We start from the raw sequence: 71,032 nt of genomic DNA on the forward strand, positions 1-71,032 counted from the left end.
TCTGTCTGTCTGTCCAACTATCTATCTATCTTCCTTCATTAGTTTTACAAATAACTCAAGGTGCAAACTTATCCAACACATCTTCCTTCTATTATTTTCCCCACAACTACCCTGTGAAGTGAGTTTGGCTCAAGGTCACTCAGTTGGCTTTTTGTGGCTAAGACAGGACTTGAACTTACAGTCTTCCACTTTCTATCCTGCTGCCTTAACCACTAGACCACACTCAGATAGCTCTCCTCCACATGACATTATAACTGTACATGTGTACTTGGACAGCAAGTATTCATTTAACATATTTTGTCTCATTCTTCCCATGCGAGAAGAAAGAATACAAATATCAGAAGGGAAAAGGATATAACTTTAGAATTACATGCTAACCTCAAGAAAAGGGGCACTGGAGGATTTTTTTTTTTTTTTAAAGAGACGGGGCTTTAATCATGCAGTGGTGCCATCAGAGGTGGGTTACTGCCGGTTCGCCCTGTATCAGGTGAACCGGTAGTGGCAGCGGCGGGAGTCTCCACTCACCCACCTGGACGCTTCTGCACATGCGCAGAAGCGTCATGCGAGTGCGCACGAGCGAACTGGTAGTAAAATAAATTGAAACCCACCACTGTGTGACATCTTAACTTTTTTTGACACATACACAATCCCACAGATGCACTGGTTAAAATATATAAAGAAGTGGGACGGAGACGAAGGATGACAAAAGCAAATGACTTTAGTAAAAGTAATGTACAAAAATGTTATTAGGAGAAAAATCCCTTAAGAGTGAGCAGAGCTTTCTGCAGAACCAATTACCTGGAAAGATGGTGTGCTTCATTCAGAGGACACACTCATGCAAAGGTTAGGCATCCATGTCTCTGGATACCTCAGTTTGGATTCATTGGCCACAACACCCTTTCCACCTCTATTATTCCATATTTTGATGTAAATTAGAATGCAATGTACTGTCTTCTGAAGGACCCGATTGCCCGGAGTTGCCACTGGAGAACAAGCAAGTCAAAGGACGTTTAGATGTCAAAGAAAATTGCTTAGAGTATCTCCCTAACTCATAAGAACTGTCCTGTCCTGATGTATTTCATTACATTGTTCATTCAAGCTACAAAGCACACCCACCAAGTCATCCAGAGAGCTAGCTGTTGCGGTGATACCCCAAGGAAATTAAAAACCACACTAAATACTGGGAAAATGCTAAATCCTATTGCAATCAATGGGATTTTATTACAAAACTGTATATCTGCTTCAGTGTTAGGATTCAAAAAATTTTAGAACCTCTTCTGTAGGTGTGCCTGCTTTGTGGGAATGGTTTGCGGGCCATGTGACTGGGTGGGAGTGGCTTGCCGGCCATGTGACCGGGTGGGAGTGGCTTGTGGGCCATGTGATCAGGTGGGAGTCACTTGCCAGCCATGTGACTGGCTGGGAGTGGCTTGCCAGCCATGTAGTCGGGTGGGAATGGTTTGCCAGTCATGTGACCGGGTGGGAGTGGCTTGGTAGTCATGTGACTGGGTGGGTGCGGCCAACTTGTAAAATGTGGTGAACTCACTTAACAATGCTCTTGCTTAGCAACCAAAAAGTTGGCTCAGAACTCTGGCATTTGAAGCACGCAAGTCTTAAAGCTGTCAAGTTACAAGACCTTTGCACCCCTAACCTTTAGACCCCCCCCCCAGGGATGTTCAAACTTGACAGCTTTAAGACTTCTGGACGTCAACTCCCCAGAATTCCTCCTCCAGTCATATTGGATCAGGAACTCTGGCATTGAAGTGTGCAAGTCTTAAAGCTGTCAAGTTACAAGACCCTTGCACCCCTAAACCTTAGAAAAATAACTCCAGGGGTGTTCAAACTTGACAGCTTTAAGACGTGTGGATTTCAACTCCCAGAATTCTTCCTCACACTTCATCTTGATGATGTGCAGACAGGTGGGGGGAAGGAGCTGGAACTGGTTCTAAACAGCACTGTAGATTTGTGGAACCTCTTCTATAGAAGAGGTTAGAACTGGCAGAAACCCACCCCTGATCTGCTTGTTCGGAAGGGACTTCTTTCAGATAGGATGTCAATCATAAATTGGGCATTCAGTCCCACTTCAATATTCATTAATAGTCTACTTGTCACTATTTTCATCTTCCCTTTGTCCTTCTCATGTAGTAAGTACATAAAGCACTCCTCAAGTTTCTTTTGTCTGTTTTAACATATGTTAAAATGCCTTCAACACATTTGAAGTGTTGTTTGAAAATGCTTCAACTGTGGGGGAGGGGAAAGCTTAAAGTTAAATTTCAATATGTCTGTAAAACTTTCCAAGTCATGTAAAAAACAAGTATTAGTTTTCTTTTCTTCTTCATCAAAGGCCATCCTTCCTGAGCAGAAATGCAATATCTTTGTATCAATTTAGAAACATGCTATATTTAGCAGGGGTCTCCACCCTTGGCAACATTAAGACTTGGGGACTTCGATTCCCAGAATTCCTCAGCCAGCAAAGCTGGCTGAGGAATTCTGGAAGTCAAGTCCCCAAGTCTTAAAAATGCCAAGGTTGGAGATCCCTGATCTATAATGTGAGGGTGCGATGGCTCAGCAATTAAGATGCTAAGCTTGCCGGTGGGAATGTTGACAGCCCAAGTTCAAGACCTGAGCACCCTGAGTGACAGGGTGAGCTTCTGTTACCTGCCGCAGCTCCTACCCACCTAGCAGTCAAAAGCATGCAAATATGAATAGATAAGTATGTTCCACTTCTGTAACAGCGTTCCGTGTGCCTCAGCATATAGTCATGCTGGCCATATGACCACAGAAGCATCTTTGGACAATGGTGGCTTCCTCAGCTAAGAAAAAGATGACCACTGCTCCTTAGAGTTGGACATGACTGGACAGGGGAACCTTTACCTTTATCTATTGTGTATTGACATATAGCTATTTCAGCATCAACTCCTAAATTATTTTCTCTATAGGATCCTTTTTTCTTTCAACATTTGCTAATGGGAATTCTCAAAACAAAAATCTATATGCAGGTACTAAGGTGATCCTTTTTGGACCCATTAATACAATTAATACTAATACTCTGTTAGAAGTCTTTTTAAGGCTCTATTAAATGTGTTGACTGTCCTGTGATTTGTACACAGAGAGAAGAAATTTCTTAGCACACAGAAACTGGAAGTAGGAGAACATATTTTTAGCCAAAAACACATGCATATTTTTAACAGGTGGGGCCACTATTAAGAATGTGGGTGTGACGTGGCTTTCAAGTGTTTAATCAGTAGTTAGTTGCATATCAAAATAACCTAGGAGGACACATTTAAATATAAGACAAGAAGAAGGAAAGGAAGAAATAAATCCATTCAAGTCAGGGTCAAAGTACATCAGTCATACAAAAAGAAATGGTTTTCTTCCATATGTATCGTTCTTATCATAAATGTACTTGAAATGGCAATGTTTCAAAGCTCAAGTGACTCTTCAAATGCTCAGTCCTTGGGAAGTTTTGCTATGGGAAACTTCAAAGACGTCTATGGCAGCATCTTGAATCTGGAATACCTTTTAGCCCAGGTTAAAGCATTTTATTTGCCCAAGCATTTTAAGGTAGTTTGTATAATTTGCTCTATACCGTCAGACATCTGGGATTTATTCATTTTCAAGTATCATTCCAGTCTATACCATTTAATCAAGAAATATATCAGCAAATGTTTGCAAAGAAAGAGAAAATATATACATATTTGACTATTTTGCCTGGTCATAATATGCTAGAAGTTCTGCTAACTATACGTCCTCTTGCAGTTGTGTAGTACTTAAGATGGTCAATAACTTCTGCCTTAAATGAAACTTAAAGGACATACAGGGAAACTAGATGCATTTCTTTTTCTTTTGATAAGAATCAATATAAAATAAAATGTTGGGGGGAAATGTATACTTAAACTTTTTAAATATATAGAAGCCATTTTGGTGCTGTTGAGTTGGTTTATTTACTCTTTTATTTTTATTATTGTGAACTGCCTGAGATTATCTTGTATAAACTACCAGTAGGTGACCATGTAATTTTCTATACAAATAAATAAATTTCTTGAAAGACGGGTAAACATTTAACGTATCAGATTATAGAAAGCATAAACTACAGGTAAGTTCCTGGCTGATGTTCAATGGATTGGCAAAGAATTCTTATTTGACAGCTGCCCCAAATTATACATTGAAATAAAATTGCTTGAGGTTCTAAGATCCCATCTTTCTACAGAAGAAAGGGCTATTATGTGGTGACATTCAAAGCAATTCTTGCCCTCTAGAAATTTTATTTCATTCCCCAAAGCTGGTCCTCCTTCATAAATGCAGATACCATCAATTCTTCACAAAATAATTCAAATAAAATGTATTAATTACTTAGCAATGGCCTGGTTCAAACTAAAAAGCCATTGCATGTTACTCTTCCATTTGGTTAACATTTTGTGGCAATTAACCTTGTCTATTTGAGTATGAGATGTACCTATTCTCATAAATTAGAAAGCAAACATACACTAACTCTGCAGTCAATCTTCACACTGAATCTAATTTTTTCAATAAATGAATAAGCCACAGTATTTAGGTTACTGTTATTTGAAATCACTCCAAATAGCACTTCACTTGGCAGGATGTATAAACCATGTGCTCATCATCTCTTCAGTGCAACACTATATCACACTCAATTGTTTTGCTTACTAAATAATGGTAACAGTGTCCAACAGGGGTTTTACCACTAGTTACCCCTAGTTTGACTGACTGGGGCGCAGTGCTCATTTCCATTTCTTAAGCCAAAGAGCCATTGCTATCCAGAGATGTTTCCATGGTCATGTGGCTGGCCTGACATCATGCCACAGTTCAGAGTGTACGGTGAAACATAGAACCCTGTTATCTTTCCCACATACTTATGCTGTACTTATTCATTTACTAGCATTTGCATGTTTTCAAACTGCTAGGTAGGCAGGACCTGGAACAAGTGACTACTACTTGTTTGTGAGACACTCTATAATTCTCACTGCTGGTGACCTCTCATTTTACTCCCCCCTTTTCTTTCAACAATGCCCTTGTGAGCACTTATCCTGTCTGAAGACAATCCAATGTTCCTGATGAGCTAGATGTTCATATACATAAAATAATATGCAAGTCTATTAATTTTTAAGATGCAACAATTTTCTGTACTTTTGCTGCAACAGACTGATGCTGGAAACCCTGTAGAAATTACTAGGGATACGTTCATTCCTTCAACCTTCAGCCACAATGTCACTTCATTGTGGTGTATGTGTTCTGCCCTCCCATCTTTCATGATAGTAGTAGATCATAGATCATAAGGCTGGAAGAGACCTCAGAGGTCCAACTCCCCTACCCAAGTCAGAAGTCCTTATTCCATCCCAGATAAATGGATGTCCAACCTTTTCTTGAAAATCTTCAACGATGGAGAACCCACAACTCCAGGAGGTAAACTCTTCAATTGTGAGGAAATTTCTTAATTCCATGTTGGACCTCTCTTTAACAAGCTTCTACCCATTGCTCCAGCCCTGTATTGGAGAATATCAACTCCCTCATCTCTTAAATCCACCTCCAAGATAAATGTTGCTAATCAATCAATTGGGATTGAAGGCACAGCAGAAGCAACTTGTTCCAATGATCTTACAAAATGTTAAGACAGAAAGAGCTATAGGGACTTGTTGAGAGCAACATACTGGGGGTCGCAACAGAAAAGCCTTGCTGTGTGGTCCCGGTTTCCTAAACTTCACACAGCAAGTCTTCACAAGCTTTCTCTTTAACTCCCCGCCCAAGTAGTGGAAGACACTTATCATGTCACCCCCCTAACCCTTCTATTTCTTAGGCTAGACATACCTAGTTCCCTTAAAATTTGTAAAATTTAGCCTCTAGACCAGGGGTAGTCAACCTTTTTACATATACCGCCCACTTTTGTATCTGTGTTAGTAGTAAAAATTTTCTAACTGCCCACCGGTTCCACAGTAATGGTGATTTATAAAGTAGGGAAGTAACTTTACTTTATAAAATTTATAAAGCAGTTACAACAAAACCCTACCGCCCACCATGAATGCTGGAACGCCCACTAGTGGGCAGTAGGGACCAGGTTGACTACCACTGCTCTAGCCCTTTATCACCTTTACTGCTCTTCTCTGTATTCTTTCTACAGTTTCAGCATCTTTTTTGCACTGTGGCAACCAGAACTGGATGCGGTATTCCAAGGGTGATCTTACTAATGCAGTATAAAAGGTACTATCGCTTTTCGTGATCTTGATGCTATTGATGCAACCTGGGACTGCATTGGGCTTTTTAGCAGCTGCAGAACACTGCGGGTCATATGTAGTAGTAGTCGACTAGGACATCTAGATCTCTCTCATTTCTATGAAGTGGCAAGATCCTAGGAATAACCGTCTGCAATCTATGATATAGATAAGAAAAGCAAAACAAAAACAAAAAACCCACCATCCCAAAATTCAGTTTTAGCTGGAATCACTAAAAATTGGGGAAAGATTAATTTTACCCAAATGGTCAATGTATACAACCATTCTGCTGAGTAGACAAAAGCCCATCTTGTCCAGCATTTTATATTAATGGAAGCCAGTTAGATGCCTCTGCAAACCCAAGCAAAACACGACTGCAACAGTATATACCCATGAAGGCGAACCTATAGCATGCGTGGCAGGGGTGGCATACAGCGCCTTCTCTGTGGGCATGCAAGTTGTTGCCCCAGCTCACTTTCCCTGCACATGCGCAAGCACCTCCTGCTGGCCAGCTGGTCTTCAGGTCTCTGCTGCACATGTGTGGGGGCGGGGTGCATATGTGGGGGACGGACATGCACAGGGGGGTGAGACGCATGCAGGAGTCTGCGTGCACATGCATGGGGTGGGTGCATGTGCAGGGGCTGCATGTACATGCACAGGGGTGGGGCACATGCACAAGGCCCACGCACGCATTGCATTTTGGGGGTTCACCCACGTGCATGCGCTTTGGGCACTCTGACCAGAAAAGGTTAGCTATCACTGGTACATATCATACCATAGATGCTTTAAACAAACTCTTCTTCACCTGCCTTTATTTTTCCTTAGCTTTCATTACAAGCATCACCAAATTCTCTCAAAGGGATATTGCTAAGATGTTTTAAAAGTTGTTCCTCACTTTTCCAGCTGTATAATACATTTTTGGAGATGCAAGGATCAGAACTATACAAATTATGATTAAATTCTAATAATCCCCAAGTTTGTTTTTCAAAAGACACACAGAATCCATGTAACGGGTCCTTCTCAGCCTCTGCCAAACCCGCATATAAAATAAGAAGCCACCTCTACTGCAAATTTGTGACCATTATTGTGACCATTTTCTCCTATAGTTATGAATGGCTGTTTATTCCCAGCCATTGAAAATGTAGTGCCCATTAGGCTAGAGCATATGTACAGTATTATAAAATTCCTTGTTATATACAGGCCTCTCCCTCTCTCATAAGCTTTATGATAGCAACAAAAATGTAAAAAATTAAGTTTCAAAATCTTATTATAAAATGTCCTGGTTCAAAAATGCATTGTAAATGAAAATATCAGAATGTTGTGAAAACTATTCTGCAAGGCTGACTAGAGCTAGAATATTTTTTATTAGTACTAGTCTCTTCCTGCTGTTTTTCCAAGGAAGTCCAGCTGCCTTCTGGCTATCAGATCTTTGCCTCCCCTTTTCAACTTAAATAGTCTTTCCATTCCTGCTATCAATATAATTAACTCTTAGCTCTCCTTGATCACATAACTAGCTTCCCTTTCCCTTCAATCGGATTTTATCACATGCAGCTTGGGAGCAGGAAGTACAGCGCCTCCCGTTCCCACCCAGTTTTTCCCAATATGAATATGCAAATGCCAACCTTATAATGATTTCCATCATTTCCTGAACCAGATGGAAAGGGGAGCCTAGAACTGTAAATCTTGTAGGCAAATTTAATTAATAAATAGCCTGGATGTTAAAGAAGCCAGCTGATAAACATGTCAGGACAAAGTGCCTCCTGCTACGATCTATCATGACTAATTGGGATGAAAGCTCCCCTATGGACATCTGTTGCTCTTTCTATTTTATAAAGTTCTAAATGTTACTGTAGTCCTGGCTTTGGTTGTTCGTTGTATCTCTGGGATTGTCCCATTGGGTGACTCTACAACACAGGTAAAACACAGTTCTAAGAGCTGAAACTATGTGGTCAACAGGGGAATTAAAAAGAATGTCTTCAAATTCCAACTCATCAATCAGGTATCTGATCTGCTTGGGTGAAGTTTCCTTCTTAATAGTCACCCACAAGAAATGAGCCAACAGTGGAAGATGTAAGACAGAAAATGATGACAAACTTGCAACAGTGCTCTCTCGTTTGAATTCCTGGGCATGGCTTTGGATTCTTGCTTTATGAGCAATCAATCAGACAATTCACTCTGGCACAGACCTGAGGTGAAAAAAGAGCGCCTCTTAGTGTTGGCTGTCAAGAAGAATTGCCTCAGGAATGACCCGCCATAGAAAAACCACCAGTTTATAAAATTTCTTTACTATAAAGACAGATCTTTATAGTAAAGAAGTTTTACTAAACTGCAGAGTCCACAGATGCATTCATAACAGACTAAGACAAATAAATATGGCTAAATGTCAGATAAACTGAGAAAGGAAACTGAGAAGTTGCAGCCATAGCACAATTATATAAATAAGTAAACACAAATTTTAGCAGAGGCTTTTTTTTAATTCTTCTCCTCCGTATCAAGTCCTTCACTTTAATATTCAAGGATCTTATTAGTCTGCTATTTGCTGACGCATACTGAACATTAGAATACATTACTTTTTTCTCCCCCACTCCACCCCATGTTTTTGCAAATTATCTTATTAATAAATATGGGCTGCAAAAATAATTGACTGCAACTTGGGTGGCAGCCGACTGAAAAGCTTCTGCCATATTCTCAATTCCACCGTCCATAAAGAATCCATGGAATCTGTTCTCTTCTGCTTTCTTCAGAGGAATCCCAACTGCTGTTAGAGACTAATAAGACTCTTCCAATGTTAAGAGATTTTCCCAGTTTGCAAGGAAAATCATTTCTAGATTATATCCATGAGGGTGGACTGCTAAATTTGCTGAGATGTTCTTCATGAGTCCTTGAAAGTCATTCTGATAATGATGTTGGATAAAAAAAAAACTGCATAAAAATATAGAGAAATGAAGTCTGATGGTATTTATTTCTGAACTTTCCATTTCTTTTTTTTCCCACCAGTAACTTTTTTCCTGACTCCCAACGCTCCTTCTGCATCATCGTCATCATCATCATTTGTCTCATCTCGAGAGCGTTTCTTCTTTTCCCCTTGTTGCCTCAATTCCTGCAAAGGAAACAGGAGACCTCTAAGGAAATCAATCACTGACACAATGAAGAAGATAAACAGCTGCTGAAAATATTAAACAACCATTCTTGTTGGCATGTGATTTTGCATTCAAATACTCCCCTAGGTAGCATTTTGGGCATGTTATTTAATAGAAATTAATTAGGAAAAGGTTGGTAGTGATAGAAAAAGCAAAAAACCCCTTAGAGTTGCTCCTGAGTTGATGTTTTTAATGTTGGAAAAGAAAAAAGAACTAGAATAGTGAAAGCATACAATACAATTCTTCATGCAAGAATAAAAGAATCTCTCAGCTCTTGCAGCCTTGTTTGGAATCTGACTGCCAAAGCAATATACTTCTGTATATTAGCTGTATAAATGCTAATATTATTCTCACAATCATGGGTGAAACAGCTACATTTTCTACATAAAACAAACCCAGACCAAGCATTAAAGCAGCCTACCATGCGAGCAAATCTCTGCGCTTCAGCCACACGCTCAGTCAACATCATGACCTCTTCCTCTTGAGTGGGAAAGGCTGGCAGCTTTTTGCCAATCAGGTGCTCAATGCGCTGGAAGAGTTCCACATCATACCTGCAAGAGGAGAAAGAATCTCAGCCCATTTAATTGCCTGTCAGTTACTTGAGTGTTAAAAGCAACACAAACTCACCAATATTTTATGCTATTGATTCATTTTATTAATTTTTCATTTCGATCTTCAACAAAACAGAACTTTCTCCACTATATAGCAAAAATACAATTACGAAGTGGGCCTCTGAGTCAAAACCATTGTAGACATCAGTGTTATATAAGAACAGAGCAAATAATATATCATAAACTATGGCCTGTCTGGAAGATTCTGCTGCAAATACTAGGCAGGCTATCTGCACATCCGAGTTTACCCCTCAGTAAAAGCCTGCAGGGGCTTCACTCATCAATTTATGGGCAGTCTACATAAATTAAGGCCAGGTGTAATGCAGAAACTTAATAATGTTAAGAAAAGCTATGCTTACATTATATATCCTGGGACATAGGGAAATCTAGCATTGGAAGGAGAAAAGAATTAGCCCAACTCAACTGTTTTTCTCTCAAATCTCCTTCCAATTGTGCAAGGGCTGGGATGCTTCACACACACACACACACACACACACACACACACACACACACACACGTTTACTGCAAATTGCCGGACCCTTAAAATAACTGTGGATTCCCCATGGACACTGTAGATGGAAATCACTGCATTGGAATACATAAATTCTGATAGTGGTACAGCTGGAGTAGCACAAAATAATATCTTACTGTGACACAAAGGTGATCGATTTACCAGATCGTCCAGCTCGAGCTGTTCTCCCTACTCGATGAATGTAATCCTGAAAGGAATCCAAAGTAAATAACTGAACAAGATGGTGGTCATAGGACAACCATTAAAATAAATGTCCCCCCAAAAAAACTTTTGCATCATAAATGTCAATTATTAAAACACAGTTTTCCAGATAAAGGAAGCCAGCTCAGCTTTCTAAAACTGGTAAGGGGAAAACCAAGTTAATTCCTTATAAAGCAATACAGTATGCGCTATTTGTAGTGTAAAATGTAAAGTCATATGTGACTCTGCTCTTATTTGAGATTCCAACAGGAAAGGTCCATTGTGGAGCTGCTACCACCACTAAAGGTGATGGTCCCATCACCTCACCCTCACTGCCTCAAACCTACACTACTAATTCGTTTTATCTATAATTCTCACTCTTTCATTCAAGCTCTTGCTGACATACCTTTAGCTTTCTGAGCTTTAATATTAATCAGTGCTTCACAACTCTATATGAAATCATGGAAGAACAGGGCCAAGAGTTGCCCATTTCTTCTAGTTTATTTTATAGATATTTTTTTTGTAATTTTCCCCAATTCACAAACTCTGAGCAGTGTATAAAGAAAAGATACAAGAAAAACAATATTAAATCCACCTCCAAGACAAATTTTGCTAATCAATCAATTAGGATTAAAGGCACAGCAGAACCGACTTGTTCCAATGATCTTACAAAATGTTAAGACAGAAAGAGCTACAGGTGAGAGCAATATTCTGGGGGTCACAACCGAAAAGCCTTGCTGTGTGGTCCAGGTCTCCTAAACTTCACACAACAAGCCTTCACAAAAAGTTCTTAATAAATAGGCAAATTCAGTTTCAAAATCTTTAATGACGTTTTTGCAAATTCTAGGCGGCAGAGTCTGTCGTACCTCAGCTAACAGCTTTTTCAGCTCACCTTAGAATGGGTAGGAATATCAAAGTTTATCACTACATCAACATGAGGGATGTCAAGCCCTCTACTTGCAACATCAGTAGCCAACAAGATGGACCGTGCTTTAGCTTTGAACTTGTTCAGTGATCCCAGTCGTTTATTCTAGAAGGACAAAAGAGCACATTTGCATTCACGTATGGTTTTTTTCACTTCATTTTGCATGGCAAAAAGGAAGGTATGAAAGCATTATTTATTAATCACAATGTTGGAATGTGTCACACACAATCCCATTGGGCAAAAAATTATTGAAAGGAAAACAAATTTGAGGACATACTGATTTGCTCTTATTACACATTTGTTACTTCATATAGTAATCTAGAAATTTTCTTGCAAGCACATTAGCCTGTACCTGGCTCATCTGTCCATGGAGGGGAATAGCAGTAAAGCCCAAATTTCGAAGCAAGAGTGCCGTCCTCTGAGTATTGTTGCATGTGCTGCAGAATATCATGAATGAGTTGCCAGCAAGTTCATTCAGAATGTACACAAGATAACTATCCTAAGAGCATCAAAAAAAAAGAACTTAAATCAGGAAATATGAAAGGCAAAGGGGAACAAATTTAAAAAAATGCCAAGCAGTAAAGAAAGTCCAAAGCAAAAAAGAAAAATAAATTACCTTGAACTTGGAAGGAATAAAAATATAGTATTGCTGAAGTTTTTCAACTGTCTGATATTTCGATGACACTGCACATTTCACAGGGTCTTTGAGGGCTGCACGCTGGAGTTTTTGCACCTGAGAATTAAAATTAAATTTGCAGACAATAATTCCACTGTTCCTCTATCTCCTAATTCTGTCTCACTCTCCTAAGCAAAGGCAAAGTGATAAGCTGCCTCATACCTTTTTAGTCATCGTAGCAGAAAAGAGAAATGTCTTCCTGTCTCTGGGAATTACTTTCAGGATCTTATCTACCTGTAAAGAGAAATGTAAAAAAATAGAACACTAGTCAATGGGCATGCATGGAGACCTATACCAAGTTTGACTGATGGAAGCCACAGAGCAAAAACTTTGAATTTAAGCCAAGACATTGCACTACTCTTCAGCAAGGAATGATGAGTTTAGCAACTAAAAGGTTCCAATGGGAACAGTTCAAGTTTATGTGGGCTCATTTTAGCAAGGATGCACTGGGAAGGGTCATAGCCATATTAAAGGAACTTAATAAATCTACTTCCCAAGCAGCTACTTCTAAGTGACCAAGAGAAAACAGGATATACATTCAATATCAGGAAGGAAAGCCTGACCTGTCCCATGAATGTATGTGTTATTTTGGAACCATATTTCTGAAAAATACCAGCTTAACAATACAATGAACCATTCTAAAATGACAGGGATGGGCACACCTCACCTCTGTTTCAAAATCCATATTGAGGATCCGGTCAGCTTCATCCATAACTAGGAATTTCAGAGCTCTAAGATTGAAACCCTTTGTATTCTCAAGATGATCAATAAGACGACCAGGCGTAGCTGAGAAAAGAGTATTATAAGGGTTCTTTATTTATTTATTCATTTATTCATATCTCACCTTTATTATTTTTTACAAATAACTCAAGGCGGTGAACATATAAAGCACAGCTTCCTCTTCCTATTTCCCCACAACAACTTTGTAAGGTTGGTTGGGCTGAGAGAGAGTGACTGGTGCAAGTTTACCCAGTTGCCTTTCATAGCTAATTATGGAAGACTAGAACTTGCTGTCTTCCGGTTTCTAGTCTGCTGTGGCTCTTCTGGTTAACAGGCAAAATAGGACCATCGCTTCCCTCTGCCAAAAAGTTTGCAAAGCATATGCTGAGGTCCGAAATAGACATGAAATTACATGGGCTTATTGAACCTCAGCAACCCAAGGACTTGCTCTTAATAGGTTAAATGAATTCCTCTCTAGGAAAGAGTAGATGCAAGATGGCTAATCCATTCATTCTAAAGCTAAATTTGATGAGAAAATGCTATCCAAACAGCATATATCAGTTACTATTGTCCATAGGAAATTTGTCAAAACGAAAGGTAATGAATTAGAGAAATTAAAATTTAAGAGATTCAAACAAACACAGCACCCAAAAGGACATTATAAGTCATTGTGTCAGATAAGTTTTCTCAATTGTTATTGTTTTAAAATACAAAACCAGTAATTAGTTAATTGGATTCAAGGATCATTAAGGTGGCTAGGCAAGAGAGGGGGAATGCATCAGATAGTCAATTGTATCTCCTAACCCTTATTTAGTATCTCACTGTTTTCATAAGATCAAATTATAGAGTAGATCCTTACCAATAATTACATGGGGCTTCTTGGCTAGGGCCAAAGATTGGGACATCATGTCAATTCCTCCAACAATGACAGCTTAGGGAAAAGAAAGGAAACATTAAATAATGGCCACCTCAGCAAGTCAATCACACTATTCAACCGCTACCACAACAGTTTGTCTCTGTAAGTAATGTATTTGCTATATTGTCAGCTGAAAAACCAAATAACTTGCAGTGAACGTTAGACAGACATTTGTGAGTGATTTGTATGTAAACGGGAACAATAGTTGCAAATTTTATGTATATGATAAGAAAGTTTAGAACAAATAGATGAATCTGTATTTAGTAAAGATGCTTTCTTATTCTCTTCAATTTCACAATGTTTTATATTCATTGGAAGTCCCTGAAAATAAGACAGGGTCTTATTTTCTTTTGCACCACCACCCCCGAAATAAGCACTTGGCCTTATTTTCAGGGAGGTCTTATTATTTTTGAGGTGCAGGAGGCAGAAAGAGTGGTCACCTCATGGCTGCTGCTGTGCTGCAATATTTTCGGGGAGGGCTTATTATCCACAGAGGTCTTATTTTTGAGGAAACAGGATACTTACTACTCTGGACACCAATGGAAGATCCAAGAGCCTCAAACTGTTCAGAGATCTGAAAGGCTAACTCCCGGGTGGGTGTAAGTACCAGAGCAAAGAAGCGCTGGGGAGTTTCTAATAATGCCTGAAGGATGGGCAAAGCAAAAGCCCCTGTTTTTCCAGATCCTGTCTCGGCTAAGCCAATGATGTCCCGACCTATGAGGAAAAAAAGAACAGTCACATTCAATGCCAATTTGGGGGGGGGGGGGGAGTAACAATAGATTGACAGAATCAAAATTTTAGTTGAGCAAATGTACAAGAGAGCACCAGAAGTAAGATGGTTCTCTTTTCACTTAGTGAAGCATTTGGCTCTTTTCCCAAATAGCTAACAATCTTTAAAAACTATATTTATCATTAATCTAGGGTTAGACTAAACAATGGAGGTATGTGGAAAGGTCCCATAAATAAATGAAAGATTTCTTGCTATTTAGCCTAGTTCACAGAATTGGAAATGCAGACCCGTTCATTACATTGTTCTGAATAACAGATTACATCTATCAGTGTTGCAAACTTTGTTCCTTTTCCTTAAATTGCAGGTCCCAGAATCATACTCACCTTGAAGTGCAAGTGGAACAGCTTCTATCTGGATCTTTGTTGGTGTCTTCCATCCTAACTGGCTGCATGCTTCGCACAGTACATCTGTCACTCCCTGTTATTTTAAAGAAAAAAGAGGGAAGAAGCACATCTATGGTAAGCAAGAGGTCACAGATCTGAATACAAACGGTAGCATTTCTCTCTCTCTCTCTTTCCATTTCCAGAAAACTGGAAATTTTAAAAGAAGAACAATTATATTTTTATTAATGTATGTTTACAAAAGCATCTGAAAACAGATTTATACAATGCAAAATATAATATAAAATGAAGCAAAACATATAGTAATAAATGAAAGGAAAAATGATTTTTATCGAATCTTCATACAGAGACGACTTGGGTAAAGATATAGATCTTCAACAACTTCCTAATGTAAGTAATAACAGTATCTTATAGCAATAATACGTAAGATTTATATACCGTTTCATGGTGCTCTCTAAGTGGTTTATAGAGTCAGCACAGTGCCCCCAACAAGCTGGGTCCTCATTTTACCCACCTCGGAAGAATGGAAGGCTGAGTCAACCTTGAGCCTGGTGACATTCGAACTGCCAATTGCAGGCAGCTGGCACTCAACAAAAGTAGCCTGCAGTACTGCATTCTAACCACTGAGTCACCGTGGCTCATGAATTTCAGGAGAGAAAACATTCCAGGAGAGTAAAGTCCTTATCACAGAGAAAGCTCATCAACAGGCAAGCATAATTGCATTTTGCAGTTCTAGGCAGGTGCAGGAGGACCTCTCCAACAAAGAAAGAAATTGATCAAGGGTGAAATTACAAAGACAATCCCATCCAATTCAGGGCCCTGTAGATCATAAGTAAAACTTTGGTTTTAGAAGCTTGCTGGCAGCTAATGTAATTATTTTTAAACACATTACTATGTTTAATAATCATAAAATATTATTTAAATATTAGATAATGAATTATTGAATTGCTAAGATATCCCTCTTGAGAAAAATGTGTGGTTGGTATACTAACCAAAGCTGCCATAACTACTTGACCCTACAGTGTCAGTAATGATTTAACGATACCCTCAATTATATATTTATTTTATTAAGAGGGACGCGGTGACTCAGTGACTAAGATGTTGAGCTTGTCAATCAGAAAGGTTGGCAATTTGCTGGTTTGAATCCCTAGCACTGTGTAACGGAGTGAGCTCCCGTTACTTGTCCCAACTTCTGCCAACCTAGCAGTTCAAAAGCAAGTAAAAATACAAGTAGAAAAATAGGAACCACCTTTGGTGGGAATGTAACAGCATTCCATGCGCCTTTGGTGTTATGTCATGCCAGCCACATGACCACGGAGACATCTTTGGTCAGCGCTGGTTCTTCGGCTTTGAAACGGAGATGAGCAGCACCCCTTGGAGTCAGGAACGACTAGCACATATGTGCGTGGGGAACCCTTACCTTTTTATATATTTTTTCTTTCTGATGAAGTGCAATCTCATAGAAAATAAATTTCTATCTCTGGGAACAACTCACTACAAGTTTTCTGCCCACCTCGAGGGAGCTTAATAGCTCTATTGAAGAAATGTCAAAGAGATAGAGGAACAAATGGCCACACTTCCAAGATGAGAAACCACAAGGATTTATCAGTTAAAAAAAAAAAAAGCATTAAAAAAATGGTCGTGGGGAAAAAAGATGCAAGCCCACAGGACAAGAATAACAACCAGAATGTAAAACTACTTTGGCCCAATGGAATTCAGAAATATTTTCAGGCCCTTGTAGATGAAACAGACTCTGAAGAAAACCACTCACTGCAAAATGGGATTGCTCCAAAGTCACATATTCCAGACTCCAGTCCTCATGACAGACAGAGCTAAATCGTCAAGTGTCAGAGTCATGTTTTCCATCTCATACAGAATCAGAATTCTCCCAGGCCTCCTTCTCAGCAAATGAAAGAATGATTTCAATTCTTTGAGAACAAGGGAGAAATGGAGTACTGGCGCTTGGAAAAAGGAGAAACCTAAAAATGTTCCTCTGATGAAGGTGGGAATCTGACAGAAGCTCAAAAAAATTCATGAAGGCGAAAAGGGACTTGTGCATCAGGAATCTATTTGTCTCCTGGGAACTGGTAAACAAGCCCAGAGAAAAACAGTGTTATTTTTTTTATCTTTCTCTCTCTCTCTCCCCCCCCCCCCCCTCTCTCTAGGGTGCTAGTTAAGCCTTTTTATCTTGGGGTTATGTTTTCTGGGAAAAGAGAAAATTCTGTTCATCCATCATCAGCTATTTTTTCCTGTCAGGCTGAAGAAGATATTTTTTGTTCTGTATTTTTTTTTTCTTGTGAACTAAAATATAAGGTCTAGTAGCAGACTCTCTTCTAAGATCTTGCCCAGACGCATTAAATGTAGCAAATTATTGCCCTCTTGTGATCTGTCTCAAGCACTACATCCGGTTTATTTTTTAAAGTAAACACTTTTACATCTTTTATTTTACTTAAAATAACACGATTATGTTTCTCTTTTACACTGGTCTGTCTTCAGAAAGGAGGGGGGGAGGTGCTAAAACCCTTAGTCATCTCAACAAGGCCCAGAGGTTGAAATGCAGGTTGATTAGGAGGGTTTAAACTGAATTTTTGGATGGGAAAAAGCAACAACTCTAATGAGCTTTAAAATTGTGTAATGTAAAATGTGACAATATTAATGAAATGGGACCTTAAACCCCTCATTGAAAAATCAAAAATATTATAGCATAGTTTGAAACTTTTAGTGTCTATAAATTAATGCAATTTGGCAGTTCGAATCTCACCAGGTTCAAGGTTGACTCAACCTTCCATCCTTCTGAGGTCGGTAAAATGAGGACCTAGTTTGTTGGGGGCAATATGCTAACCCTGTAAACCACTTAAAGAGGGCTGTAAAGCACTGTGAAGCGGTATAGAAATCTAAGTGCTATTGCTATATGAAATAAATAACAAAAATAAATAAGGTTTAAATTCTTAGTACAGAAAGGCAAGTAGGATCTGGAGTGTGGCCTTCCATGACTGGAAATCGCAACTGAATTTGTTCAAAAGATACATGTGCAGTAGAAATAGCGATTGCACTATCTGTAAAAAAAAAAATCTACTCCTGCCAAAATCCAAATTAATTGCTCCTCTGCCTTCAGTCTATTTACAGAACTGGTAAAAAGTACTTCAAGATGAGTGTGAATTCCTAAAGAAGGAAATACACTTGCAAACAGTTGTGAGGAGGAAAAATGGAGAACATCAGAAACCAATGTCATTACACAAATTTAGAAAATATCTAAAGACAAAAGCACATCTAGAAAATTGGAAAAGAATCAAGTCCAGGTCACAAAAGAAGAATATAGGAAAGTAATTTGGAATTATACAGCTTATGTCAGGAAAACTAACTCTCAGAAGGAGCTGTGTTAAGTAAGAATAATAGAAACGTCTTATACAGATACATTCAAAATAAAAGGAAAAGGAAAGAATCAGTATAACAGCTGCTCAATGAGACCATAAAATTACTAACAAATAACAAAGTAAAGTCAGAGCTATTAAAAAAACTTTTATTTTGGTTTAGTCGTCTCCAAAGTATTGTGTTTTGCCAGGAAATTATGACATGGTAACATTGAAGGTTGAGACAAAAACATGATCAAGAAATATTTGACTAAATTTAAAATAAAAAATGCAATGTTGACAGGAAAATGCTAGTTGACTTTAAGTGAAGACTGGAAGTATATTCAAACATGGGCATAAACTAGAGTGAATGTAACATTATTTTCTAAGAATCTGGAGCAGACCATAAAAGAGTCAATTTGTAATCACCTTTAAGGCAATGGAGTAATTTATTAGCATTGATTTGGAAAGAAGAAATCTTGCCAGCCTGTCTTTATATGAACCTTAATAAATTGTAGGAATATTGCAGATATAATGAATCTTGACTACAACAAAGCATTTGATGAAGTATGTCATGACATGCTGATTAACAAGCTTACAAGCTAGTTAAGTATTAGATGGCATGTCAATTAAATCAGTACATATCTGTCTTTGAAAATTATACACAGAACATTCCCATTAGTGATTCCTCATCAAACTGGACACAAGGTTGTCAAGACTACCGATACGATTCAGTCCCAAAATCTCTACCTGTCAATATTTGTATTAATGACTTGGATGAAGAAGAGACAATGCTTAATAGATCCAGTTACACAAAATTGGATGGGATAGCTAATACTCTGGAAGACAGAAATAGAATGCATACAAGTTTGATAAAATACAGATATTGGCAGAGAGTAAGAGAATGAAATTTTACCAAAAAAATGCAACGTTCTCGAAGGAAACAAAGATCACAGGCACAAGTATAAGATGGAAAATACCTATTTTGGTGATAGTTGTGATACATGATACTATGATTCTTAGTGAGAATACTTGGTCTTGGAATATCAGTTTGCAAATTGAACATCAGCCAGCAGAATTATGTGGTTACAAGCACTGTTCCCTCTAAGGTGCGCGGCTGCGCGGCCGCGCACGTGGCAAGAAAACACCGCACAGCCATTTCTAACTGTGCGCAGTGATTTCTGTCACAGGCTCCAGAAGCCTCCTCCTCCTCCTCCAACAGCACTGTCGGATTTGCCACCAATGCTGCAGCTGAGGTGAAGCCTCCAAAGCTCCCACAGGCGTCCCCGCCCATGGCAGCGGCAGCGGTGCCTTCCCCTCCGCTCGGACCACCTCAGCTGGGCTCTGGGTTAACCTTGCTGCCGCCTCCACTTCCGCCGTGCTTTTCAGAAGCCATGAGGCCATGAGAGCCAAGGTGGCGCAGTGGTTAAATGCAGCACTGCAGGCTACTGCTAGATCAGCAGGTCAGCGGTTCAAATCTCACCGGCTCAGGGTTGACTCAGCCTTCCATCCTTCCGAGGTGGGTAAAATGAGGACCCAGATTGTTGGGGGCAATATGCTGACTCTCTGTAAACCGCTTAGAGAGGCCTGAAAGGCCTATGAAGCGGTATATAAGTCTACTGCTATTGCTATTGCTATTTTTTCCTGCTCCCGCCCCCTCCACCGCCTTCCACTATCTCCCGCGGCGAAATGGCTCCTCAAAAGGACGGCGGAGGAGGAAGGGGGAGGGATAACGCGGGGGCCAGCTCAAGTGCTCTGCGTGGAGGTGCCACCTCCCCTTTGAGGTGCCTCTCCCTCCACGCAGAGCACCTGAGCTGGCCCCCGCGTTATCCCTCCCCCTTCCTCCTCCGTTGTGCTTTTGAGGAGCCATTTGGCCGCGGGAGCTAGTGGAAGGCAGCGGAGGGCGCGGGAGCAGGAAAAAAGGCCTCATGGCTTCGGAAAAGCACAGCGGAGGTGGAGGCGTCGGCAGGGATAACCCAGAGCCCAGCTGAGGTGCTCCGAGCGGAGGGGGAGGCACCGCCGCCGCTGCCATGGGTGGGGGCGCCTGCGGGAGCTTTGGAGGCTTCACCTCGTCTGCAGCGCTGGGCAGCAAATAGGTTGGTGCTGTTGGAGGAGGAGGCAGCAGCAGCTATTCTAGTGGCAGCGGGGGCTCGTTGGCATCTTCAGCGGCAGCCCTGCTCCCTGTGAAAAAACCCGAAGATGGAGCAGATCCACGCAGATGATGTTGCTGCAACATGACTGGAGGAGGAATTCTGGGAGTTGAAGTCCACAAGGCTTAAAGCTGTCAGGTTTGAAGACCCCTGGGGGTTTTTTTCCTAAAGGGTTAGGGGTACAAGGGTCTTGTAACTTGACAGCTTTAAGACTTGCATGCTCCAATGCCAGAGTTCCTGAGCCAACATGACTGGAGGAGGAATTCTGGGAGTTGAAGTCCACAAATCTTAAAGCTGTCAGGTTTGAAGACCCCTGGGTTTTTTTCTAAAGGGTTAGGAGTGCAAGGGTCTTGTAACTTGACAGCTTTAAGACTTGCATGCTTCAATGCCAGTTTCTGAGCCAACATTTTGGTTGCTAAGCAGGATCATTGTTAAGTGATACTGATATTATATAACACTTTTAATTAAGCGGGTACCTTGAATAAACATAACTTTGAGTTTCAAATAATACTGATTTCGTTGTTGTCTTAGGTGACATCTGTGAAAAGAATTCAGGTGCTCAGGCATGAAAATATGCCGCTCAAACACTATACTTTTCTGCTCACACTGAAAAAAAATTAGAGGGAACATTGGTTACAAGGCAGGCAGATACAACAAAGTCATAGTTTTAATGTGTGGGGAATAGCCATTCCACTGTATTCTGCCTTGGTCAAACCCCATCTTGAGTAGTAATATAAATCCAGTTCTGGGGACTAATTTTGAAGTATTCATAAAACGGAATAGGTTTAGAGATATTCAAACAAAGATGATCAGGAGGTTAAAACTCAGGATTATGAGGAGAGATGCTTAATCTTGAGGAGAGAATACTGAGGGGAATTGTGGTAGTAATTTTCAAATACTTGAAAATAATGTGACATAAAGACTCTTTTGTTCCAGAATGGACGGTATGAAACAAGGGACTCAGGTTAGATTCCAACTGAATCTCAGGAAAAAGAAAACTTAACACCAAGTACATTTTGACACTGGAGCCAATTACCTGGAGGGGCAGTAACTTATCTTCACAGTATGTATTAAAACAGAAATTAAAAAACCATCTTAGATGATTTAATTTGGATTCCTGCAGTATTCAGGAGATTGGACTCAGTGGCTAAATGGTTCTAAAGAGTTCTAAAATTCAGAATGGCAGTAGTAGAGACTAGATTTAGGATCATAACAGAATAAATGTTTACTTTGGATTTTCCACATTCTATTTTGACCTACTTCCTTTCCCCTTTCTCAACCTGATGCATTCCACAACATCTCTAATGTGGTTCACAAAGAGACACCAGTTTAGTGCACAGCCACATCTAACTGAAATGTAATGAGGAAGAAGACTTCAGTACCACCAGAATATTGGTGGTACTTTATCTTTATCTAGATCAGACGTCTTCAAACTTGGCAACTTTAAGACTTGTGGACTTAAACTCCCAGAATTTATCTAGATCAGACGTCTTCAAATTTGGCAACTTTAAGACTTGTGGACTTAAACTCCCAGAATTTATCTAGATCAGACGTCTTTAAACTTGGCAACTTTAAGACTTGTGGACTTCAAGTCCCAGAATTCTCCAGCCAGCTCTGCTCTGCTGGCTGGAGAATTCTGGGACTTCAAGTCCACAAGTCTTAAAGTTGCCAAGTTTGAAGACATCTGATCTAAATGTTTGAAAGTACTGGTAAAGCACTCTCTGCCACTCTACAGAACAACTGTCAGGGTCTAGGAAAATGATGGCGAACCTATGGCACAGGTAGCACAAGGAGCCATATCAGCAGGCATGCGAGCCGTTGCCCTAGCTGGACTCCAGTGCCCATGTGTGTGCTGGCCAGCTAATTTTCAGCTGCCCCACTCACGCTGCCCTTCCCTTCCCAGGAGTCTCTGTGCAATGCCAGGTAAGTACAGGGCTTGCGTGGAGGCTCTGGGAGAGCGTTCTCAGCCTCCAGTGGAGGGAGCCTGTTTTTACCCTCCCCAGGCTTCAGGAAAAACTCTGGAGCCTGGGGAGGGCGAAAAACGGGTCTACCGGGCCCACCCGAAATCAAGAAAAGGGCTGTTTCTCGCCACTGGAAGGCCTCCGGGGGGCGGGGAAGACCGTTTTTGCCCTCCCCAGATTCCAAAACAGCGGTGTGCGCATGCACGGGGCAGCGGGGGGTGGGGTGGGTGTAATGTGCTCATGCACAGGGGGCACGGTGCAGGGAGTAATTAAATTATGGGTGTGGGCACCTGGAGGCATGCTTTTGGCACCCAAGGGAAAAAAGGTTCGCCATCACTGGTCTAGGAGTACAGCAATCTACTTATTAGTCTAAGCCTATCACTACAACTAACAATAGTATAACAATCCTTAACTCAAAGCAATCCTTAACTCAAAAAGGAATTCCAGTAAGATACTATGATTAATGGTATTAAAAGCAGTCAAAACATCAAAATTTCTAATTCTTCTATCTATCCCGGCAGGTCTACTATGACTGAATTTATTTCCAAACCAGGGCAACAATCAGACTAAAAAGAGATGTGACCAATTCTCTCAGGACATCTGCAACTGCATAACCATCATTCTCTTAACTATTTTGCTCTCATAAGGTTATTTCTGGAACAAATGATAATAAGTCTTGATCACGTCTCATGTATACAGTAAAGCTTATCAAGTCAGCTTTGAAATGAATCACATCCCTGCATAGTAATATTCCATCATGACCCCTTGTCTTCTAGCTTAGTTTACAACTAGAGCCTTAAGTTAAAGAGGAAAACACCTGAGTTGTAACATCAGAGGTCAATTAATGATGATTCTGTATGGATGACTAGTTTTGTTTCTCTATTCCATAAGTCAATATGGGTACCTATACAATCACCATGTCTAGCTTTTGTAAAAGTTTAAAGAACATTTTAAAAAATCAAAGTCCTTAAGTCTACAAGATCAGGAGACAAAAATTAAATGAGGCTGTGCCCCACCCTAAGACTTGTCTTTTTATTTCTTGTATATGGCCCAGAGTTGGAAGATTAGGGTGGCATGTAAAAATCCCTTCTCACCCCTAAGAGTGGTATATCTTCCTCAATCTCAGGTTCTTTACCAGAGGCCTGGAAGTCTGAACATTCCATATAGTATCTTAGCTGTTCCTAACATTGCACTGTTTTGGACAGAAAGCAATGTTTTTCCTGGGATCAGTTGTAACCACTGTCCCGACTTAGGAGTCACCACTGGCATCACTTTGGCTTTTACTTTCCACATCCTCTCTAGTTCCACCTTCCAGCCTTGGAACTTCTCCAGCTTTTCATATGCCTTCTTCCTGATGTTGCCGTCACTTGTACCACTATATTTATCATTACAACTATCTTCTGGTCTTTGTCTACTACCATGATGTCTTGTTGATTGGCTAGTACCTGCCTGACCATCAGAATCCAGAAGTCTCACAGGATCTTAGCCCTCTTTTTCTCCACGACCTTCTTGTGTGATCTCATATCTGAACTTGGGAGGTTCCTGAATATAGATTGTTTCAACTCCTACCCTCAAAACGATGCTATAGAGCATTGCACACCAAGACAACTTGACACAAGAACAGTTTTCTCCCAAACACAATCACTTTGCTAAAGAAATAATTCCCTCATCACTGTCAAACCATTCACTAAGGCTGCATTACTATTACTATTAGTCTTCTCATCATTCCTATCACTCATCTCCTCCCACTTATGACTGCAGGTCTGTAACTTTGTTGCTTGTATCTTTACGATTTATATTATTTCCTAGTGTGATTTGATTACTTATTTGTACCCTATGGCTATCACTAGGTGCTGTAGCTTATGATTTTTGATGAATGTATGTTGTCTTTTTATGTACACTGAGAACATATGCAAAGACAAATTCCTTGTGTGTCCAATCACACTTGGCTAATAAAGAATTCTATTGTAGCCCATATATTGTGCAGATGTTCCTGTACACAACGCCAGCTGCTTGGTGGTGCCCTTCAGTATATGCTACTCCTGCTTGCATCTCACACCCTGCCACTGTGTATTGGTATCTCTGAGGCTTCTCTGCATAGTATGCACCTTGGATCCCACCTAGTGTGGTAGACCCCTGCTTTTATGGAGTGTGTGTGTGTGTGTGTGTGTGTGTGTGTGTGCGCGCGTTGCCATAATAGAGTTTGTTTCTTTGAAGGCTAAGGGGGAAAAAAAGAGAAAAAGAAACAGCAAAACAGACTACTAGAAAACTAGATAGCAAGTGTCATTCACAGAGAGTTAAAATGAAGGAGAAGCAAACAGAAGAAATATCAGGCACTAGAAGAGGGAGAGAGATGAAGAGACGGTAAATAGTAAAGTTAATAAGAGAAACCCCACTCACCAGGTGTTTGAACGTTTCCGCGATCTCTCCCACCTCTTCCCCGTGCTCCACGCTCGTCGCCATGTTCTTCTTCACCTTTAACCTCAAATGTAGCGCGAAGCATCTTGGGACTGGGAGTCCAAATGCTCACATTTGCCCTTCCCACTCCGATATAGAGAGCGAGCGAGAGGAAGACATCAGAGTCAGCATCTCAAAGCCTCCCAGTTCCGGAAAGACGAGTGTATTCTTTTTACAGATAAAACGTTGAGCCGTTTCAACGTAATCGTTGAAAGGCTTATTGGATTCGTCTCTAACGTTCATGCGTCTCTTCCCGACTCGCCTCCAGCGCAGCAATAAAATCCTATATAAATCTATGGGGAAATTCAAGTTTTGCTGAACGTAAGATCTCTAGGCTTCCCATAAAATAGGAGAGCCGCCCATCTTTGGGAAGAACGTTGTTTAAGTCTCCTGTCCATCGAAAGTTTTACTGCTGCGCTGGAGGCGAGTCGGGGTTCTCGATAGAGAAAAAGAGGCGCCTAATTCTTATAATATCTTTCCCCTTGCCCAAAGTTCCTAGGGGAGGCTCTTGAGTGTTACAATACACACCACCACTGATCCCAAAGACCGCTGCCAAGAGATCTTGGGGAAGGTATGGAGTCTAAGTACAGTAAAAAAAGAAAAAGTAAATGTGTCCTAAAGCTAAATCCAGAAAAGCAAACTTTTAAATAAAGCCCTTTATTGGGTCCGATTAACTGAAGTGAAACAAAACTGTTAGCTAACTTCTGAGTCGAAAACTTTGATGACTTTTAGAAATTATATACATGTAAAGGAAGCTTCTGCAGTGTTTAAATTGTCTTGGAGTTTCCAGCACAGATGTAGAAAATTATAAAATGGTATTGTATTTATTTCCCCAAAATGAACAACTGTTTGAGATTTCAGAAAATTTTTCTAAGCCCAGATATACATTCTGCTGGTTTAAGATAAAAACTGCTAAGGGAGTAAATTCTAAATATAGTTATTCTGAATTATCAATGTGGATTTATTGGGACTTATCCCAATACTTAGGAGCAGTAAACTTTTTAGCCCAAGTCAAAAGAGAAGAATAGTTCTGGCTGCTGTGCATAAGGCAGAAGTGTAGGCCCATTGGTGCTCTCAGCTTGATTGTTTTCGTTACCTAACTAGGTAACATCTGTACTAGAAGTGAGTAGGGTTTGCTCTCTATTACAAATAGCTCACCTTGTCAGTACTGGTGGGAGCGTTCTTAATGTTTCCTTGATTAATTTGTTCTTTATTGTTTGTCTGAATTGGTAGTTCCTTGACTGGAATATAAAGTAGAAATGTTACAAATATATGATCCAGTCAGCTTTTATGCTTGTCAGAGAATTACAATTCATAGTTTCCTGGTTTCTAGTCCACTATCTTTGCCACTACACCAAAATAACTCCCATTTTATTAGTTTGTTTCTTGCCTTTATAAATATTTATAAGTAACTCAAAGTAGTGAACATACCTAATACTATTATGTCCTCCTTTTTTGCCCACAACAGCAATCCTATGAGGTGAGTTGGGCTTAGAGAGAGTGATTGACCCAAGGACATCTAGCACCTGCAAGCTTTAGTAAAAGGCTATGAACGCAGCTCTCAGATCAAAGCACTTTTATTCTAATATGTGTGTTTATTGTGTATACTTACAATGCGTGTGTAATTTGCCAAGGATTTATAAAACTGATAGACCTAGTGATCACAAGTTGTCATAGATCCGAATGTGATTTTTACAAATGTTTCTCGTTTTAACTGCCTTGTTTACATGCCTCCTTTACTCTAAATGCTCTGAAAAAAACACATCTATGATTTTATAATCTTATTTTTGTTCTTTATTATCTAAGTAGAGACTGTGTAGCACTTTTTAAGTGCCTATCCTACAAACAGAGATTAGCAGCATTACTTATACACTGGGTTTTATTCATTTAGAAGTCATACTTTCATGTATTATATATACAACAGTTCTTTCTACTCCCAACTTCATATCTCTCATGTGACCTGGAAATAGGCTGTGCAGGGAGTTCACGTAGGCTAAAACATATGAGGAAGTGTATCCATAGCATGAATACTTTCCCAGTTAATGGTGGGGGGAAGGGAGAACCCATTCTAGCTAAGTGCGTGACCACTGAAGAACTATGACGTACCTGCATCATCAATTGCTGGTATCTCACAGTGCCATATCCTCTTCTTGTATAAGAGCAGGAAATGTGTTAAGAAATCCAAACAAACTTATTGTGTGTAACTTAAAGTCGAAGCTTCACAGTCGCTGTATTTTTACAAATAATATTGTCACCAATTTATCAGTTATAAATATGAAAGATTTATTTTTTGCCACGTTTCTGCAACACTTGCCAAATAACAATATTTGCAAACAAAAAATCAAAAATTGAAGTGGTAACATATACAGTGACTAAACATCCACCAACCATTCGTGTATTATCATTATTCAAAAAGGAGACCTGGCAGCCTTATCTGTAGGGTTTTTTCCCCTTTATTTTCCATTTTTCTTAATGAATCTTTCTACTTACACAATCTTTCTGATTTCTTTGTTCATTCTTGGTCAGTTTCTTTTTTTCACATACAATACTTCAAAAATACACAATTTCTACCTTTCCTTTGAGTTTTTCTTCCTTATGCTCGATTAGGTCTCCAAGATATTTGCATTAGACCACTTTTAGGCATTTCTACATGGCAGTGTAAACTGCTTATCATATTATCTGCCCTTTGTATAACTTTGGAATCTCTTATATATGTCAACAATCCATAGGAACATGCGATACTAGTGTTTAAATGTCCTATATGCAGTGTGGCATCAGAAATATACTGTATCTTTGTTAGGTTTCTAGATCAGTGATACATGTTCCCCTTCTCAGGCTTTTGGTTCATGTTTGCTTGTTCAGTAGCATTCTTACTTCTTTAGGGGTTGAAAATACAAAGCGCAGAAGGGAAATAAATACATTCACTCTATTCTAGTCATTCTCAGCATTCATTAATGGTGAAAGTTTATAGTGAAACTAGTGCCACTATTGCCTGCATTCCATCACAACCATCTCCCTCCCTCAAAGAGTACTCCACTAACATAACATGTGGCTGCTGAAAATTAAATGAGGTGACCAGTGCAGCATTTTGTTAAACAAATGCAAAACAGGCTGCTTGGTTAATAGTCATCTGGAAATCCTAGGGCTACGAGATCTGGACTTCAAGAGTCTAGACAGCAGTAAAGAAGTGCAGAAAGCATTAGCTCTCTGCTTTTATCTAGTAGTCATACTGAATTTTGCAACTCACATCCATTAGCCCCAGGAGCTCATGGATCACAGTGTTCTTAATCTGAATTTCAGCTACAGTACTATATCAAGTATCAGAAGCACCTGTTTAGTATGTGGCAAAGTATTACTTGCATAAATTGCAGATAGACCATTGTTTGGGATCTCACTTGGTTAGTTATTTGAATAAATCATAATATGAAGCATTTGGACAAAAGGTCACACTTGATTTTAAGTTTATCATAACTATTCTCTTGTATAGAAGAGCAGAAGAGAGCTTAGATTAAAAGAACTAGGATCATATTATTGTGATCATGGAACTTTACCCCACTGATAATTTCTGCTGAACTTGTATATTTGAAGATGAAGAAATAATACCAGCTATCATATTTATTTTTCCAAATATCCTGAATCCATTGAGATGTTTATGGAAGTTGCTTTTTTCTGAAATAGATTTTTCAAGAATTGGGTAGAAATAATATAAATAACAGATCACAAAATAATTTCATACTTGTTCTGATTTTTACACTGCATTAGGATTCTGTAGAATATGTTTCCTGGTTTTATAAATGACTGAAATAACCCAGAGATAATAATGGGCACATTTTCCTTTCCCACAGGGACAGACCGACAAAGAATATGCCAGATTTGCTATAATGTCTCCACAAAATATACCTTACACTCACATCCTTTGACTCTCATGCATTTAAATTCCTTCATTGCCATCACTTTAAGGAGCTTGAGATCTCCCAAGATACTCCTTACTCATACAAAAAGAAATGGGAAACATTACATCATCTTTGGATTTGACAGCCTGATGGTTTCGTTCTCACTACTGATAAGCCCAAGCTGTGTCATTGGACACATATGACTGAATGCTCCCCAATATGAAAATAAAATCACTGCCTAAAGAAAGCAGGCATTTCAGGATAGCTTTGTCATGTTGTGAGCTCTTGTTCTTATTTGTAGAGACAGGAGAAATCATTCAATTGCATAAAACCTAGACCTGCTCTGTAAAATGGAATAGCTCAAAACACAACATCTGGTTGAGAATTAAGCTTACATGTATACCTCGAAACATTTTCTCATTCTTCTGATAGGCATGTATGGTTATTTTTGCCTTTTTTCTCATCTTTTCTCTTTTAGGGAGTCTGGTTCCAAATTTATTACATCCCAGGCAATAATTTCCAATAGCACATTAAAAAGTTTACAGAACTGACATCCACTTGCAGGATGGGGGCGGGGGGGGTAGGGGTTGTACTACTACCAGATTTGGGCTGAAGATCTTCAGATGACCCTATCTGGTGTCCAGATTTGGGAACTCTATTAATACAAAATTATTTGCATGAATATCTATAGATGTGTGAAAAAGTTCTGTAATGTGCAAAAATCATTCCCAATTAATTCTTAGTTTTTCCATCAAGACTGCTGAATCTTACAGTTTCTTGTAAAATGAATTTCAAACATAATAAGATAGTGGAAGTTTACAGTATCCAATTACAAAGCAACAACTCAACCCTTCTGTTATCTTTTGATCCCAGCATGCCTTATCCTTTGTGAAAGAAATGGGAAAAAGAAAAAGAAAGAAAAATGCTTGGCTAACTCTCTTTTCCATTGTGAAAAAGTCTTTGAGGAAAGGTTCCCACCATCTTTGATTTAGGTTTTTTTTTCTTCCTAGCCTTCTATTCAACAATATTTTGAAGATATAAAACTGATGATTAATCAAGTGAAGAGGAACATCTATTTTTTACAGTGAAGTTAGTGAACACAGAACAGTTTTTATCAAAAGATTCAATCTGCAAAGGCTTTTCTTAAAACATTTTTGCACATTCTAGTAAAATGTTTCTGAAATGCATAGGAGGTGATTTCTTAAAAATAATTCTTCAAATGAAATTCTAATAGAATGTTGGGGGGGGGGGGATCTTGGTTTGCAACCTAGTTTTTATTTGGCTTCTTTATCATGTCTTTTGAATGAAAATATTGGCAAAGAAAATGACTTCAAGCAACTTAAAGATGTTGCCTCAGACACAGTGAAGAATATCTTATCTTGTGTTAACAGTGTTCTTATTCTTTTAAACAAAGAGTTCAATAATACTGGCCCATATAAATAAATATAAAATTACATATATTCTGGCATATGTGTGAAAAGAGTACATGAAAGACAAATGAGACAAAGATCGTAAATTCTAGAAACGAAAGTAAAGAAATGATTCAGTTCTAACCCTACTTATAGGGCAAATTTCCATCTGCTATGAGAACATCATAAGGAAAAGTTCAGAAATATTTAGGCTTTGCTTATCTGTCTGATTCTAACACTTCAACAGTTTTTGAACTTGCCAAATATTTTTGTCTATGCTGGCATATTCCATCATGACCCCTTGAGCATTCAAATACAATTACTGTCAGAGCTTTGAAAATTATTCCCGCCTATATTTTCCTCCTATTGTGAAACATTAATTGAAATTTCATGTGTTAAGGAAAGTTCAACTTACTGTGCTATCTTACAATCAGACATTTGGAAAACTTTTCCTGCCCAGAAAACCCAAGTATGGTGCTTTGTGACAAACAACTTCCCTTGAAATGTGCTGAAAGTACAGACTACAAACTGATACAACCATGATTTCTACATGTTACGTTGATCAGCAAAAATAAAAAATAAAAGGGTGCAGATAATTGCAAATCCTAGGAAATGCATAGAGAAAATTCCTGGGTACATAAAATCCTAATTTTAAATTACAGTACCGGTATTCAGCATTTTTATGCCCAGGTTACATTTTTTCAAGAAGTCTTGGTGTTATTGCAGTCATTCTGACCATTCATCCCATGTCATCATACTAATCCTTTTGTCCTCCAGGAACATGCTTTCCTGCTTTCTAAAAGCTTGCAGATTTCATCCATGTGTCTTGCACAGACTTCTAGGTTTTCGGCCAGTTTCTGGATTTTTGCCTTAAGTAGGATATGGCTCACTTTTGTCACCTCTTCTGTGTGCTCAGGCAACAGAAAGCCCTGAGGACCACAGAACACCAGGAAGCAGGTGGAATTATAAAGGGCAATACAAGCATTTTTTTCAGTCTGCAATAAGAAAGGGTCGGTGGGATTCCAACTGCGGTGCAGGAACTCCAAACAATTCATTATTTCCTTCATTTGATTGTGACAGGCCAGTGCAATCTTTTTTGCTCTTTTCACCTCCTTGGAGTTACAGAACACTAAAGAAAGGTCTGAAGTAATGGAAACGGCCCCTCCTGCAGCCGCCACCCCTAAACCCACCCCAGAAGCCAAAAGAGAGGCTCCTAGAGTTGCAGGGCTCAAAGACAGCCCCACTATGGCCATAATTGCTCCTGCTGCACTTAAAGAATTTCCTGTTAGATGTGCAATGACAGAACATCTGTTCAGTTTGCTGAGTCTCTGTAATATCTTTTGGAGTTTCTTGATGTGGTTGCATAGCTGGCTTTGCTGGTCAAGCAGTGTGTTGTAGAAGCGATATGTAGGATCGAAACTGAAGGAGAAGACATCGTACTCCATAATCTTCATGGAAAAGAAGGGAAAATAAAAGAAGGTCACTAAGAAAGGCAACCTCATACCTTGACCAAGAGACATGCAGGTGCATCTGAAATCCTAAACAAAGTTTGCCCTGCCCAGGAATTCTGAGAGTTGCCATGCTAATATATCTACAGGGAAGCAATTTGGCAATTTGCTTTTTACTCATTCTATAAAACCATATCCTGTTTTAATGTGAGATTTAAGCCCTTGCCCCTTAACTCTTCATTGCTCCAAGACCTTTTGCTCCTTCTGATATCGCCCTCTAAAACTAATCCCTAAAATCTTGGTAAGCTTTCCTGTGAAACTTTTCATGGACTCTTGTAGCATCGTTTGAGAGCTATTGAATTACTGCACTCCCTTGCAAATCACCAGTAAGAGAGGCATATATCCCTAAGTGAAAATAAACATGATCTATTTTGGACTTCAGCTTTCTCATGTACATATTATATGACTTTTTCCCATACTTCACCCAGAAAACTATACAGGAATCAAATTTGCTAGCCCCAGTATCAATCTCTCTGCTATCTTTATTTACCTGTCTTTCAGTCTCTGCCATTCACCTCACATCTCAAAGATAATGAAGAAGATTAAACTTTTATGATGACTTTGAGGTTGCCCTTGGACAATATTGGAATAAAGGAGAGGGGAATATATTTTAACACTAATGTAGCTAGGACTTAAAACTGTCTCATTCCTAGGCTAAGAACTAAACGAAAATGATATTATGGGGGTCCAGCACAAGTTCAAAGAAAGATATGTGATATATAAGGGTCTTAATGTGATGTTGAATTACATTCCAAAAATATGGAATTGGTCATTTCATAAAAAGCTTTGGCTTTTTCAAGCTTGGGACACAACAAAATGATACATTTAGGTGATTCGAAAGATGTCTATTTTAAGAAATGATTTCAGGATACAAGTTTCATTTTGAAAAGTTTCTGTTTAAAACTGAGAAGGTGATGTAGTATGTCTCCATGTCAGTTAGATTTAATGATAAACCTGAATTAATTTTTAACATAATGTTATATATATATTTTTGTTTTTATCACATTCTCTATATAATCACTATCTTTTTAAAACTAGGGTTGTAGTTTTCTATATTTCAGCAGTAAAACATAACAATTTTTTAAATATAAAAAAACCTTCTTTCCTTTCCCTTCCAAGTCCAAGAGCATAAACTGCAGCCCAAGACATCATTACATTGTAGAATATTTGCTGGATACCTTTGAATGACAATTTAAAATGAAGTAGAATAATAATGAGAGCCAATTTAATAGTGGTTAAGGCACAAGGCTAAAAACTGGAGAATTGTGAATTCTAGTCCTGTCTTAGGCATAAAGCTAGCAGGGTGATCTTGGGTCATTCACTTTTCTCAACCCTAGGAAGAAAGAAATGGCAAACCACTTCCAAAAATCTAGCCAAGAAAACCGCAATAATTAGTTCAGGCAGTCACCAGGAGTCAACACTGACTAGAAAGCACAAAAGAAGAATCACTGACTTATGGTAAGTGGGTTAGTTAGTATTCTTTTTAGGTAAAGTAAATTATTTCATAGAAAAGCAAGGATAAAAGTATCTTCAATAAAATGTTCAAAAGTTGTCAAAGATTGAAAAAGTATTAATTCCACCTACCATCATTTTCTCTCAGACTGGTGTTCTCATGAATAATTCTCAAGCTGTTTTGGGAACAGCTTTATTTATACTTTCCACAACCTCCCCCCTTTGCTCCAGTGGGATTGCTTTGCATCAGACCAGAAATATGTCATTTCCTGGCACCCCTACACACCATCCTTCCCCTGGAGACTTCAGAAGGATATGACACTGAACACTGGCCATGGAGACAAGTGCCACTCCTGTTAGATTCAGGAAACCATCTTTAAACTGTGTGTTCACTTTTTCTAAAATACATCTACACACACTCACAAACATACACACTACTGTTCCTGACTCTAATCAAATGTGGTCATTTCCCAAGGGGAGGACTCTACCCTTCCTCTTCTTGAAATAACTGGTGACATCATTCTTTCAGTTTATGGGATTCTGTGCCTTCCAGGCAGGTGACTGAGCTGGCAGAATCTTTTCAGAAAATAGAGGATGATCTCATCCAATCTTCAAGATTACTTGATTTCTGTTTCTTTTGTAAAGGAGAAAAACGTGTCATGGGAATGTTGCTTTTGATTGCCTGGGATACACCAGATCCAGAGTTATCCAGCTTTCAAAAATGCATATAGGCACCTATTGTATCTACTCTTGAAAATTTTAGAAAAGCCTTAGACAACTTTCCTCATCAAAGGGGCAGACTTAGTGATCATGAGAGAAGAGGATTCATCCACTTATTGTTAACTATCTAAAACATTCTTGGAGACTGCCTGGACGTGTCTCTGCAATTTTCTTGACGAGATTTTTCTAGGGCTGAGAGAATGTGGTCCAAAGATCACCCAGTTGTCTTTGTGGTCAAGATGGGGCTAGATTTCAGGGTCCCCCAGTTTCTTACCTGATGTCTTAAGCACTACACCAAACTGTCTCTAGCTAAAACATGGAAAAGGAAACTGCAAGAATGAATGAGCAACTTTTAGTGGAGGAAAGTAAGAAATAGATCTGTGTTGGGGCTACTGCTTGTTAATGTTCAGAATGGACCTAGGCTTAAGGATAGGCAGTGAGCTGACTAAGTTTGTGGATGATACCCAACTTTTCAGTGTTTTGAAAACCAAGAAGGGGTATAATGGTATTTGGGAATGACCTTGGGAGACACAGACAGAAGGAAAATCTGCAGATTGGATGATCATCAAGTACAGATAGTCCTTGACTTATGATCAGTCACTTAGCAATTGTTTGAAGTTATGACAGACCCCCTCCCCACAAAAAAAGATTCTAATGACCAATCCCCCCCCCTCTCCCCACAGTCCTGTGATTGCACGTCAGGCCCCTAGCAACTGGACCACATTTATAGCCATTTGCATTTTTCCTTAAACTGTGCCAGCCTCCAAACATCAGACATGTCTTTTGATATTTTAGTTGGCCATATCAAATGAGAAAGAAAAATACACTTTATCAAACTTGTTATTCATAAGACAATTTTATTTTTTATATTTTCATGGGTTCATTCAAGGAATTTTAACATGAACAGTTACAAACTAAGAAGAAAATGTTCACTACTTATGCTTCAACATCTTAGATATCATACCACTATTGCTTATTTACTTGCTGCCCAATGAAATAGGATTGTATTTCCATACTTATTTATATGTACACACAGAATTATTAGCCCTTAGGCAATACCATCACATTACCTCTAATTTTATATGACAATATTTTCCAGTCAAAGATGTTTCCGCTGGGAAACTCATGGGCCTGGAAAACTTTCTGTATGTCATGTGATTTTAGTACATAATCCCACATGTAGAGATCTGTTATTTCTCCTACAAAATATGCCTTTTTCTGATCAGACACATTTTGTGCCCCTTGATCCTGGCCAAGCATTGCTGTGCCACCTGCTTGTAGAATGTGTCCCATATTATACACCTTTCGGATACTACTTTTTCCATTCATCCAAAAGGCTGTAAGGCCAAATACTGACTCCCAAGTGACACAGATGTGGCTCCCCAGAGGGCTGAGATCAGGAAGGGCAAACCTCACACTCCTACCCCCCATGTGTAAACCAAAGTGGCCCATTGCTTCACGCAAGATTCTCAATTCATCACTTTGAGAAAGGTAGGAGAAGAGAATTATGTTGTGTTCACCTAAATATTCTACTGCAATCCTCATACAGAGTGTGAATTCCATCAAATTCAAATGCCGCATTGGGGATATGATCACAAAACTGCCTTTTGATTCCTTGGGGAAACTCAGAACTCTGCCTTGTAGACCTAGAAGAGAGAACATTATCATGACCTTTCAAGAAGCACACTAAATCAGTGTTTTTACTTATGTGTTATCACAGAGCTATATCTTGCATACTACAGTAATTAGCATACATTAGTATGTTATAAAAACCATTATATATTATATAGGTGTGGTTGACAACAATAGACTGATACCTATCTGTACATTATTACTCCGGGGTAAACAGGAGATGCTGTCAATATCAAGATACAATGTCTGTAGACTGTAAGGTTATGGATGGGATATAAAAAGCAGAAATTCTACCAAAGCAAGATAGAGCTACTATTTGTCCATTAAAGTTCTTCAATGTCTCAAGTGTTCTTCTTCATGGAGTGGTACTATCTTGAAGGAAGAAGTTTCTTTCTAGAGTAACAGCTATTGCTAGATGGGCAGGTGAAAGTCTGGCCAAGGAGGTCTGGCCTAACTTCAGTTTGTATACCAATCGCAGCCATACCTGGAGTGACAGACTGTTGTGGCAGTGACTCTCTTCCTTATCATCTCTGATTTGGACTACTTTATTGCATGCAGTACATGAGGTTGCCTTTTAAACCTGCTTAGAAGTATGGTCTCAGAGTTGGTCCAGAATATATCAGCCCAGTTGCTGATGGACATTCACTAACATGAGCACACTGCACCCGTATCTTACATTGTTTTTTTTAACAGTTTATATATTTTTCATTACATACATACCAGGGATGGGTTCCAGATTCTTTTACTGCCAGTTTGCTTAGGGATGCGCTTTGGATGCGCCCGCTTGATGTGCGCTACACGCACATGTGCAGTAGTTTAAAAATTGCTTCTGTGCAGAAGCAAAAAAACAAGATTGCAGCACTGTAGGCACCCCCAATAGAACCAGTTCGGATGCGTGGGCAGCAGGCTTATTACTTACTCGGCCGAACCGGGCTGAACCGGTAGGAACCCACCTCTGATGCATACGTAAGTGCTTAATGAAACCCTACATTGGTTTCTATTAGCTCCAAGTGCTGGGATTAATTAAAGTGCTGGGATTTTTTTTAACCTATATGGTTTGGTGTCCAAGTGATGACAGGACAATTTTTTCTACCCAATTTTGGCCCACTTGAACATATTCAAATTGAACACCTCAGAACTGCCTTGTGATTCCACACATTTTTAAAAGATAGAGGAGTTTGTTGACATTTTGAAATAGCCTCCCTCAGAAATCAAATTCCTCCTTCCTCTACAGATTTTCTTTAAGTTGTTAAAAACAAAGTTACTTTGGAAAGCCATGGAGGGTTGAATTGATGTCATCAGGTAGTGTAAGTAACAGTGGGATGTGATTTGATTGTTTTTAGCCTTTTACCAAGGATGTTGTATTACATTTTTGCTAACAGTATTTTCTGATTGGGGTGAAATCTAAATCAAATAACTATTATATACCTTCTTCTGCTTTTTTTTGTATTTTTATTCTTCTTTTGTATCCCCTAAATAACTTTTAGTATTAGGGTCAGTGGTGGGATTCAGCCAGTTCACACCTATTTGGGAGAACCGGTTGGTAATTTTCTAAGTAGTTCAGAGAACCGATTGTTGGAAGAAATCTCCTTTTGTTTTTTCCCACTTTACAGGGCTAATCCTGTAAGGAAGGCAGGAAGGAAACATTCTAGTGTTGTTTCTAGCCTAATCTTTATTGTCCTGCTTACAGAAACTGCCTCTCCAGTTAACCCTTATTACATTGTAACAGATAAGGTGAAGCGTCCATCGACCTGAGTGACCTTGAGTTGGCCACGCCCACCCAGTCACATGACCACCGAGCCCCACCTACCCAGATGGTCATTAGGGCAGAGAACCGGTTGTTAAATTATTTGAATCCCACCACTGATTAGAGTGTTCCAACATATATAGGTGTGTATAAAATGATTCATTATTTACTTCTGCCTCTATCTCTGTCCCCTTCCTCTGTTATTTCACTTTCAATGAATTAATCTCAAAGGCCCTGAGACAAAAAGCAGCAGGAGCAGTAGTAACATATCGCCACCTTTTTGATCCGATACTTGTTTTGTGTCTTTCCTGCCAAACATCAGTCAGGACAAAGCAAATCAGTGACATTCAGTTACTAACCTCTCCCTATTACTTCTGTATTCACCCACACGCCCCAGTGACCTGTCAGAGATCCTCTTGACAGGTGAATTGTACATGTGGATACATCTGGGCAAAGGTATGATGATTTCTCACATACCTGAGTCAGTTTCACTGTCTCGAACAGGACTCCTTCCTCCATCATGAACTGTAAGAAATGAAATGTCTGAATTTCTAATATTCAAGAATAAGATTTGATAGTATCTCTACTTTGACCTACTAGGAAATGAAAGAGGATGTAGATATGGAAAAGGGTGCCTTACCCCACCCTCATGAAAACCAATCAATCAATCTCTCTCTCTCTCTCTTAAAATAAACAATGCAGGCAGTTTGTCTCCTAAAAGTCCCCTTTTGAGATCATAATTTTTTTAAAAAATAAATAAAATAAAAAATTCTTTTCTAACTAGCCATTTCACTGGTAAAATTTTATAGCTCAGCTTCAGGATAGACCAATAAATTCCCACTATTGCAATGCAGCTATTACTACCTGAATATTTATTAACTGTATAACTTTTATCTCCTTTTCCATGAAATGAAAGATGTTGTGAAACAGTAAATCATCTTTCTCTTTGTCTGATTATTTTGCTATTCTGCTGATCACCCCATAAATACAAGAATGCACTTTTCTTATAGCAACAAAACAGGAAACCATCAATGCTGTCAGTTAAAGGTATGTGCATCTTAGTCTATATTTTTCTTACATTAGATGTCTGATGTAAAGCAAAATCCCCATTATGATGAAATATAGTACAATACAGCAAACACAGAACATTACATAAGCCATACATCCTCTGTTCACTACTGTGCACATAATATTCACACAGTTTCTACTTACCTATTTGAAGCCATGGATGTGCAAGCACCTGCACTTCACAGATTGTTAGGTATTCGTATCTCCCGGGGATTGTGATGGTCACATACTGTCCTTGCATGCCTGCACAGTTAAATGACATTGTTTCCCCACGTTCCATGCTGTTGATTGTAGCACACCTGCCAAGGGGCCAGATTATTATTAAACTGCAGACTGGCACAATGTGAGTCCCTGAGTTTTATGTATGAGCCCTATAAACATTCATGCTAAGACAAGCCATGATTTTCACAAGATTCTCAGAACAGATGGGGAACTATATCTGCTAGTAATCTCTGTTCTTCCAATATTGGTCCTTGTAAAACTATACAAGACTAGACTCAGTGGCTCAGTAGTAAGACGCTGAACTAGTCGATCAGAAAGGTTCGAATCCCTAGCACTGCGTAACTGAGTGAGCTCCCGTTACTTGCCCCAGCTTCTGGCAACCTAGCAGTTTGAAAGCATGTAAAAATGCAAGTAGAAAAATAGGGACCCCTTGGTGGGAAGGTAACAGTGTTCCATGCGCCTTTGGCATTTAGTCATGCCGACCACATGACCACAGAGACATCTTTGGACAGCACTGGCTCTTCGGCTTTGAAACGGAAATGAGCACCGTCCCCTAGAGTTGGGAACGACTAGCACATATGTGGGAGGGGAAGCTTTACCTTTACTTAAAACTATACTGTGCAATTTAATTTGCTTCTGGAGCAAGTAGAATAAATATGATGGTATAGATTGGCAATCTTCCCATTGACTTGTAAATTAGTTACATTTTACTGTAGATGCACTAATTCGCAAGATGAAATTGTATTTATTTATTTATTAAATTCATTGGCTATTCATCTTACCACAGGGTAAGTTTTAGATACAGTGTCGTTAGCATCTTCATATCCGGTCACACGGGTGGCAAGACACTCCCATCCGGTCACATGGGTGGCAAGCCACTCCCACAAAGGAGGCCACATCCACAGAGTAGGTTCGAACAATTTTTGAAACCCACCACTGATTTGGATGACTGCTAAATACTGAAAAGTGCTATGTCGGGATTACACAGTGGTGTCAAGTAGATGTAGCTGCATGTCAAGCATCAGATGGAAAATTTAATTGGGATTTCCAGGAGAGGTATGGCAAACTGAAGATGGGCAGCTGTAGCAAAGACCAAGAAACCAGTTAATCAAATGGTTCCCTGGAACTTCCCACATAAGGAGAGGATGGGAGATTGGGACAAGTGAGGAAGGCTGCTCCTTATAAGGAGATCAAAGGACAGCTGTTTTCCACTGGTGGGAGTGCCAGGAGATAATGAGATTATCTTGTTTGCACTTTTAAAGAATACTAAGTTCACAAACCACACTTTCTAATCACTTTGAGAAATTGCTCATTAAATACTTCTAAGATATTAAAGATATTAAAGATCCTTGGATTGACCAATCTGAAAATGCCAGTTGAGTCTGCCTTCAATCCTGAATGAAAGAAAAATTTAATGATAAGATTAAGAATTAAATAATCTGATATAAGCAGCAAAAAGCTAAATAAGATTTTGATTTTAGAAAGTTATGAATGGGCTAAAGGAGCAAATAAAATTGAAATGTTGAAACTTTCATAATAAGATTTTGGAATTAATTATAAAGAACTAACAGCTACTCACTGGAAATAAATTCTCTTTACGGTTTTACAAAACAAAAATGCAATCTCATGAATTCAACAAATAGGCACTAGATGGGGCTAAAGTTAAGAGGAACAATTTATAGCCTGAAAATGTTGAAAACATTCTAAGAATGGATATATTAAAGAAGAATTTTGAAGACTGGAATCAGAAAATAGCCACAACATCAACAATGTGTATAATGATGTCTGCTTCTATAGATAGACTATGTCCAAAACATGTCGTCATTGAAATTAAAGATATAGAACAAATTTAAGATGACAAGATAGAGATGATATCAAAATTGGACTTACAATTGACAGGGCAAGAAAATTACTTAAAAGAATTATTTTGGGTGCTCAACAACTCAATTCACGGCCATTTGGAGTGACATGTGACTGAATTTATGACAGTTCAGCCAAAAACTGGCATTTACTAGTTTTCAGCAAAACTAGTACATTGGTTCACTTAATGACTGCCACAAAAATGTCATAAAATTGGATGGGTGACCCAGTTTACAACTGTCACACTTACGACTGTGATGAGCAGGCTCTATTACAGTTTTAAGTCAATGAAGTGAGCTGCAGATCACAAAAGTATATGTCCTTTAAAAAAATTTAGTCAGAAAAGATTATACCAAACTCCGTCTGATTTTTTTTGGCACCATAAACTAACATGTCTCTCCTCCTAAAATTGCTACCTATCCAGAATGTTGTAGTGCCACATTCTTCCACTTCACAGGACAGGAAATCTAAATCTTCCTAAATTATTGTGAGTTGCATGTCTTAAAAAAGCTACATTTGGGTTTATTCACACAAATGCTCAGATTTTAAGTTTCAGTAAGACTTATTTCTCATAAACCCACTTAAGAGGACAATATAGTATCGTGCCAGTACCTGGGATTCATTGTGCCGCCCTTCTGTGGTAAATCTCCAATCAGAATCTCAGCGCCTTTTATTCGTGACTCACAACAGTCTCCTCTGTTTGTGATCACTATTGCAGATACCTGAAATTCTGAAGTCAAATCTACCATCCACCAGGGCTCAAAATCCTTCTTTGTCAGAGTGCAGTCTCCATTTGTGTAGATATTTGCCAGGGATCCATCAATGGCCTTCCATGACTCCCCTTTTTCTTCAAATGTACTAGACTGGGATGAAAGTTTTCCCACTGCTATATTAGGGTCTGGCATGGAAATGGAGACAATGGTACATTCATTTAATGCAAAAGCAAACAAGAGAGCATCTAATAATATGAGACACACATTTGATGTATCAGAAAATAATCTCTTAGCATCATCTAGATGGCTAATAAGGGTGATGGAAGTTGTAGGACTACTGTAGTTTTCAGGTTACTAGTACCTTATCCTCAATGGAAATTATCTAATTGTGCCATTCCCATCATGGGATCCTGCAGTAGATTAAGGGGTCTTTTAATTTTGAGCAGTTAACTTGATGAGGGGGAGAGCTTCAAGTATAACAGCCATTGTATTCCCTAGTGACAGTGAAGGGGTAGGGTTCAGGACCTGAGGATTCAGGTCTAAAGCCAGCAAACTTTAGAAGAAAGGCAACCAACAAAGTAAAAGCTGAAAGGGAACTTTTATTTTAGTTGTAATTTTAAAAAAAACAACAGAAAACCTGTTCAGTGTTTAAAAAAAATGATTTTTGTATTTCAATTATCAGTCTACCTCATTTGTTTATAAATTACTGACTACTGTGAGCTTTGTAATACAGATCTCGGCTTCAGATAGTTTGTTGTAGTTCAGCTTTCCAGCTTAATTCCTACTTTGTGCCTTGTAGTCAAATAAAAATCTTTACTTTCTTGGACATTCCAGGATTAAGTTTGTAATGCAGTTCCACATTTTGCCATACCCACTTGGATTTGGTGTTGTAGGAAATTAGCACCCACCCACTCCTAGAAAAATGAAATATTCTTGGAAATATTAAAACGGCAGAATATTATATTTCCCTGGATGAGAAATGGAGAAACATGTTTTTATGCAGGAAGCAGACTCACTCTTAATAGCCCCCACACTCCTCAACAGCCCACCGCAGAAGTCAGCACTTAAAGGGATGACTAGGTGTATTCATAAGCAAATACCATCACCCAAGATCCAACAAAGGTAGGATTACCTTCTAGCAACAGAATCCATCACATGGCATCTTGGAAGATTACATCACTGAGCAAGGCTCAACCAAGCTTGGACTCAAAACACAACCTACAAAGTTACCCCTGCATGGCGGGTAACCCTGTACCCTGCACGGGTACTTGAGAGACCGCCTGCTGCCAATTACCTCCAATAGACCGATCAGATCCCACAGATTAGGCCTACTCCGAATTCCATCCGCCGGCCAATGCCGACTGGCGACTACCCGGAGGAGAGCCTTCTCTGTGGCTGCTCCGACCCTCTGGAACGAGCTCCCCGTGGAGATTCGAACCCTCACCACCCTCCAGGCTTTCCGCAAAGCCCTAAAAACCTGGCTGTTCCGACAGGCCTGGGGCTAAAGAGCTTTTGCCCCCCTCCTCGAATGGTATGGTTGTTGTGTGTTTTAAATTGTGTATTGTTATGTTCATCTTTTTATCCCCTTCCCTGATTGAATTGTGAGCCGCCCTGAGTCCCCTTCAGGGAAAAGGGCGGCATATAAATGTAATAAATCCAATCCAATCCAATGGCCCCATGGGAGTCTGACAATCAATCAGAATACAAGCTGAAATTCAAAAGCCCAGAAAGGGCATAAAATCCACTCTCAGGCACTCTCAGCATCTCCTCCCTTTTTTCTTTGCCCAAGATCTTCTAGGCATGTGATCCTGTTCATCAATAAACCTTCTTTCCAAGCAGTCTCCATGTTTCCCAGATGGACATTTCTTCCAATAGTGTCTTTGTTTAAAAGAGGAAAACTGAAACCTAAGAGGGGTGGGGGGGGGTGAATCTGATTGCCGGTGAAGGGGGATTTTATCTTGTACTCTATCCGGATTCCAGGTGATGGAGAACATTTCCTTATTCAAGAATGTTTTAATAGCATAATTCCCTGCCTGACACATTTTTTTCACTGGGACAGCCTGGAACTCAGATAATAGAAGTGTGAGAGTTGAGATCCCAGGTCCGAGGAAGAGTTGTGGCAAATGGCGTGGGTAAGGACACCTTCCTTTCGACTCCTCCACCTCTTTACTATGGATGTTTCAGAGTTGCCCCTCTGAGGAATTCTGATAACTACAGTCCCCAAACATCCGAAGACCACCCAGTCCTCCATTCTGAGGCTATTCACTTTAAACTGCATGAAAAGGTTCGTTGCTGAGCTCACTAGTCATGGGCTACTTAATCAATTTCTACTATAAACCATAATTGGTGAATTCACACATTGCCATAAGCTACCAACCATGATTTGCCATCCAAACTGGCATGTAATATATATTTCCAAAATTAAGTGAAGGGCAACATGCAGCCCATTGGGTTGTTTTTAAGTGTTGGATATGTTCACCACCTTGAGTGATTTGTAAAAATAAAAAAGGCAGGAAATGGACAAATCAATCTTCCTTAGTCTCTTTGAGATTAATCAAAGTCAGATGATTTCTAATCAAATGAAGAGATTTAAACTATATTCCACAATTTTGTCTATATTGCTGCAATAACAATATATAATACCTCAGATGGGTATTTATTATAAATAAATATATCATGCATGCTAAGAGTTTACATTTACCTCCAACTGGGATTATTGAAGCTTCTACCACAGCCCCACTGCCTGCACCATCTAAAAAGAAGAACTATTATTAATCCAAATAGCAAGTGAGTTAGTAGAGAGAGAACTATGGCAAGAAAAAGTAGGCAGAAATCTTTTTTTTAAGCCAGTAGTACAGTTGCAAAACCAGCAGAGCCAAATATGACCAGCTATTTACTCAAAAATATATACATTCTGATCCAGAACAGACACTTAACTGACTTGTGGCTTGATCTCACTCCAGTCCAATACCTTAATTATGTGCCACATGAACCAATATATTTCTTTTTCCAGTCTCCTAGGCCTCTACATAAATTTTTACCACATTCAATGGATTTTAGTCCCAGTTATTATGCCTCAGGCAGAAGCCTTAAATGTGACATTAAATCCAATAGGAGTCATATAAATTTTTGCTGGATTTCATGTACCAAAATTAAGATTAAAACCTAAATCATCCAGCAAAGTAATTGGTACTCTGCTACTTACATTTATATGCAATAAGCCAATGGACAGCTACAGTAATCTGGACTGCAACTTTGCATAGCATGTTTTCTTTTACCAGCTTTTTCAACTACTGTGCAGCCGTTTCAATATCTCTTTTGCAGCGTTCAGGAGATTTTCTCTTCTTTCTCCATTAATTTCAGTGACAATCTTTTTTCTTTCTGTAAGCTGTTCTCCAAACCTTGAAAGCCAAGGCGCCCAGGCAACACCTGGTGGCTGGGAAATTCTCAGTGGTGAGAAAGATCTTGAGTAGTGTATTTTATCCAGTAAGATAAAAGATTTAATGGGTCCACAGTGTAACTGACTGAACAGGAATACTCAGAACACAGTGACAACTGTGAAAATTCCACACAGAAAGTATTAGTTAGTATTTAACATACATATTTATTTTATTTATTGGAATATGTCAAACAAAAATGAGAACAAGAATAAGAGAATAAAAATACAATGACAGGGATATAGGCACATTAGTGCACTACTTACGCATATATATTAGTGATCTGAAGAAATAAGTGCTCTGCTCTATATATACAGCAGAAACGTGGATAGTTTTCTTCTATTTTTTCTTAGCATTTCTCTTCTTTGATTGCCATACCTCTTCTTTTAGACTGTGCCTGCAGAAGTCACACAGCAAAGTTTTAGTACGTGATGCCACAAGTCATTTTGTTTTCAGATGGCTTATTGCCAAGCCTGGCACTGATTAGGGGTGAGAGGCAGTGCCAATTGCCTTCCATAACTAAGACAGGACTAAAACATGGGTTTCCCCTCTCCAAGCCCAGCATTTTAATCAATATATCATATGGCTCTTAGCTAGTTTATTTCCTAAAAGGATAGGGTGGTATGGGAAGGCAAGGTCAGAAAATACAGATTACAATTTTCTTTTCGAAACAGTGTTTATAATCACAGTACATTTATTTTACAGATATCACTTAAAGGTTTCAGGAATTGGGTAACACTGAGTAACTTAGTTTGATCATTATTCCACTGAAACATGATAGGCCTTCTACTGTTGAGTTGAAGGGTAATTCATTCATCCTGAGTTTGCAGAAAACTATAAACAGCATGATATTTCTTGTCCGCCTTTATTGTTAAAGGACATGTTTAAGCTGATATTAGATGCAGGGTCTCCCAAAATAGAAAGGTTACAGAATAGCAAACATAAATGAGCCTCCATCATGGCAGCTGTCTTCAGGTACCAGATATAGATGCTTGAAATTCAGCTAATTTTGGCAGTTGAATCTGCAGTCAGTTCCGTATGTAGAGTGCAAAGGACGAACATTTAGAACAGAAGTGGGCAATAAATGTCCTCAAGGGGGCCACCTGAAAACTGGGACTGTTGTGGAGGGCCACTGCCCCGCTCTCTGCCCCACCTTCCAATGCCCCACTGTCTGATGCTCCACTCCTTGCCAATGCCTCATTCTCCACCATCACCACCACCAACTGGACAGGAATAGCCAGAGCCAGATGTAGCCCGTGGGCTGTAAAACGCCCATTTCTGATTTAAAATCTAGAAAGGTTTTATACATCACACAAGAGACTGAAAGAACAAAGAGAAATTATTGTGGCTTAACACAATGACTCTGCATTTTGGAAAAAATTGACATGAGCCAGTATGGTGCAGTAGTTTAAGTGATGGCCTAGAAACAAGGAGAATGTGAGTTAGATATAAAAGCCATCCGTGTGATTTTGTGTCACTTTATGTCAGCCCAATCCAGGGTTGTTGTTATGGGAAAAATAGAAGGCAGGAATATTAAGGATATTAATGTTGTTCTGGAAGGCTTATGGGTTTTTGCAGATTTGTTCTTTTTCTAATTATATACTAATGACAAATATTAATAGGACAGTGAAAAGGAAGAGTATCAATGCTTCTGAACCTTGATGTTGGAGAAAACTTCTGATATTATTTTAGACAGCTGTTGTGGCCCAGCAGGAGCCATCACCAGACTCTGACAGCGAGGGGTCCTATGAGTCGGCTCTGGAGGATGTGGAGGACCCTGGACAGGGTTTCAACTCTGAGCAGGGCGCAGAGGCTGGTTGGCCACCAGGTGACTGAGCCTTGGACCAGTGGGGAGGAGACAAGGGAGTGTGCTCCTGACATCATGCAGGAGCACACTCGTTGCAGGAGTCAACGTATTCACTAGAGCTGGAAAACTCTCGTGGTTACCTTGGCAGGTTGGATTGCTGCCAAGGTTAGTCTGTGCTGGATTGCTATCAACGTCTAGTCTGTGCTGGATTGCTTGCAAAGTCTGGACTGTGCTGGATTGCTTGCAAAGTCTGGACTGTGCTGGATTGCTTGCAAAGTCTGGACTGTGCTGGATTGCTGCCAAGGTCTTGTCTGTGTGTTAATAAATCCTTGAAGTACCTTTGTCTCGGCGTGCTTTGGTGTAGGACGAGGGGTGGTGTCAGAACAGACAGCCAAATAATAAAAGTGGACCATAAAACAAATCAACTCAAGAGTTTTCATTCAAGGTACAAATGACCAGGCTCAGATTATCCTACTTTCATACACACACTGTGTGATGACCTACCCCTCTGGAGAAGGTCAAATGCTGAGAAAGGTGGAAAAAAAGACTACAACCAGTAGCAAGGTGAATAGGATCATCATGGAGAAAATCAATGTGGTCACTACGATTCAAGAATGACTTCATGGCATGTAATCATAATCAGTGACAGCATTCTTAAAGATTGCAAAAGAGCTAATGCTGCAAAGCTGGAAGGACACCCCTTCTCCATTAATTATTCAGCTGTCTGAAGAATTTACCTTGCATCTAGATGTGAATAAGTATTCCTGCCACCGCAGAAAAAAATATCTTAGAGAACTCTTTAGAAATTTGGAATGGATATGTTTAATTTCCCATTTTGTTTATTCTGCTGACTTAAGTGTGAATAATTAAACACAACTGAATAAAATAACAATATCAACAAAATTTAATAATTATCTTGATCTTGAATTACTGCCCAGATGCAGAGCTCAAATGTTCCTTTTGTTCTAGGATCAAAGGAGGCAAAACACATTCAAGTAATGCATTAGGTACTAACTGTCTAAAATGAATTACGTTACATTATGAGCACCAAATGTTAATCACAAAATCCTTATTTTTTTAACGGATCATTAGGTTCATTGTTTGGGAATAAACAGTATTTTCATAGAATGAGGTATTTTCTAAGATCCTTCCATTTCTAAACTTGGATTATTCTATTAATGGTCTTACTCTAAAATATAAATACCCCCTAGTTCAATTGTTACACCTGTAAGGCTTTAATGGTGTGTGCAGCACTCTCCTGGTGTAGGAGAAACATGAAGCATTTAGACAAATTATATCCTAAACTTACTTCAGAAAAGTGTTTGCAAAATTATTTGGGAACGGTTTGAGGCTGTTGGACCTGAATAAGCAGACAGTGTCCTTTGGAACTCATCCACATAGTCTTTAGATCCATGCCCCTCCTGGCCTGAAGTGTTGTGAGCATGGGTTTTGGTGGCAATTTTTTATTTGACTGAAAGGATTTCTCCATTACCTCTTAAAGAGACCTTGGTTTACTTTCTTTTCACTACCATGGACAATTTTTATCTGGTATCTAACCATCTTTTTAGAGGGAAGGATGTGCGTAAGGTGGGTCCAGGTTACCTGAGAAATTACCTCTTCCCAATTATATCAGCCTAACCTGTGATAGCGAACCTACGGCACACATGCCACAGAGCCTTCTCTGCGGGTACATGAGCAGTCACCCCAGCTCAGCTCCACCACATATGTGCACATGCCTCCTGCCCACAAGCTGATTTTTAGGTCTCTGCCACACATGCACGGGTGGTGGGGCACATGTGGGAGACCTGTGTGCATGCACGGGGTGTGGGGTAGCATGGGCGTATGCGGGTGTCATGCACAGGATGGCAGGGTGTATGTGGGGGATGGTGCATGCATATGGGGAGAGCGCAAGGGGTTATGCATGAAGAACAGGATTTGGGGTGCATGTGGGGGTCATGTGCACATGCACGGGCAAAGTGCATGTGCGGGGGCAGGCAGAGCACAGTATCATGCATGCATGCACAGGGGCACACACATTTGTTGTCCCCCTCTTGGAAGGTTTCTAAGTATTTCTAGCAGGACCAGATTCTGTAACAGCTGTTTCTTATGCCATCCATCTGGTAAACTTTTTTCTCGCCATGTACATGTATACTCAAACTAGTGTTGTTTCTGTCATGTATGTGGCCATATGCATAATTTTGTTATTGTTATGTTTATGAAGCGTATATTGGAGGTGATGACCCTGAGAGCTGTATGCAACAAAACTTCATTTTAATGTATGCCGAGTGTTCAAAGTGACAATGAAGTCTATCAAAACAAAGCTGTTGTTTACAGATCAAAACATCCACAATACAGACTATACAGAGAATCACTTGTCCCATGTCCAAATACCTATTGATGGGGAAATTATGCAAAACCAAACCAGAAAACACCTGGTTTACACAAAGAGAACAAAGCATTGAAGGGAGAGTAAGAAGCAGACTTCAATTGGTATTGCACATCAACTTTTTAATGTCAAGCTGAGCCCCAGAATAAAGATGAGATGAACCACTGCATGGCAAGCAGCTTCATAATTCCACAGTACAGCTGTGGTGAGTGGGTGACTTATTACAGAAATGAGGTACAGTATCCAAATGTTCTCAGATGCCAGGTGCTCACATATCAGGATAATCAGAACATTGATTTCATTACAAAGCCATGTGGGAAGCTTTGCACTTTTCAAAAGCCCAGTTTCACCCTATAAATTGAGAATACATTTGCAAGGAATGTAACAAAAAGGTGCACAGCCACTTTCATACAAGTTCACATAAAGACCTTTGCGAGCAGCTATGACCTGCCCCTTTACAGAATTTGATCCCAGATATGCATTATCACCTTATAAACTTACTCAAGAGCATTGAGGACCCAGATTGTTGGGGGCAATAGTCCTACTCTGTAAATTGCTGAGGGCTGTAAATCGGTATACAAGTGCTATTGCTATCCCTGTGCCTGGAAGAAACACATTGAGATACGAGAGAATGCACAAACACCATTGGCAGAGTAACAAAACGGTTTTAAACTTACCCAAATCAAGACGGATTCGGAATAATTATCAAGCAGAGGGCTTGTTCTTAGTTCATTTTATTAGTCAATCACCTGTAATCCAGCAAGGTAGTTTCCATTTGTTGCTAGATACCTTTTGCCTAAATCCAGAAAAAATTAAGCAGTAAATGAAACTTGGTAAATTTCAGGATTTAAGAAAATGCCTATGCCATTCTAAATTTAAATACATTCGCTTCCCAAGTAGTTTCTGAACTCGAAATTAAACCTAAAACACCCTACACAACAGCGCCTTTTACAAACCATCCTACTAGTTGAGCAGTTTCAAGAGTACCCTAGCTGCTACCGTGTGCGCATGCGCGTCAATTGTTCCCTCCTGGAAGTTTCGTAATTCTCTTAAAACAATTTTATAAACGGCTCGCCCCTGGCTGTTTGCTAAAGCCCATTAGCCCAATGGCTCCCACCTACCTTGGTGCCTAACCGGGCTTAGAACTCAGTCTCCCGATGTTTTAACCATTCCATTAACCTACCCTTTGGTTGTTGAGACAGGATTAGAATAAGTACGTATAGATACATCGCTGAGTGTTTTAAATTTTTCAAAGCATTTAAACTAGAATTAAAGAGACTTTCAGCTCCTTTCGAGACGAAGGTGGTGGCTCTTAAAAGAGCCTTTGGGTATGGTGTTTTCCGAAAAAGGCCGAATGAAATCCGAGAGGAGGCAGATCTAAGCTCTCTCCCCGCGGATGCGGCGCGCCAGCTGAATGTCCTTGGGCATGATGGTCACCCTCTTGGCGTGAATGGCGCACAGATTGGTGTCCTCGAACAGCCCCACCAGGTAGGCTTCGCTCGCCTCCTGCAGCGCCATGACGGCCGAGCTCTGGAAGCGCAGGTCGGTCTTGAAGTCCTGGGCGATTTCCCGCACCAGCCGCTGGAAGGGCAGCTTGCGGATCAGCAGCTCGGTGGACTTCTGGTAGCGGCGGATCTCTCGCAGGGCGACGGTGCCCGGGCGGTAACGGTGAGGCTTCTTCACGCCGCCCGTGGCGGGCGCGCTCTTGCGAGCAGCCTTAGTCGCCAGCTGCTTGCGGGGCGCTTTGCCGCCGGTTGACTTGCGAGCCGTCTGCTTCGTCCGAGCCATCTCTTCGCAGAAAGGAGAAAAAAGGGAACTGAAGAAAACAAATTCGCGGGACAGCATTTATACATCGCCTTGCACTTTTGATTGGCTAGTCCTAAGAAAAAGCCTCTTGCCATTGGACGGAAGCTTATCATTGATTGGCTGAAGCCCGAGAACCAAAGCTTCATTGGATAATTTAAAAGTGCGCGCAATAATTTAAGATGAGACTGCCAATTTTAACCTTTTTGCTACTCACTTTTATTTAATTTTAAATTGGTATTCTGATTTCCCCAAATATTACTATATTTTTTTTAAAAGCCGGAAAGCAAAATCTATTTTCTTCTGTTCGTTCACAGCTTGACTGAAAATTATTGAGGAACATAAGAGTATTACTAAGGCGTCTTTTTAAAAAATATTATATTGTTGGAAGAAAGTGCCTTATATTCAATTATACTCAATGGGCACCAATTTCATTTATGCACGTGCACCCGTTGAGGACGTGATTTCGCTTCAATTATTTAACAATTATTAAATCCTAAGCGTTCTGTCTTCCGTTTATTAAGAAAAAGACATTTATATGGTTTATTTATTTAGCCCTTCCAAGAAATTATCTCGTGGACAGTGGAAAATTTTGAAATGACATGCTTCTTAGGAGTGTGATCCTTTAACTGAGACTTTTTGAAAAGTCTTGTTTAGGAACTTTGTGCTCTCAGATACAACGACATAACAGAAAACACTATCACTTTGAATCTCCTGAAGTGACAAAGAAATAAACTAAACGAGTGGCTTTCTTAGATCCAGTGATGTTTTCGAAATTTTGTAAACGCTGATAGAGCAACTCTCTTAAAACATCGTTCATCTTTTTCCACTCTCCCTCTTAATCGGGGAAGGAAAAGGGAGGGAGTCATGCGAACAATTAGCTGTAGCCAATACACGCCACAATAAATGTCCCAATAATAAACTAGTAAGTGCTGCTTTATTTCATACCAGCTTCCATGCAAATAAAAGGCTTCTGGTTCACATTTTCTATTGGATAACAGAGCAAAGAGTGACCACTGATTGGATTACTTGACATCGAGCGGCTATTGGCTGTTCAGTTGACGTCTTAGTGTGAGCCTATCACAAGCGTAGCACAAAACCCTTTGATAGGGAAGAAAAAGACCTGTAATTCAACCTGAGCGAACGAAACCTTCATTCACAAGCATTTTTAAAGTTATGCCGCGTCCATTCCGCTTCCCGGTCGGGAAAAACATATTTCCTTCTTTTTAAATTAAAAGGCGTGATTCATATTTATTGAGATCATTTAAACTTTCAGGGTTTTTGAAGCAAACCTGGGAGGGTTGCGATATCGGTATCAGCATATTTCATAGGAACTTTCGATATAAACGCCCGTGTCCGTTTTAATAGATATTCCCTAAAATGAGACTACTGAAAGTGGAAAACTTCCTTTAGCAAGTGAAAGCCCGACGCCGTGCACCTTTATTAATGAAAATACCCACTCGGGTGGCATTTATTGCCCACTTCTTCCTAACCAAATGCAGACGTATCATCCCCGCTCCCTCCCCATGCTTTTCAGAATGATTCGTCTGTCTACTTGTGTATATAGAGCTCTGATCTTAAGTATACTTGCCCCGAAGCTCAATAACACCCCTGAAAGCTAAAGAATGATGCCCTAGTGTTCAGGATTCATTCCACGCAAGCTACACTGCATTGTTACTTTGTTTCAGGGTATTAAAAGCATCCGAACAGTTTTTTACTGAGCGGACGACAGCTCTCTTTTAGATTCTGTGGGTGGCTCTTAAAAGAGCCTTTGGGTTTTTAGAAAAGCAACCACGGACCAACTCCGGATTTACTTCTTCTTGGGCGCCGCTTTCTTCGCTTTGGTCGCTTTAGGCTTGGCCTTGGGCTTGGCAGTCTTCGGCTTCACAGCCTTCGCTTTAGCCGGGCTTTTGGCGACTTTCTTAGGCTTGACCGGTTTAGCCTTTTTGGGGCTCTTGGTGGCCTTCTTAGCCGCCGCGGGCTTTTTGGGTTTCTTCGGACTCTTCTTGGCCGCCGCTGCCTTTTTGGGCTTCTTGACGGCACTCGCGGGCTTCTTCGCAACCGGCTTCTTAGGCTTAGCTGCCTTCTTTTTGGGCGCTTTCTCTTTCCCTTCGCCCGATTTCTTGCCGAGCTTGAAGGAGCCGGAAGCACCGATTCCCTTCGTGTGCACCAGGGTGCCTTTGCTTACCAGGCTTTTCAGAGCCAGCTTGATGCGGCTGTTGTTCTTCTCGACATCGTAGCCCCCAGCGGCCAAAGCTTTCTTCAGGGCAGCCAGAGACACCCCTTTGCGCTCCTTGGAAGCGGCCACCGCCTTAGTGATCAGCTCGGTGACGCTGGGACCCGACGCCTTGCGTGCTTTCGCCGCTCCCGCTTTCTTCGCCTTCTTCGCCGGAGCTTTCGAAGTTACGGCTGGAGCCGCGGCCGTAACAGCAACAGCAGGCGCGGTTTCAGACATGATCGCTGAGAGAAGCAACTAATAAAAAAAATTCTCCAAACACAAAAAGTGAGCTCAAGTAGGTCAGCCGCTGTTTATTTATAGAGCTGTTCTGCTCTGTGATTGGTCCGCTCCAGAACCCGCCCTGTTGCAAGGCTGAAGGGACTCTTCCGACCGCTCAGTTTGTGTTTCTTTAGAGTTAATAAATTGCAAATTTTACAGAATTTATGCCACTAAATAACGAGATCTTACAATGGGGGAAAGAGGAAAGTGTACTTTTTATGCCTTTAATTTTTCAAAAAGCAGAACGCAACATATACTTTTTAAAAGGGCACCTAACCATCGAATGCAGGATCTGGGCAGACCTGGAAAGAGTGGAAGTTTTGTTTTTCTTTGTAAATTAAAACAATGCACTTTTTTAAATGTTCGGAAAAACTATGCAGATCACTTCTTTAGATAGTAATCTCTGAGGTGAGGCACAATATGTGGGTTTTAGCATAACAGCCTCACTATAAATCAAGTTCAAGTAAACTGAGGTAACACAGACTTCTACAAAGTACACTCACCATTGCTAATCAAGCAAGCCCTAAGCAAATCACTATCTTCAAAGAAAAACTGTCATATAATATAACAATATGGGCAAAATTAGAATTACATATGCTGGTATATATGCTATAATACCCTTTTCTCACATTTACAAACTTAACCCTATATTGAATGCAAAAAGGCAATCTAAAGAGTGATCATTTTAGTGGGACCTTTTACAACTCAGTTTAGGGAGACTAACACTGATATCCCTGGCTGGGGATTGAATAATAATAAATTTAAAATGATTTTCCTGTGGAGATTTCACACAAGCATAAGAAACAAAAAACCAGACACATTTCTATTCATAAGAGAGCTACATTATGATGAATTCAATAGGATTTACACCTAGAAAAATAGATTACACTTCATAAGATTACAGTTTAGATACAATTTCACTTTTCACTTGAGAAAAGCTTTATGGGGCAAATATTTTATTAAAAATTCTGATTTATGCCTCAGTTTAAATAAGTGCAGTCAGCATGAAAACCACTTTGCTGTCAAAGGAATTTATTTTTTTAATTAGTTTGGCATTCAATCCTTAGTTTGAAATATTCTGATTGCTGAGCATCACCATATTTCCCCTTGTTACATTTGAGTACAAAATAGCCTTTAAAACTACATCCTACTTAGTTATTTGGGTGAAAATCTCAAGTCATGAGAGATGTATTTACATTGTAAATTTACAGTGCACACAGGGATGAACAAAATGTAAGTGCTTTCACATACCTTTAGAAGCAGTGTGTATATGAAACTATAAATGCTGGGCATGCCAGGAGTGGAGTGAAATAAATGTAGGAGTCAATGAAATTTATACTCAAATACTTGTACAAAAGATCATGAACTTTTATAGAGAATCCAAGGCAAGTCTGTTACTAAAAAAATCTCATTGAGTTCAGCCCTTTTTCCCAAATAGGAAAATAGAATTGCAAGTCACATAGATTTCATCCTTCACTCTCTTCCAGAACGAAGTTAGAACACTTCATTTATGGCTATATATACCACTATTTTTCCTGAAATACTTCTAGTGAAAACAACCAACAAATCAACTCTGAAAACTAGAAGAAATATAAGGTGTTGATATTTAGGAAGGACGCTTTAAACTTTGAATTATACACCTATTTTATATATTTTCAGATGATGAATATGAAGAGTTCTGAAGTGAATTCTACTTCTCCCTTAGCCATGGAAGCTGGCTGGGTGTTTTTCTTAGCCCAACTACCTCACAGGGTTGTTGTAGTGAAAATAGGAGGAAGGAGTATTGTATTTGCTTCCTTGAAAATCCTGAAACAGGCAGGATTTTTAACAGTCTCTTTCTCTTATGTACAAACATATGTACTCTCTCCGCTCCATAGAAAATGTAACTGCAGCAACAATCGCATTCTACTAAAGAGCGGCAATCACGAAATCCTGAAGCTCTCAGTTTGGCAGAGATGATGCGGAAAGTCGCAAAAACAACACAAACATCAAACCAGAGTAATAGGCGGAGCTTTCGGGCATCAGGCAAAGCGCGCGTTTTCAAATCCAGAAGCTTTCCAATGGAAATTGCCTTCCTGGAGCCAGCCAATCAAGAGAGAAACCGGGACTCGCTATAAATTAGGCAGTGGGCATCGCAACCTTCCTTTCAAGGCTTCTTCCCTTGTCCTCATTTGGCGCTAGCGGAGAGATGGCTCGGACGAAGCAGACGGCTCGAAAGTCAACTGGCGGCAAAGCGCCCCGCAAGCAGCTGGCGACCAAGGCTGCCCGTAAGAGCGCGCCCGCTACGGGCGGCGTGAAGAAACCTCACCGCTACCGCCCGGGCACCGTCGCCCTGCGAGAGATCCGCCGCTACCAGAAGTCCACCGAGCTGCTGATCCGCAAGCTACCCTTCCAGCGGCTGGTGCGGGAAATCGCCCAGGACTTCAAGACCGATCTGCGCTTCCAGAGCTCGGCCGTCATGGCGCTGCAGGAGGCGAGCGAAGCCTACCTGGTGGGGCTGTTCGAGGACACCAATCTGTGCGCCATTCACGCCAAGAGGGTGACCATCATGCCCAAGGACATTCAACTGGCGCGCCGCATCCGCGGGGAGAGAGCTTAGATCTGCCGCTTCTCCGGAAAACACCACCATACCCAAAGGCTCTTTTAAGAGCCGCCACCTTCGTCTCGAAAGGAGCTCGAGCCCATTTGTCAACCAAATCCCATGGGGGGCTAAGTAAATACCGTTGCCCCCACAGTGTACCTAAATTGTAGCAGAAAAAGGGTGACTTCTGAAGCATTTATTCTGTACGCCTTGTTTTATTTGAAGCCCTAATTGTTCTAGACACAGTAAATAACCATTATATCAACCGCCATTTTGGGATCGGGAAAATTCTGTATACTTTGAAGATTTATGACTAACTGTATAAAGGAATTGTTTTGTGTAGCTTTGGAAGGGTTGTTTCACCTCAATTGTCCACGAGCCCGGCAACCTCTATGCTTGCCCAAGGGCAGTCTCGAAGATTCTGATCCTTCTCAGATGAGTGAAAAAAGGGGAACCTAAATTTCTAATTTCCCGCCCAACAGCCGGGAGACCGTTGAAAACTACCCTAAATTCAACTTGACTCTTTCACCCGGAACTCTAGCAATTTGCATGTAGGGGAGGGCGCCTCCTGAATTTTGGATAATAAAGAGCAAGGTAGTCACGTTCCTTTACATCTCGAATCATTCACATTTCTGAACCGTTTGGGAACTGTCCTATTTGTTTAACCTTAACATCTCAAAACCTTTTTCCATCAATATTTTTTATTTGAAATTTTAAGAAATACTGCAAACCTCTGTCCCAAATGTGCTTTTTTTCAAGATTTTTGTTTTCTTATGGATTTTTTTGTTTTGTTTTTCCTTGAAGTTTTGTTCCTCATCCAAGAAGCTGCTTCAGTTCTGGTGAATTGGAAGCATTTATATTTCTTCTTAAAACCTGTCTGTATTGGTTTTTCTTTAACTATCCCTTTCCTCATTCTTTGAAAAACAGCCTTGCATTATTTACAAATTCCTAGATATTGATATAACCCACCCACTTTTCACTATAGGTGGTCCTTGATTTACAACCACAATTGGGATTACAATTCCTGTTCTAAGCAAGGCAATTAAGTGAGTTGTAGGAAGCTAAACCCCACCCCTCTACTAGAAAATGGAATGTTTTAGGAAATATTAAAAGGACAGAATATTTCCTCTAAATGGGAGACAGAAACACCTCCCCTTTGTCAATGAGCCATTAAGGCCTGAGCCAGTCGATTCTACATAACAAAGATCCCCCCTTCAGCTCCAGAGTGATGGGATTAAGACATGATAGTATTAGCCATTTACTCATCTCACAACATGGCACCTGTGAAGAAACAATGCTCAACCAAACTTTGACTCAAAACACAGCCTAGAGTTGCCCCTGCATGGTCCCATGGGAGTCTGACAACCAATCAGAATACAAGTCCAAGTTCAAAGCCAGAGTGGGCACAAAACCAGGGACTTTCCAGCATCTCTGCTTTTTCTTCTTCACCCAACATCTTGAAGCATGTGATTCCCCCCCCCCTTTTCTGTTCAGCTCAAACCATATGATCCTGTCCCCCTTTAAACCAACTTTCCAAGCAGCCTCTGTGTTTCCAGTGTCTTTTTCCCCACTTGGAAATGAACTCAGAAGGACATTTCTCCCAAAAGTCATGCCCAATTTTACAATGTTTTGCCATGGCTGCTAAGGGAATCACTGCAGTTAAGTGAATCACATTTATGGGTTTGTTAGTGTTGCTAGCAAATCTTGCTTCCCTCATTGACTTAGCTTGTTGCAAGCTGACTGGGAGGATTGCAAATGGTGATCATGACCCCAGGATGTTGCAACTGTCCTAAATACATCCCACATGCCAAGTACTTCTCTTGTACCCAAATTCTGTTCACATGATTATGGGGATACTGTAACAATCATGTGAGGTCTGGTCTAACTCACTTCTTTCAATGCCATTGTAACTTTGAACCATCACTAAATAAATGGTTGCAAATCAAGACCTACATGCCTTTTAGAATCATGGTATTTAATCTACTGGCTAGTGATATATTTTACTTTGCTGAATGTAGCTTTACATCTTTATATTAATGCTTTATTAACACAATACAACGAGCCAGTTTACCATGGTGAGGTCAAGCAAGCAATGTGTGTAAGTCCCTCTTAAGAGTTTGTTTCAGTATGTTGCATGAATTCAGATCACAGGATAGAGAAAATTGTTAACCATAGAAAGAATGCCATATGAATGCGGTCACAAAAATTGATTAGTGATACCAAAGGGAAACATTTTATGCTTTCTGAATGGTTGTCATATACCCCCCTTGCTGTTGTTATTTCTATCTAAAAGTTTATCACCACTAAACTTTCCTGATTTAGACGTACTTTAAAGTCTTAAAGGTAACATTTAGATGGAACATGGAGCAAATAAAAGATATTACAGACACTTGCTTACCATAGAAACAAAGGGAAATGACTTTTATTAAATAATTAAATGTAGCCTTTAAATAGGCTCTCTTCTATTTCTCCCAAAATCTTAGGCAGATGCTAAAAATATTCCTAACCATGTCTCCTCAAGGGGGGAGGGGAAATATTATCAGGCTTTCCTTCTGAGCCTATTTCAGACCTGTTGTTTTGCTAATACTTCCTCTTCCTTATGGGGATATACCGTATTTTTAGGAATATAAGATGCACCCGAGTATAAGACGCACCAAGGTTTTGAAGAGCCTTTTTTTTTTTAAAAAAAAGGAGATAGGTAGATAGAGAAATACAGTAGGTAGGTAGGGAGAGAGAGTGAGTAGTTAGTTAGGTAGGTAGATAAAGGGAAAGAGAGAGAGAGAAATACAGTAGGTAAGTAGGGAGATAATGTGTGTAGATAAGTTGGTAGGTAGAGGGATAGAGAGAGAAATAGAGAGAAGGAGAGAAATACAGTAGATAGGTAGGGAGAGAGATAGGTAGGTAGATAAAGGAATAGAGAGAAATACAGTAGGTTGGTAGGGAGAGTGAGTGTGTGTAGGTAGGTAGGTAGAGGGACAGAGAGAGAGAGAAATACAGTAGATAGGTGTTTCTGCTGGCACAGCACTTGATCAATGTAATTTTTTGTCAAAAGAATTGCATGCATAGCCTTATGGAGGCTTATAGAGTGCTGCTGGGGGCTGCAAAAAGCGGCCCGTTTTTTGCTCATTTCTGCCCTCCCCAGCCCCCAGAAGCTCTCTGAAAGCCTTCATAAGGCTTTGCACCACCTTATGGAAGTGGGGGCGGGACTCCAGAAGGCAACAAATGCTGTATTCCATGTATAAGACGCACCCAGATTTTCAGCCTCTTTTTTGGGAAAAAACGGTGTCTTATACTCCGAAAAATTCAGTAACTGAGAAATGCCTCACATTGCCATCGTTTTGTAGTTCCTTTTATTACAGGAATTTTCCTTCCATAAGGAACTTTCCATTTTTCCTTTAAACCATACTAATGCAGTCATTCTGGAGATTTTCTAATAATTCTCTAAACTGAAAATGGTTTATGATGTTTCAGAGATGGTCATGCCCTGAAACAGGTTTGTTTCATCTGAAGCACATATATAGTACAAACAACTTCCGATTCAGTGTATTAACTGCTCCTAGAATGACTGATTCAGTGTGATCCAAAGAAAAAATGCAATGTTCCAGAATTCTCCAACCATTAAATTCCCAAGAATGAGATGTAGTACATATCTATTTTTCAGGACACTTTTGTTCAGTTCATTTATGGCCCTTCAAAGCACCAGCCAATATAAATAATTTTACTTTCAGATGTTGTTAAATCTTCTGATTGTATAAAATATTCATGCTGTAACACATTCCATTCCTGCTTCATGCACCAATCAATGCAGTTTAGATGCCTTGTAACCTCAGAATAACTTTCCCCAAATTAAAAAGTTCAAAAATGTATTGGCAGTGGATAGAAAAATTAAGCACAATGTGAGATACACAAAACAGAATCCAAAAAGGATTTCCTAGCATGGAAGCAGGTGAAATGTTAGATTGCCAAAATAATAAATTAGTGAGCACTAGACTGAGTCAGTGCTCCTGCCCTTAATGTGTGCTGTTTTCACTTTCCCCCCTCTTTTTCTCTTGCAAATGCCAAGATTTTAAGTGTGTAGGCATGCCTAAAGTACAAAAGAATGAAAGACAGAGGTGATAAATTCATGGACTATGCCTTCTCTCTCAAATGAAATCAGTAACATGTCCTTTCCTAACCTCGTGAGCACCAAATGCATTGAATGTTACCTCTGTATCCCACCAGATACCTCAACCAAAACTTAGGAATATGAATTTAGCAGTTACACAGTTGGGGAATACTGCAAAAACAAATATCTCTTTCCTGGATTCATTGGAGATTTACTAAATGTCATTACCATTACCTAGTTTAATCAGAAAGTCCTCATTCTCTTTCTAAATATAAAGTGTTAATGCAGACACGTGATGACAAAAACGGTTGTATTACATCAAAGATTTATTCTCTCATAAGACAATGGTATTTGTCCTGCCAACAAGAAGCCACTAATGTGACTTCAGAATAAGCAGGATACAAACCGCTTGCAATGCCACATATGGAAACAATCTTGTCTGCCCACCTGTATGACAGTGCACAAACCAAGAAATTTCACCAACTAAAAAATAGCATTGCAAAATATTTACAGAAGCCACCCAAACACAAAAGCCTGATGATCAGGTTTATATGTAAGAGATTAGAGCCAGAATTTACCCTGGTAAACTATGTATTTCTTCTGATCGCTAAAAATATTCAAGACAATATACTTCCCATACAGCACAGACATAACCAAGTCTTTCTTTAGAACTGATAATAGGACAGTGCCTTTTCTTCCATTTTCTATTATGATTTATCCTCCAAGTATGATCATAGATTGAGAAGGAAGATATTTTATTGTCACAAAAGATGTTGTTCAACTGGATGCCACTATAACATGGAACCCCATTCCCATATCTCATCATAGAAGATAGAAATCTTAACTGATTATCACAGAAGCCCCTCCATCTCCTTCATAAAAGCTTCATAAACATCATCCTTGGTCTGCACAGAAACAGGGGCAGATGAGCCAGCCTTAGGAGTTGTTTTGGTTATCTGAACAGAAGGCTCATCATCAGGTTTTCTCAGGACAGACGCAGCTGTTCCCTTATTCTCTCGCCGAACTCGAAGAGCTGTAGGCACAAACCGGGTGATCTCAGCCTTGGGGTTTGTAATCTGTGGCTTGGCACTAATAGTTGCTGTGGCTTTCTTCTCAATGGTGGCTGCACTGGTATCATCTGCCTTGGGGCGCTGAATCAAGCTGGGGGGAGCGCTCAATACACCTGGATTTGGAATGGGAGCAGGTGGGAATAAACCAGGTGGAGGAACCAAAGGAGGGCGCAACATGCCTGGACGAGGAGGTGGAATACCTGCAGAAAGAGAAATTGTTATTCTTCTGATGTTTGTGAAGAATAAAAACTTAAATTTCAAATTATATACTATGTCTCAGTTAAGATTCTCAATACTTTTCCTAAGCATAAATTCGTTGTGTTTGTTTCCTTACATGCACAATATCTGTATGAAAATTCAAGACATCTACCAAGAAAGACTAATCCTAAAACACATATCCTAGTGAATTTCACTTTACCTATACAATTCAGGTATGATAATATTTACAACAGCAGAGTTACAGGCCAGCAGTTGAATTCCAAAGTATAAACATTCCTATCACTGCACTTGCTAACACCTGTGCAGTACACAAAGTTCAACAATATTTATTTTCTTCAATTACAATCTCTCCCAATACTTCATGGAATCCCAAATTAGAATGAGATCTGTGTTCTACTAGAAATCACAGGGGAAATAAAAACATCCCACTTCTCAATTATAACATTACCTGGAGGAGCTGGAGGTGGCAGACGAGGAGGGGGCCCCCTAGGAGGGGGGCCAGGAGGCAAACCAGGAGGGGGGCCAGGAGGGGGGCCAGGTGGCCGACCAGGTGGAGGACCAGGAGGTAAAAGCCGTGGCAAAGGTCCACGGAGTCCAGGCAATCCAGGTGGTCTTAAGAAAGGAGGAGCACCTAAACGTATCATACAAATACATGTTAGTTGACTATTTCTCCATTAAGGATAATTCTTCAGTATCATCTTCTAATTGATATGGTGTCAACTTGTAAAGTGTTGCCATGACTACTATCAAGTGGCATAGAGAAGGGAGAATTCCATGCATACTTTTGGCCAGAGTCAGGTCACATATTCTTGCAGCTGGCATGTGAATGTGCATGTCCATAACCTGCCGTAGGACCCTGTTGGTGAATGTGATTTATGACCAGGGCAGAGGGGAGGGGACAGAGGGGTAAAGTTCAGATGCCATTAAGTGGAAATTATTTTCGGCTTCACAGAAGGACATGCCAAGATGTTGATCCTAATAAATGAATAGTTTTTTTAAACTTTGTCTTGAGGCTCGTAAATTAATTACCGTATATATACTCGAGTATAGGCCGACCCGAATATAAGCCGAGGCACCTAATTTTACCACAAAAAACTGGAAATGTTATTGACTCGAGTATAAGCCTAGGGTGGGAAATGCAGCAGCTACCGGTAAATTTCAAAAATAAAAATAGATACCAATAATGTTTTTGAATATTTATTTCAAAGAAAAACAGTAAACTAGCGGTGTATTCAATGAAATACTTCACTCACCTCATGATGCTGATGTCCCGCTGTGATGATGATGTCCCGTGCAGCCGCGGGAGCGATGTCCCGCCTCCTATGACACACGGCACAGTGATTCCTATCATTGGATCACTGTACCAGAGGAGGTGGGACATCGCTATGTGGCTGCTTGCCATAACAAGGAGGAGGTGGGACATCGTTGCAGAGCGGCAGGAGGGGGAGGAAGGGGAATCGTAAGACAGCCCTGCATTACATTAGAACGTGAGGAGGGGGGATGGTGCGGTGCGCGCTGCGCGGCAAACTGACACAGAGGGAGGGGAAACTCACAGGGGCACTGGGCCATTCACGAGTGTCACCCAGCGGCATGGCCCCGCCCCTTTTTCTCCTCCATTTCGGGCAAATTTTTCGCTGACTCGAGTATAAGCCGAGGCGGCTTTTTTCAGCCCAAAAAGTGGGCTGAAAAACTAGGCTTATACTCGAGTATATACAGTAGGTCATCTCTTGGGAACTTCACATAGGGGTTAAATTGAAAAATGATGTTTCAAGAATGTGTTGTTTACAAAGTACTCCATTTCATGAAAAGGGTGACTTAGCAATTAAAACAAATTATTTTCTTTCTGAATCAAGCTCTCACATATGTACAGGTTAACTATGCAGAGTAGTATATATATCCATTCCAATTTGTCACCAAAAAAGAGGGGGGGGGCTCTTTTGTGACAAATTCTGCTGAGGTTACTGAAATTCAGCCTTGTGTGAAATACAGTAATTTTTTATTAATCATATAAAATGACATCAGGGTCCCTACATATAGCTAGTTTGATAATAAATCTGCCTGTTCAAATACCCACCTGGAGGGGGTCCAGGAGGAAGGCCTGTAGGAGGCCCTGGTGGTCTCAAAGGTGGTGCAGGAGGTGGTCCAAGAGGGGGTGGCCCAGGCATCGGGGGTGCTTGGATCTGAGTTGGAGGGACAGGCTGAGGTGGAGGTTGCTGCTGGGGCGGATTTGTTTGAGAAGGCGTTGAAGATCCTATCTCTGAGTGTGACTCTTCTGTGTTTTGCTGCTGCTGCTGTTGCTGAGAATCCTCTGCATCAGAGTCATCTTCATCGTCATCATCATCCTCTTCAGAATATTCTTCTATCTCTTTGCCACCCTCAGGAATTTCCTGACCTATAAAAAAATTATAGGTATCTCTTTACAATACTTAATAAGTTAAGGGTTGTGGATAATAACCCAATATTCCTTTATGTATTTTCTTAATTTTATGGAAAATTTAAAAACAAACATATTTTCAATCATTATGATAAAAATGCACTCCAGACATATGAATTATCTTTGCTATGCAAATAGCACACAAGGCAAATGTTAAGCAATTTCAAGGTTATTGGGAAAGTGTAGGAATATATTTTTATTCCCCTTCCTACCATGATCTGGATAAAGGTAAAGGTTCCCCCATACATGTGTGCTAGTCATTTCCAGCTCTAGGGGGTGGTACTCATCTCCGTTTCAAATCCTAAGAGCCAGTATTGTTCGAAGACGTCTCCGTGGTCATGTGGCCAGCCGAAGGCGTACAGAACACTGTTACCATCAAAGATTGTTCCTATTTTTCTACTTGCATTTTTACATGTTTTCAAACTGCTAGGTTGGCAGAAGCTGGGACAAGTAATGGGAGCTCACTCTGATATGTGGCACTAGGGATTCGAACCACCAAACAGCCATCCTTTCTGATCAACAAGCTCAGCTTCTTAGCCACTGAGTCATCGCGTCCCTAGCTGATCTGGATAACTACCCTTTATTTGTGGCTTCTATCTTCATTGCAAGGGAAGCTTCCAAGGGAATCAGGAAAGTCTTCATTAAACAGAAATGTGTTTTCTCATTTGGCTGCAATCTAACAAAGATTGTGTAAATGAATTTAACAGGTATAATATTATATCTACTTTGGATCAGCCTTGCATATTAATGGTGGACTAAAATAAATGATGACACACTAAAATCAAGAAATTTATAAAAATGTTTGGGACAGATCACCATGGTCCAAAATAAAATTGCACTTACAAAATGGTTTAATATAATATTTTTCAAATTTAAGATGTGTAGACTTCAACTCCCAGAATTCCCATCTGTTCAACAGTTAGTAAAAAAAAAATCCCACAGATCCTCAATAGGCTTCTGCTTGTACAAACTGTGTCCTAATGTGATTCCAATAAGAGCATGTGCTACCATAAATCTACTAATCTTCCAGTCATAACAACTCTGCTTTAAGTCAGTTACAACTGGAACAAATTTTCATTGCAAACTAAATTACATTTATCCATAGTGAATATTTATCTGTATGCTCCTTCAGTTTCCAGGTTATAAAATTTAATTCTTTTGGATTTACACTTGGGTCCATTCTCAGGCTTTTAAAAATTCACTCAGGATACAGTTTTTCATTTGGCTTTCTATCTCTATGTGATGCTTCTGGAACATGTGAATTTAATAATCTGAAGGATAATGACTCCAAGCAAGTTATCATCTGAAATTATTTCATCACAATTGGTTTGTATTAATACCCCACATCCTTTACTATACTGAGTTCTTAATATAAATCCTTGCTTAAAAGTTATCCTGGATGTTATTTTTTTAAACAAGTTTCCCTAGCTTGAAACTAAAAAAATAACAAGAGCATGGGACAGAGGGAAGATTTTTTAAAAAATTATTTACCAGCCATCCGCAACATCATTGCTTGAAGTGGTGTGAGTTCCTTCAGGTTCTTCTTCTTTTTTCTTGATTTTCCAGGAATGTCAGCAAAACGTACACTATGACCTGTGAAAGTATGTCATGAAATATTTTTTTTCATCATCTATCAGTGCTTCTATTAGGTTTACCAATATATAATTTCCCAAAAGTTATCTATTCAGTTTTCATTTCAAGAATACAGCTGTTTCTTCCCAAGCTTATAGACATGCATGTTATAAGTGCAATGCTTACTAATTTTCCTATTAGTTAATTCTGATCCAAATCATTTTTCCTAAGCTTACCAGATTTCTTGTCTTCACCTCCTTCCCTTTCAGCACTGTCATCAAGATGCATGAACTCTTCCCCTTCACTGTCAGCATCACTTCTTTCACTATCACTGTCATCAGTAGTGTCATCATGCTTGTCCTGATCCATATCGTCAGGGTATCCCTCATCTTCACTTGTACTGGAAGCATCATCATCATGGCCTCTTCGACCTGTAAAAATTTAAGCTATGTTTTATCTGAGACAGGTGGAGGGAGAGAAAGATTCTTTTCTATCGCATTTGCTTTTAAAATTAAAACAATTTTTCTAGTTCCAGCTCTTAAAAATACAAGGTAAATATTCAGAAAATATCTATTTTTCTAATGATATACAGGGAGTCTTCAACTTATGACTATTCGTTTAACAATGGTTAGTTACTATGGCATTAATAAAAATGGTTTACAACCTATCCTCAAAGTTACAACTGTTGCACCATCCCCAGTCACATGATCATGATTTGGGCACTTTACAACCTATGTTCACTTATGACTGATTGTGGCATTCTGCAATCACAATTGTAATTTGTGACCTTCCTACCCAGCTTCCAACATACAGCCAATGGAGGAAGCTGGATTCACTTAACAACCACAAAATGATTGTAAATCTGAGCGGGGGCACCTCATGAGTTGCTTAACGACTATACTACTTAGCAATCAAAATTCTAATCCAAATTGTAGCCATAAGTGAAAGACAACCTGTACTAATAGTTTGAAGAGGGAAAGCAATTTACCTGTCTCTGGACTATAAGACATGTCTTCATCTCTTCTCCGAGGAGGCATTTCAACAGTGAATCCTACTTTACGTCCATACATCTGCAAAACCTGAGGTGGTGGTGGTCCTGGTGGAGGTCCAGGGGGCTTCCGACCAGGAGGTAGACGGGGTACACCATGCCCAGGAGGTGGAAGTACAGTAAGAGGCCTGACAGGAGGCCTAGAAATATGATTCAGGTAAGTTCAATATTAGGAACTTTGAAAGTCTGAAACTTTTCCTACTTTTTTTCTGATAAGGAAGTCTGAATACCCTTATCAAACATATGAGTATGCTTCGCCTTAAACAGATATAAGATTAGAAATAATTGCTTCAGTTTCCAAGATATCTAAAGATATCAAGATATCTGATTGTCTAAATTATTTTAAAAATGAAAATAATTAGTGTTTACTGAAACTGGCTAGTATTATTAACTAAAACAGAAAATTAATACTAATCAGATTTATCCAAGCCTGGGGGGAAAATCAAGGGGCAATTAGCTATTTCTGATAGCTTCATCAAAAGAAGAGAGGAGAAAAGAATTGCAAGAAGCTTATTCTTTGGAATATAATGCCAAACAATGATTGAATGTAATATACAAACAGAATCTGTGAGTTCTGATGGGTTTGCCATAATTATGCCTTCAGTTCCTGGACTTAGAATCTGTTCATAATATGCCTTTTCATATATTAAAGAACAGACTATTTTCAAAAGTTGTGTTTCTTGGTTTGAATTCACCAGAACAGGTTAAAGCAGCAGTAGCAGCCAAAGTTATTTATAAAACCTTATTATTAATAATATAAAAAAGATATTTAAGGCAAAAAGCAAAAGGTGTACTAGACAAACGGGAAAATAACAAATGTGGAACGTTTTTGAAATTATCACAATGATGAAAAGTGAAGACTAGGTCAAGTGATGCTGATGATCTAAAACAGGGGTGTCAAATTCGCGGCTCGCAGGCCAGATGCGACGACATGAGTTTGACACCCCTGATCTAAAACCATCAACTGGGCTTTCTGGCTGAATGAGGATTCAAACATGAATCTCTCTGGTTCTAATCTAACATTTTCCTGTAAAGAAAGTCAACTTTTGTCTTAATGTGTATTTTGAATTCCTTAATCTACACTTTGAACACATCATGATTGCTTGTGATGATAAAACAAAGAAAATAGCAATTATGGTTAGAATGAAACAAACAGCAATTACAAAATAACAATACAGGATTCTAATCATTTTACCAACTCCATTCAAGTTCAGTCGTCTGCAATGTAATTTCTTTCGTACCCATAGGCTGATGTCTTTTTGAGAATGGAAGGAGGCTGAGCTCCAGGTAGAGGGATGTCTTGAATGAGGATGTTGGAAGGAGCATGAGGCATGTCAGGCAGGGGGATGCTCTCCACCTCAACATGCTGAGCATTCTGTGAAAAAAATAAGTTTCCTTAAGTGGTGCCCATGGGTATATTCATCAGTGTTTGCAATATAACTTGCATAATTCTATTAATTTTGAAGGAATTATATCCTAAAATTCATTTACAATAAATACTTTTACAAAAATAGCTGTTAAAATATAAAACCAGGAAGATTTTTTTAAAAAAACTTTAGTTACAACATGCAAGCTTGTTTTTCACAAAAAGAAAAACTAATGGAAACAAAGTGGTAACATTTAGAAACACTGAATCGGATTTTCAAATTAATGCAACAGAACCAAGTGATCTAGCAATCTGTCAGTAACAAACATTATTGAGAAAAAGGATTACTACACATAAAAATTTTACACGTCCAACTCTGTTCAATAACTGATTTATAAAATAGTATCACCAAAACTGAAATATAGGAAAGCATATTTATATACTGCTTTCTAGCAAAACAAAATGGCAATTAAAGTAGCAAACAAGAATAAAGTACAGAATAAAATACAAAGTACAAAATACAGAAAAAATAGTGATATGTAGTGTTTTAGTCCGGTAGTTAAGATAGATAACAAGTAAATTCTACTGGTATCCTCTCCTTGCAGAACTACCTCTTGCAAAGATTTGATAACCTATCTGTATTGCATGACACTGCCTAATTGACATTTCTATAATAGGTTTTTTTAATTAAAATTAAAAGTACAATAAAAATGAATATAGATTAAGAAAAATAATAAATAAAATGTGCACCTAGAAAAAGAAAAAATCAGGGTGGAATGGAAAAAGGGGAAAATATAGAAATGATTTCCCTTTCATTAAGACAAGACTCACAGTCCGTCCCCCCACTTTCTATTAGGCCAGGGGTCGGCAAACTTAAACACTCAAAGAGCCATTTGGACTCCTTTCCCACAGAAAAGAAAACACCGGGAGCCATAAAGGTCCTAACTGGAAGCCCCTTGTTCAATTCTGGAGCTGACCGAAGTTCAGTTCCCCCACCATAGAGTCTCCTCCTAGCGCGGAGTACTTTTCCTTTACCTATCATAATCGAAAGCTCTATCAATTGTAGAGACAACTGGAAAACCCTCCCCTTGCCATAGAGTCTTCTTCTGGAGCAATGTGCTTCTTTCCCCCCCACCACACCAGAGGCTCCTCTCAAAATTGTGGCACCAACCGGTGACGGAGCCGCAGCAGAGGGAGGAAAGAGCCACATGCGGCTCCAGAGCTGCAGTTTGCTGATCCCTGTACTAGACCAAACTGGCTCTCTATTTTATTAATTTATTTAGGTTTACTATTTATATGTTATTAAATTTGAAAATATTAAAAATAAGTATTATTTAATTTTTAACTAATAAAACCTCAGCTGGTTTCATCTCACATCGTTCTTGTCAATTATTGCCAATTTTAAATCCACATTCAAAACAGCCTTATTTTCAGTCATATCCTATCTCTTCTTTTAAGCCCCCCCCCCCCCCAACTTTTTTTTTTTTGTTATCAGACAATCTAAAGAAAAAGTTCTGGGTACATCATTGCCAAACATCCTTGAATTCTTAAAGTTAAAATTATTTTTTCCATTCTGTACTAATAATTCTTCTCCTTTAATTATAATCTTTAATTCCTTCTGATTGCCTTTAATAGCCAGCATTCAAGATCTCCTCATATATTTATCTCATCCAGAACTTTTCACCAGGAAGAAAGTAGAAGAAGTTTCTTACACTTATATTCAAAAACGCCTTATATTTTAATAGAAATTTAAATAAACTATAAGAAATATTTCAACATCTTACTTCCAGTCAACTTGGCCCCTTTAGTCTCTTTAAAAGCTTTCCAAAATCAACATTCTAATCATCCTTTTGCTGCTTATTTCCAAATAAAAAATGTTTTAAGTTTTAAACTTACATAAAAATTCTTTCACTGCAGGCTGAAGGACAACCATCCAGGGTAATAAAACTTGTCCTTCTGAAGGTTCTCACTATCCCAAAAAGTAATTTACAAGCCCATTTTCCATAAATTGATCAAGGAGGGAAGTAAGCCAACCCAGCATCCTTTTAAAAGTTCCGAACTGCATCTTGGGCAAAGCTGACTCTCCCAACTCCCAGAGCTCTAAAATCCACTGGAGATGGGGAGGTATTTGTGAGGAGCATTCTGTCTGATCCCAAGTCCTGTCCTTAATTTGGAAAAGAGTTTGGTGAGCCAATTCATTCACCGACTACAGTTTCCACTGCAGTCATCAGTTCCGCTAAAAGCAAAATCCATCTTTGTTTCCCTGGAAGTGCTTCCTACCACTGCATCTCGTAAGTGCTTGTCGCTGCTTGATTGACCTTAAGTTCCATGTCATATTCTTTTTTTAATTATGTCGTTCTAAGACACATAAGACATCATAATGTTTTAAAAAATGTTCAGGTGTTTTGACAGCAAGATAGAAAATAACAATTGTAATAAATATACAGTACATTATTATTTATTTTCAACGGCAAGAATTTACATTCATTGTGGTATCGCACTTCAGTGTCTACATTCCTTTAATTGTCTCCATTCTTAATGGTCATTTGAAGAACAAGTTAACTTCAAGAATTGCTATGTCCACTTTCTTCTTCCCTACCTAATGTTTATTAGATCAATACAAGCAAAACAATCTTAACTGTTTAAAATAGCAGTTTTTAATTTTTTCCTTATGCAAATAAGGTAAAGGTTCCCCTTGCACATATATGCTAGTTGTCCCCGACTCTAGGGGGTGGTGCTCATCTCCATTTCAAAGCCGAAGAGCCAGCGCTGACCAAAGACATCTCCATGGTCATGTGGCTGGAATGACAAAATGCCAAAAGTGCATGGAACACTGTTACCTTCCCACCAAAGGTGGTTCCTATTTTTTTCTACTTGCATTTTTACATGCTTTCGAACTGATAGGTTGGCAGAAGCAAGTAACGGGAGCTCACTCTGTTACACAGCACTAGGGATTCAAACCACCGAACTACCGAGCTTTTTGATCGTCAAGCTCAGCATCTTAGCCACTGAGATACCACATGCCTTTCTCATGCAAATGCATCATCATAAATGTTTTCAGGATGACTATAAATCAGGGCCGACAACAATGTCTGCAGACATCATGTCTCACATGATCCCTTTCTGCAAGGAACCCTAAAACAATTCTAGTTTTTAAAAATGCTAAATTCTTACAAACTATCTTATCTCATGACAAAATCTTTGACTCTCTCTGGCATTTTTGGCCAATATTTTTTTATATATTGGGATCCACACCAGACAGTATTTGAAACTTATCAGAGATCACTAGTACTTTGTACACCATTACTGATCTCTGAACCACAGGCCTGGAACCAATGATTTAAAACATGGTATTTAATGAATAATGACCAGCAACCAATTGCACAATGTTTAGTTTCCCCGAGGACCAATTCGTAGAAAGAAGTAACAGTGTGAAATTCTGTAACACAAGTTTACAGCAGGAATATACGGCAAACTATATTAATTGAGCTCAGTTATTTCAGCCCTGCA

At 39.5% G+C, this 71,032-nt stretch overlaps 6 protein-coding genes across 8 annotated transcripts in view; 1 reads left to right on the plus strand and 5 right to left on the minus strand.

Moving 5' to 3' along the window:
* Window positions 1-8,677: 8,677 nt before the first annotated feature.
* Window positions 8,678-24,993, minus strand: DDX47 (DEAD-box helicase 47). Its single transcript, XM_032221997.1, has 12 exons — window positions 24,917-24,993; window positions 15,038-15,131; window positions 14,450-14,638; window positions 13,868-13,939; window positions 12,956-13,074; window positions 12,451-12,522; window positions 12,229-12,345; window positions 11,965-12,111; window positions 11,580-11,717; window positions 10,624-10,694; window positions 9,786-9,915; window positions 8,678-9,324 (listed from the first exon to the last, which is right to left on the minus strand). The coding sequence occupies exons 1-12, from the start codon at window positions 24,977-24,979 to the stop codon at window positions 9,184-9,186; spliced, it is 1,353 nt and encodes a 450-aa protein (XP_032077888.1). The 5' UTR covers window positions 24,980-24,993; the 3' UTR covers window positions 8,678-9,183.
* A 2,201-nt stretch (window positions 24,994-27,194) lies between these two features.
* Window positions 27,195-33,394, minus strand: APOLD1 (apolipoprotein L domain containing 1). The gene is made up of 2 exons (XM_032220738.1): window positions 33,368-33,394; window positions 27,195-31,723 (listed from the first exon to the last, which is right to left on the minus strand). Exons 1-2 carry the CDS (start codon window positions 33,371-33,373, stop codon window positions 31,028-31,030), a joined length of 702 nt encoding a protein of 233 aa, XP_032076629.1. The 5' UTR covers window positions 33,374-33,394; the 3' UTR covers window positions 27,195-31,027.
* Window positions 33,395-34,795: 1,401 nt separating this feature from the next.
* Window positions 34,796-50,630, minus strand: LOC116511811 (pentraxin fusion protein-like). 3 transcript variants are annotated; one of them, XM_032222012.1, is made up of 8 exons: window positions 49,505-50,209; window positions 44,901-45,031; window positions 44,403-44,752; window positions 43,899-43,949; window positions 41,097-41,382; window positions 38,547-38,701; window positions 37,812-37,859; window positions 34,796-35,601 (listed from the first exon to the last, which is right to left on the minus strand). In XM_032222012.1, exons 3-8 carry the CDS (start codon window positions 44,461-44,463, stop codon window positions 34,997-34,999), a joined length of 1,206 nt encoding a protein of 401 aa, XP_032077903.1. In that variant the 5' UTR covers window positions 44,464-44,752; window positions 44,901-45,031; window positions 49,505-50,209; the 3' UTR covers window positions 34,796-34,996. The 3 variants fall into 3 exon arrangements, 2 of the variants coding, with proteins under 2 accessions (XP_032077903.1, XP_032077904.1); XM_032222013.1 differs by lacking the exon at window positions 44,403-44,752; XR_004255772.1 differs by lacking the exons at window positions 34,796-35,601; window positions 37,812-37,859; window positions 38,547-38,701; window positions 41,097-41,382; window positions 43,899-43,949 and having other exon boundaries at window positions 44,481-45,031; window positions 49,505-50,630.
* Window positions 50,631-51,567: 937 nt separating this feature from the next.
* LOC116511499 (histone H1.10-like) lies at window positions 51,568-53,112 on the minus strand. The gene has a single exon (XM_032221570.1). The coding sequence runs from the start codon at window positions 53,083-53,085 to the stop codon at window positions 52,441-52,443; it is 645 nt and encodes a 214-aa protein (XP_032077461.1). The 5' UTR covers window positions 53,086-53,112; the 3' UTR covers window positions 51,568-52,440.
* Window positions 53,113-55,291: 2,179 nt separating this feature from the next.
* On the plus strand, window positions 55,292-56,309 carry LOC116511842 (histone H3). The gene has a single exon (XM_032222082.1). It carries the CDS (start codon window positions 55,316-55,318, stop codon window positions 55,724-55,726), a length of 411 nt encoding a protein of 136 aa, XP_032077973.1. The 5' UTR covers window positions 55,292-55,315; the 3' UTR covers window positions 55,727-56,309.
* A 3,812-nt stretch (window positions 56,310-60,121) lies between these two features.
* Window positions 60,122-71,032, minus strand: part of WBP11 (WW domain binding protein 11) — a 17,676-nt gene continuing 6,765 nt past the window's right edge. The window contains exons 6-12 of the mRNA XM_032221317.1: window positions 67,398-67,531; window positions 66,097-66,296; window positions 65,345-65,539; window positions 65,028-65,129; window positions 63,177-63,494; window positions 61,551-61,733; window positions 60,122-61,083 (exon numbers count right to left, since the gene is read on the minus strand). Of these exons, the coding sequence (XP_032077208.1) occupies window positions 60,665-61,083; window positions 61,551-61,733; window positions 63,177-63,494; window positions 65,028-65,129; window positions 65,345-65,539; window positions 66,097-66,296; window positions 67,398-67,531 (1,551 nt within the window). The 3' untranslated portion in view covers window positions 60,122-60,664. The remainder of the gene's footprint in view (window positions 61,084-61,550; window positions 61,734-63,176; window positions 63,495-65,027; window positions 65,130-65,344; window positions 65,540-66,096; window positions 66,297-67,397; window positions 67,532-71,032) is intronic.

The sequence above is a fragment of the Thamnophis elegans genome, chromosome 7, assembly GCF_009769535.1.
Source record: "Thamnophis elegans isolate rThaEle1 chromosome 7, rThaEle1.pri, whole genome shotgun sequence".
In the NCBI taxonomy this organism is placed as follows: Eukaryota; Metazoa; Chordata; class Lepidosauria; order Squamata; family Colubridae; genus Thamnophis; species Thamnophis elegans.

Excerpts from the sequence above, each read along its gene's own strand:
- DDX47 (XM_032221997.1), bottom strand. The coding sequence starts at position 24,979 with ATGGCGACGAGCGTGGAGCACGGGGAAGAGGTGGGAGAGATCGCGGAA. Across the intron at positions 13,940-14,449 it reads TTCCATTGGTGTCCAGAGTA|CTGTCATTGTTGGAGGAATT; the intron begins GTAAGTATCCTG and ends CTTTTCCCTAAG. Across the intron at positions 12,112-12,228 it reads TTATTCCTTCCAAGTTCAAG|GATAGTTATCTTGTGTACAT; the intron begins GTAATTTATTTT and ends TGATGCTCTTAG.
- LOC116511811 (XM_032222012.1), bottom strand. The coding sequence starts at position 44,463 with ATGCTATGCAAAGTTGCAGTCCAGATTACTGTAGCTGTCCATTGGCTT. Across the intron at positions 43,950-44,402 it reads TTGGCTTATTGCATATAAAT|ATGGTGCAGGCAGTGGGGCT; the intron begins GTAAGTAGCAGA and ends TCTTCTTTTTAG. Across the intron at positions 37,860-38,546 it reads ACATCCATGGCTTCAAATAG|TTCATGATGGAGGAAGGAGT; the intron begins GTAAGTAGAAAC and ends CATTTCTTACAG.
- LOC116511499 (XM_032221570.1), bottom strand. The coding sequence starts at position 53,085 with ATGTCTGAAACCGCGCCTGCTGTTGCTGTTACGGCCGCGGCTCCAGCC.
- LOC116511842 (XM_032222082.1), top strand. The coding sequence starts at position 55,316 with ATGGCTCGGACGAAGCAGACGGCTCGAAAGTCAACTGGCGGCAAAGCG.